The following is a 72,089-nucleotide window of genomic DNA, read 5'->3' as shown; positions in this document are numbered from 1 at the left end:
TTTGAAGTTCTCTAGCAGCCGAGCAAGATGAATACTCCAGGTTCTGAGGTTTTACAGGAACTGAGAAAGATGAATGCTCAAAGGTTCCAAGGACCTCTCGGAACCAAGTAAATTCAATGCTTAAAGATTTTGAGTTTCTCTAGGATAAAGATAGATGCTCCAGGTTCTGAGGTTCTCTAGGAAAAGAGCAAGGTGAATGCGCCAAGGTTTTAAAGACCTATTAAATGAAGCAATAAGAATGATCCAGGTTTTGAGGACCTCAAGGAACCGAGCAAGATGAATTCTCCAGGATCTGAGGTTCTCCTAGAACCGAGCACGATGAATAGTCAAAGGTTCCAAAGACCTCTAGGACCCAAGCAATAAGAATTCTTAAGGTTACTAGGACCTCAAATGAATGCTCAAAGTTTCTAAGGTTCTCTAGGAACTGGGCAAGATGAATGCTTTAGGGTTTCAGATTCTCTGTGAACAGCGCAAGATGAATGCTCAAAGGTTCTGCGGGCCTCAAGGAACCAAACAAGAAGAATGCTCAAGGTTCTTAGTACCTCAAGGAACCAAGCAAGATGAATGGTCAAAGGTTTCGAGGTTCTCAAGGACCCGGGCAAGATGAATGCTCCAGGATCTATGGTTCACCAGGAACTAAGCACGACGAATGTTCAAAGGTTCTCATGACCTCTAGGAATCAAGCAAGAAGAATGCTCGAGGTTTCGAGGACCTCATGGAATCGAGAAAGATGAAGGCTCAAAGGTTCTAAGGTTCTCTAGGAACCCAGCAAGATGAATTCTCCAGGTTCTGAGATTATCCATGAAAATAAGCAAGATGAATGCTCAAAGGTTCTGAGGGCCTCAAGGAACAAACCAAGAAAAATGCTCAAGGATGTGAGGACCTCAAGGAACTAAACGAGATGAATGTTCAAAGGATCCGACGTTCTCAAGAAACTGAGAAGATGAATGCTCCAAGATCTAAGTTTCTCCAAGAACTGAGCACGATGAATGCTCAAAGGTTCTGATGAGCTCTAGGAACCATGCAAGAAGAATTCTCAATGAATGCTCAATGGTTCCGAGGTTCTCTAGGAATCTAGCAAGATGAATGCTCTAGGTTTTGAGATTCTCCAGGTACCGAGCAAGATGAATGCTCAAAGGTTCCAAGGGCATCAAGGAACCCAACTAGAAGAATGCTCAAGTATCTGAGGACCTCACATAACCAAGCAAGATGATTGCTCAAAGGTTTCGACATTCTCTAGGAACCAAGCAAGATGAATGCTCCAGGTTCTGAGGTTCTCCAATAACTGAACAAGATGAATGCTCAAAGGTTTCGAGAACATCTAAGAACCGAGCAAGACCAATGTTCAATGGTTTCGAGGACCTATAGGAACCAAATAAGGTGAATCCTCAAAGGTTTTGAGGACTTCTAGGAACTGAGCAAGACCAATGCTCAAAGTTTTCGAGGTTCTCTTGGAACCGAGAGAGATGAATGCTTCAAGTTCCGAGGTTCTGAGGACCTCAAGGAACTAAACGAGATGAATGGTCAAAGGATCTGACGTTCTCAATGAACCGAGCAAGATGAATGCTCCAGCATCTGAGGTTCTCTAGGAACCGAGCATGATGAATTCTCAAAGGTTCCGATGACCTATAGGAACCAAGCAAGAAGAATGCTCAAGGTTCTGAGGACCCCATGGAACCGAGCAAGATGAATGCTCAATGGTTCCGAAGTTCGCTAGGAATCTAGCAAGATGAATGCTCCAAGTTTCGAGATTCTCCATGTACCGCGCAAGATGAATGCTCAACGATGGCATCAAGGAACCCAACAAGAAGAATGCTCAAGGTTCTGAGGACCTCAAGGAACCAAGCAAGATAAATACTCAAAGGCTTCAAGGTTCTCCAGGAACCGAACAAGATGAATGCTCAAAGGTTTCGAGGGACTCTTGGAATCGAGCAAGACCAATGCTCAAAGGTTTCGAGGACCTCTAGGAACTGAACAATAGGATTGCTCAAAGGTTTTGAGGACCTCTAGGAATTGAGCAAAAGCAATGCTCAAAGTTTCCGAGGTTCCCTAGGAACCGAGCAAGATGAATGCTTCCCGTTCCGAGGACCTCGAGGAACCAAGTAAAGTGAATGCTCAAGGCATCTGATGTTCTCTTGGAACTGAGCAAGATGAATGCTCTAGGTTCCGAGGTACTCCTGAAACCGGACAAGATGAATGCTCAGAGGTTTTAATGACCTCTAGGAACCTAGCAAGAAAATGCTCCAGGTTCCTAAGACCTCAAGACACTGAGCAAGATGAATACTCAAAGGATCCGAGGTTTCCTAGAAACCGAGCAAGGTGAATGCTCCAGGTTCCGAGGTTCTCTACGAATCAAGCAAGAAGAAGGCTCAAGAAAAAGCCAGATGAATGCTCAAAGGTTTTGAGGTTCTCGAGGAACCAAGCAAGATGAATACTCCAGGATCTGAGGTTTTACAGGTACCGAGCAAGATGAATGCTCAAAGGTTCCAAGACATCTAGGAACCAAGTAAATTGAATGCTCAACGATTGTGAGGTTCTCTAGGAACCGTTATAGATGAATGCTCCAGGTTCAGAGGTTCTCCAAGAACTGAGCAAGATGAATGCTCAATGGTTCTAAGGACCTCTAGGAATGAAGCAAGTAGAATGCTCAAGGATTCAAGGACCTCAAGGTACCGAGCAAGATGAATGCAAAAAGGATCTGAGGTTCTCTAGGAACAGAGCAAGATGAATGCTCCAACATCCAAGGTTCTCCCAGAACCAAGCACGATGAATGCTCAATGGTTCCAATGACCTCTAGGAACCAAGCAAATGCATAAGGTTACGAGGACCTCATCGAACTGAGCAAAATGAATGCTCAATGGTTCTAAGGTTCTCTAGGAACCAAGCAAGATAAATGCTCCAGGTTCTGAGACTCTCCATGAACCGAGCAACAAGAATGCTCAATATTCTATGTACCTCGAGGAACCGAGCAAGATGAATGAAAAAAGTTCTGAGGTTCTCTAGGAACCGAACAATATGAATGCTCCAGGATCTGAGATTCTCCTGGAACCGGGCACGACGAATGGTCAGTGGTTCCGATGACGTCCATGAACCAAGCAAGAAGAATGCCTAAGGTTACGAAGACCACATGGAACTGAGCAAGATAAATGCCCAAGGGTTTTGAGGTTCTCTAGGAATCGAGCAAGATGAATGCTCTAAGTTTTGAGATTCTCCATGTACTAAGAAAAATGTATGCACAAAGGTTCCGAGGGAGTCAAGGAACCCAACATGAAGAATGCTCAAAGTTTTGAGGACCACAAGAAACCAAGCAAGATGATTGCTCAAAGGCTTCGAGGTTCTCAAGGAACCGAACCAGATGAATGCTCCAGGTTCTGAGGTTCTCCAGGAACCAAATAAGATGAATGCTGAAAGGTTTCGAGGAACTCTTGGAACCAAGAAAGACCAATGCTAAAAGGCTTTTAGGACATCTAGGAATCGGACAATGAATGCTCAAAGTTTCCGAGGTTCTTTAGGAACCGAGCAGGATGAATGATCCAAGTTCTGAGGACCTCAAGGAACTAAGTAAAATGAATGCTCAAGGGTTCTGATGTTCTCTAGGAACCGAGCGAGATGAATGCTCCAGGTTCCAAGGTTCTCCCGAAACCGAACAAGATGAAAACTCAGAGGTTCCGATGACCTCTAGGAACCTAGCAAGAAAATGCTCCAAGTTGCTAGGACCTTTAGGCACCGAGCAAGATGAATGCTCAAAGGATCCAAGGTTTCCTAGAAACCAGGAAAGGTGAATGCTCCAGGTTCCAAGGTTCTCAACTAACCAAGCAAGAAGAATGCTTAAGGATCCTAGGACCTAAAGGAACCGAACAAGATGAATGCTCAAAGGTTTTGAGGTCCTCTAGGAACCGAGAAAGATGAATGCTAGAGGATCCGAGGTTCTCCGGGTACCGAGCAAGATGAAAGCTCAAAGATTCTGAGGACCACTAGGAACCAAGCAAGAAGAATGCTTAAGGTTACGAGGACCTCATGGAACCGAGCAAGATGAATATTCAAAGGTTCTGCGGTTCTCTAGGAACCTAGAATGATGAATGCTCCAGGTTCTGAGGTTCTCCGGGAACCGAGGAAGGTGAATGGTCAAAGGTTCCGAGGGCCTCAAGGAACCAAACAAGAAGAATGCTCAAGCTTCTAAGGACCTCAAGGAACCAAGCAAGATGAATGGTCAAAGGTTCCGAGGTTGTCAAGGAACCAAGCAAGACGAATGCTCCAGGATCTGAGGTTCTCCAGGAACAGAGCACGATTAATGCTAAAAGGTTTCGATGACCTCTAGGAACCCAGCAAAAGGAATGCTCATTGTTCTGAGGGCCTCATGGAACCGAACAAGATGAATACTCAATGGTTCCGAGGTTCTCTAGGAATTGAGCAAGATGAATGTTCCACGTTCGAGATTCTCTATGTACCGAGCAAGATGAATGCTCAAAGCTTCTAAGAATGCTCATGTTTCTGAGGACCTCAAGGAATCGAGAAAGATGAATGCTCAAAGGTTTCAAGGTTCTCTAGGAACCGAGCAAGATGAATGCTCCAGGTTCTGAAGTTCTCCAATAACTGAACAAGATGAATCCTCAAAGGTTTCGAGGACCTCTAAGAACCGAGCAAGACCAATGCTGAAAGGTTTCGAGGACCTCTAGGAATCGAACAAGGTGAATCCTCAAAGGTTTTATGGACTTCTAGGAACTGAGCAAGACCAATGCTCAAAGTTTCTGAGGTTCTCTAGGTACCGAGCGAGGTGAATGCTTTAAGTTTCGAGGACCTCGAGCAACCAAGTAAAATGAATGCTCAAGGGTTTTGATGTTCTCTAGGAACTGAGCAAGATGAATGCTCACATGTTCTGATGACCTCTAGGAACCTAGCAAGAAAATGCTCCAGGTTCCTAAAACCTCAGGGCACTGAGCAAGATGAATGCTCAAGATGACTGCTCTAGGTTCCGAGGCTCTCTACGAAACAAGAAAGTAGAAGGCTCAAGGTTCCTAGGACCTCAAGGAACCGAGCAAGATGAATGCTCAAAGGTTTTGAGTTTCTCTAAGAACCGATAAGGATGAATGCTCGAGAATCCGAGGTTCTCAGCTAACCGAGCACGATGAATGCTCAATGGTTCCGATGACCTCTAGAAACCATGCAGGAAGAATCCTCAAGGTTCTCTAGGAACCGAGCATGATGAATTCTCTAAGGTTCTGAGGTGCTCTAGGTAATGATTTAGAGGAAAGCTCTTGGTTCTGAGGTTCTCCAGAAGCAGAGCAAGATTAACACTCAAAGGTTACGAGGACCTCTAGGAACCAAGCAAGATGAATGATCAAGGTTCCAAGGACATCAAGGAACCTAGCAAGATAAATTCTAAAAGGTTCCAAGGTTCATTAGGAACTGAGGAATAAGAATGCTCCAGGTTTCGAGGTTCTCTAGTAATAGAGCATGATAAATTCTCAAATGTTCCAAGGGCCTCAAGGAACCAACCAAGAAAAATTCTCAAGGTTCCAAGATCCTCAAGGAACCAAGCAAGATGAATCCTCAAAGGTTCTGAGGTTCTCTAGAAACCACACAAGATGAATGCTCTAGGTTCTGAGGCTCTCCAGGAACAAAACAAGATGAATGCTCACAGGTTACGAGGACCTCTCAAAACAAAGTAAATTGAATTCTCAAAGATTCCAAGTTTCTCTAGGAACTAGGAAAGATGAATGCTCCAGGTTCTGACGTTCTCCAGGATTCGAGCAAGATTAATGGTCAAAGGTTCTGAGATCCTCTAGGAATGAAGCAAGAAGAATATTAAAGGTTTCGAGGAACTCATGGAACCAAGTAAGATGAATGCTCAATGGTTCTTAAGACCACATGGAATCGAGTAAGATGAATGTTCAAAGGTTCCAAGAACCTCAAGGAACCGAGCAAGATGAATGGTCAAAGGTTTTGAGGTTCTCTAGGAACCGAGCAAGATAAATGCTCCATGTTTTGAGGTTCTCAACGAACCAAGCCAGAAGAAAGCTCAAGGACCCTTGGACCTCATGGAACCCAGCAAGATGAATGCTCAAAGGTTTTGAGGTTCTCTACGAACTAAGTAAGATGAATACTCAAAGTTTCTGAGGTCCTCTAGGAACCAAGTAAATTGAATGCTCAAATATTCTGAGGTTCTCTAGGAATTGAGAAAGATGAATGCTCCAGTTTCAGAGGTTCTCCAGGAACCGAGCAAGATGAATGCTCAATGTTTCTGAGGACCTCTAGGAATGAAAGAAGAAGAATGCTCAAGGTTTCAAGGACATCAAGAAACCGAGCAAGATGAATGCAAAAAGGTTCTGAGATTCTCTAAGAACCGAGCAAGATCAATGCTCAAGGATCCGAGGTTCTTCTGGAACCGAGCACGATGTATGCTCAAAGGTTCCAGTGACCTCTAGGAACCAAGCAAGAAGAATACTTAAGGTTAAGATCACCTCATGGAACCGAGCAAGATGAATGCTCAAAGGTTCTGAGGTTATCTAGGAACCGAGCAAGATGAATGCTCCAGGTTCTGAGATTCTCCATGAACTGAGCAAAATGAATGCTCAAATGTTTCCGAGGTTCTTAAGGAACCGAGCATGATGAATGCACAAAGGTTCCAATGACCTCTAGGAACCAAGCAAGAAGAATGCTCAATGGTTATGAGGTACTCTTGGAACCGAACAAGATGAATGCTCAAAGGTTTTGAGGACCTCTAGGAACCGAGCGAGACCAATGCTCAAAGTTTCCGAGGTTCTCTAGGAATCAAGCAAGATGAATGCTCCACGTTCCGGGGACCTCGAGGAACCAAGTATAATGAATGCTCAAGGGTTTTGATGTTCTATAGGAACTGAGCAAGATGAAGGCTCTAGGTTTCGAGGTTCTCCCGAAAACAAACAAGATAAATGCTCAGAGGTTCCGATTACTGCTAGGAACCTAGAAAGAAAATGTTCTAGGTTCTAAGGACCTAAAGGAACCGAGCAAGATGAATGCTCAAAATAACCAAGGATATATAGAAATCGAGCAAGATGAATTCTCCAGGTTTCGAGGTTCTCTACTAACCAAGCAAGAAGAAGGCTCAAGGATCCTAGGACCTCAACGAATTGAGCAAGATGAATGCTCAAAGGCTTTGAGGTTCTCTAGGAACTGAGAAAGATGAATGCTCGAGGATCCAGGGATTTCTGGGAACTGAGCACGATGAATGATCAAAGGTTCTAATGGCCTCTTTGAACTAACCAAGAAGAATGCTCAAGTTTCTGAGGACCTCATGGAACCGAGCAAGAGAAATTCCCAAAGATTTTGAGGTTCTCTAGGAACTGAGAAAGATGAAAGCTCGAGGATCCGAGCTTCTCCGGGAACCAAGCACGATGAATGCACAAAGGTTCTAATGACCTCTAGGAACAAACCAAGAAGAATGCTCAAGGTTCTGAGGACCTCATGGAACCGAGCAAGATGAATTCTCAAAAGTTCTGAGGTTCTCTAGTAACCGAGCAAGATGAAAGATTTTGGTTCTGAGGATCTCCAGGAATAGAGCAAGATTAACTCTCAAAGTATCCAAGGACCTCTAAGAATGAAGCAAGATTAACGCAAAAAGGTTCTGAGATTCTCTAAGAACCAAGCAAGATCAATGCTCCAGGATCCGAGGTTTTCCTGGAACCTAGCACGATGTATGCTCAAAGGTTCTAGTGACCTCTGGGAACCAAGCAAGAAGAATGCTTAAGGTTACAGGACCTCATGGAACCGAGAAAAATGAATGCTCAAAGGTTCTGAGCTTATCTAGGAACTGAGCAAGATGAATGCTCTACATTCTAAGATTCCATGAACCGAGCAAGATGAATGCTCAAAGGTTCTGAGGGCCTCAAGGAACCAAACAAGAAGAATTCTCAAGCTTCTGAGGACCTCAAGGAACCATGCAAGATGAATGCTCAAAGGTTTCGAAGTTCTCAAGGAATCTAGCAAGATGAATGCTCCAAGATCTAAGGTTTTCCAGGAACCGAGCATGATGAATGGACAAAGGGTCCGATGACCTCTAGGAACCAAGCAAGAAGAATGCTGGAGGTTCGGAGGACCCCATCGAAGCGAGCAAGATGAATGCTCAATGGTTCTGAGGTACTCTAAGAACCGACAAGATGAATGCTCAATGATTTTGAGGTCCTCTAGGAACTGAGCAAGACCAATGCTCAAAGTTCCGAGGTTCTCTAGGAACCGAGCATGATGAATGATCCAAGTTACGGGGACCTCAAGTAACCAAGTAAAATGAATGCTCAAGGGTTCTGATTTTCTCTGGGAATTGAGCAAGATGAAGGCTCCTGGTTTCGATGTTCTCCCGAAGACAAACAAGATAAATGCTTAGAGGTTCCGATGACCTCTAGGAACCTAGCAAGAAAATGCTCCAGGTTCCAAGGACCTAAAGGCACCGAGCAAGATGAATGCTCAAAGGATCCAAGGATATATAGAAATCGAGCAAGATGAATGCTCCAGGTTTCGAGGTTCTCTACTAACCAAGCAAGAAGAAGACTCAAGGATCCTAGGACCTCAATGAACTGAGCAAGATGAATGCTCAAAGGTTTTGAGGTTCTCTAGGAACTGAGAAAGATGAATGCTCGAGGATCCGGGGATTTCCAGGAATTGAACACGATGAATGATCAAAGGTTCTAATGGCCTCTAGGAACTAACCAAGAAGAATGCTCAAGTTTCTGAGGACCTCATGGAACAGAGCAAGAGGAATTCTCAAAAATTTTGAGGTTCTCTAGGCACTGAGAAAGATGAAAGCTCGAGGATCCGACGTTCTCCGGAAACCAAGCACGATGAATGCACAAAGGTTCTAATGAACTCTAGAAACAAACCAAGAAGAAAGCTCAAGGTTCTGAGGACCTCATGGAACCAAGCAAGATGAATTCTTAAAAGTTCTAAGATTCTCTAGGAACCGAGCAAGACGAAAGCTTTTGAATGTAAGGATCTCCAAGAACAGAGCAAGATTAACGCTCAAAGGATCCAACGACCTCTAAGAACGGAGCAAGATTAATGCAAAAAGGTTCTGAGATTCTCTAAGAACCAAGCAAGATCAATGCTCCAGGATTCAAGGTTCTCCTAGAACCGAGCATGACGTATGCTCAAAGGTTCCAGTGACCTCTGGGAACCAAGCAAGAAGAATGCTTAAGGTTACCAGGACCTCATGGAACCGAGCAAGATGAATGCTCAAAGGTTCTGAGCTTATCTAGGAACCGAGTAAGATGAATGCTCTTGGTTTTGAGATTCTCCATGAAGTGAGCATGATGAATGCTCAAAGGTTCTGAGGGCCCCAAGGAACCAAACAAGAAGAATGCTCAAGGTTCTGACGACCTAAAGGAACCATGCAAGATGAATGCTCAAAGGTTTCGAGTTTCTCAAGGAATCGAGCAAGATGAATGCTTCAAGATCTAAGGTTCTCCAGGAACCGAGCATGATGAAAGCAAAAAGGGTCCGATGACCTCTAGGAATCAAGCCAGAAGAATGCTGAAGGTTATGAGGACCCCATCGAAGCGAGCAAGATGAATGCTCAATGGTTCTGAGGTACTCCAGGAACTGAACAAGAAGAATGCTCAATCATTTTGAGGACCTCTAGGAACCGAGCAAGACCAATGCTCAAAGTTCTGAGGTTCTCTAGGAACCGAGCATGATGAATGCTCCAAGTTTCGGGGACCTCGAGGAACCAAGTAAAATGAATGGTCATGGATTCTGATGTTCTCTAGGAATTGAGCAAGATGAAGGCTTTAGGTTCCGAGTTTCTCCCGATAACAGACAAGATAAATGCTCAGAGGTTTTGATGACCTCTAGGAACCTAGCAAGAAAATGCTCCAGGTTCCAAGGACCTAAAGGCACCGAGTAAGATGAATGCTCAAAGGATCCAAGGATATATTAAAACCGAGCAAGATGAATGCTCCATGTTTCGACGTTCTCTACGAACCAAGCAAGAAGAAGGCTCAAGGATCCTAGGACCTCAAGGAACGGAGCAAGATGAATGCTCAAAGGTTTTGAGGTTCTCTAGGAACTGAGAAAGATGAATGCTCGAGGATCCAGAGATTTTTGGGAACCGAGCACGATGCATGATCAAAGGTTCTAATGGCCTCTAGGAACTAACCAAGAAGAATGCTCAAGTTTCTTAGGACCTTATGGAACCGAGCAAGAGGAATTCTCAAAGATTTTGAGGTTCTCTAGGAACTGAGAAAGATGAAAGCTCAAGGATCCGAGGTTCTCCGGGAACCAAGCATGATGAATGCACAAAGGTTCTAATGACCTCTAGGAAAAAACCAAGAGGAATGCTCAACGTTATGAGGACCTCATGGAACTGAGCAAGATGAATTCTCAAAAGTTTCAAGGTTCTCTAGAAACTGAGCAAGATGAAAGATTTTGGTTCTGAGGATCTCCAGGAACGGAGCAAGATTAATGCTCAAAGGATCCAAGGACCTCTAGGAACGAAGCAAGAATAACATTCAAGATTCTGAGGACATCAAGGAACCTAGCAGGATGAATTCTGAAAGGTTTCGAGGTTATCTAGGAACTGAGCAAGAAGAATGCTCCAGGTTCCAAGGTTCTCTAGGTACCGAGCAAGATGAATGCTCAAAGTTTCCAACAGCCTCAAGGAACCAACCAAGAAAGATGCTCAAGGTTCCAAGAACATCAAGAAACCAAGCAAGATGAATGCTCAAAGGTTTTGAGTTTCTCTAGGAACCGAGCAAGATAAATGCTCCAGGTTCTGAGGTTCTCTACGATACAAGCAAGAACAAAGCTCAAGGATCCTAGGATCTCATAGAACCGAGCAAGATGAATGCTCAAAGGATTTGAGGTTCTCTAGGAACTGAGCAAGATGAATACTCTAGGTTCCGAGGTTTTAAATGAAGCGAGCAAGATGAATGCTCAAAGTTTCTGAGGTCCTATAGGAACCTAGTAAATAGAATGCTAAAAGATTCTGAGGTTCTATAGGAACCGAGAAAGATGAATACTCTAGGTTCTAAGGTTCTTTAGAAACTGAGCAAAATGAATGCTCAATGGTTCTTAGGATCTCTAGGAATGAAGGAAAAACAATGATCAAGGATTCGAGGACCTCTAAGAACCGCGCAAGATGAATGCAAAAAGGTTATGAGATTCTAAGAATCGAGCATGATGAATGCTCCAGGATCTGAGGTTCTCCTAGAACCGAGCACGATGTATGCTCAAAGGTTCCAATGACCTCTAGGAACCAAGAAAGAAGAATTATTAAGGTTAGGAGGACCTCATGGAATCGAGATCCAAGGATATCTAGAAACCAAGCAAGAAGAATGATCCAGGTTTCAAGGTTCTCTACGAAGCAAGAAAGAAGAAGGCATTAGGCTCCTTGGACCTCAAGGAACCGAGGAAGATGAATGCTCAAAGGTTTTGAGGTTCTTTAGGAACTGAGAAAGATGAAAGCTCAAGGATCCGAGGTTCTCCGGGAACCAAGCACGATGAATGCACAAAGGTTTTAATGACCTCTAGTAACAATCCAAGAGGAATGCTCAAGGTTCTGAGGACCTCATGGAACCGAGCAAGATGAATTCTCAAAAGTTCCAAGGTTCTCTGGGAACCGAGCAAGATGAAAGATTTTGGTTCTGAGGATCTCCAGGAACAGAGCAAGATTAACGCTCAAAGGATCCAAGGACCTCTAGGATTAGAGCAAGATTAACGCTCAAGATTCTGAGGACATCAAGGAACCTAGCAAGATGAATTCTGAAAGGTTTTGAGGTTATCTAGGAACTGAGCAAGAAGAATGCTCCAGGTTCCAAGGTTCTCTAGGTACCGAGCAAGATTAATGTTCAAAGTTTCCAACAGCCTCAAGGAACCAACCAAGAAAAATGCTCAAGGTTCCAAGAACATCAAGGAACCAAGCAAGATGAATGCTCAAAGGTTTTGAGGTTCTCTAGGAACCGAGCAAGATAAATGCTCCAGGTTATGAGGTTCTCTACGATACAAGCAAGTAAAAAACTCAAGGATCCTAGGATCTCATAGAACCTAGCGAGATGAATGCTCAAAGGTTTTGAGGTTCTCTAGGAACCAAGCAAGATGAATACTCCAGATTCCAAGGTTTTACAAGAACCAAGCAAGATGAATGCTCAAAGTTTCCAAGGACCTCTAGGAACCTAGTAAATTGAATGCTAAAAGATTCTGAGGTTCTCTAGGAACCGAGAAAGATGAATGCTCTAGGTTCTGAGGTTCTCTAGAAACCGAGAAAAATGAATTCTCAATGGTTCTAAGGTCCTCTAGGAATGAAGGAAGAACAATGATCAAGGTTTCGAGGTCCTCTAAGAACCTCGCAAGATGAATGCAAAAAGGCTATGAGATTCTAAGAATCGAGCAAGATGAATCCTCCAGAATCTGGGGTTCTCCAAGAATCGAGCACGATGTATGCTCAAAACTTCCAATGACCTTTAGGAGCCAAGCAAGAAGATTGATTAAGGTTACGAGGACCTCATGCAAATGAGCAAGATAAATGCTGAAAGTTTCTGAGGTTCTCTAGGAACCGAGCAAGATGAATGCTCCAGGTTCTGAGATTCTCCATGAACCGAGAAAGATGAATGCTCAAAGGTTCCGAGGGCCTCAAGGAACCAAACAAGAAGAATGCTCAAGTTTTTGAGGACCTCAAGGAACCAAGCAAGATGAATGGTCAAGGGTTCCGAGATTCTCAAGGAACCGAGCAAGATGAATACTCTAGGTTCTGAGGTTCTCCAGGAACCGAACAAGATGAATGCTCAAAGTTTTCAAGGACCACTAGGAACCGGGCAGGACCAATGTTCAAAGGTATCGAGGACCTCTAGGAACCGAACAAGGTGAATGCTCAAAGGTTTTGAGGACCTCTAGTAACCGAGCAAGACCAATGCTCAAAGTTTCTGAGGTTCTCTAGGAACCGAGCAAGATGAATACTCCAAGTTCCGGGGACCTCGAGGTACCAAGTATAATGAATGATCAAGGGTTCTGATGTTCTCTTGGAACTTCGCAAAAAGAATTCTCCAGGTTCTGAGGATCTCCTAAAAACGAACAAGATGAATGCTCAGAGGTTCCGATGACCTCTAGGAATCTACCAAGAAAATGCCCCAGGTTCAAAGGACCTCAAGGATCCAAGGATATCTAGAAACCGAGCAAAAATAGGGCTCCAGGTTTCAAGGTTCTCTACGAAGCAAGCAAGAAGAAGGCATAAGGCTCCTTGGACCTCAAGGAACCGAGGAAGATGAATGCTCAAAGGTTTTGAGGTTCTTTAGGAACTGAGAAAGATGAAAGCTCACGGATCTGAGGTTCTCCAGGAACCAACCACGATGAATGCACAAAGGTTCTAATGACTTCTAGGAACAAACCAAGAGGAATGCTCAAGGATCTGAAGACCTCATGGAACCGAGCAAGATGAATTCTCAAAAGTTCAAGGTTCTCTAGGAACCGAGCAAGATGAAAGATTTTGGTTCTGAGGATCTCCAGGAACAGAACAAGATTAACGTTCAAAGGATCCAAGTACCTCTAGGATCAGAGCAAGATTAATGCTCAAGATTCTGAGGACATCAAGGAACCTAGCAAGATGAATTATGAAAGGTTTCGAGGTTATCTAGGAACTGAGTAAGAAGAATTCTCCAGGTTCCAAGGTTCTCTAGGTACTGAGCAAGATGAATGCTCAAAGTTTCCAATAGCCTCAAGGAACCGACTAAGAAAAATGATCAAGGTTCCAAGAACATCAAGGAACCAAGCAAGATGAATGCTCAAAGGTTTTAAGGTTCTCTAGGAATCGAGCAAGATAAATGCTCCAGGTTATAAGGTTCTCTACGATACAAGCAAGAACAAAGCTCAAGGATCCTAGGATCTCATAGAACCGAGCAAGATGAATGCTCAAAGGTTTTGAGGTTCTCTAGGAACTGAGCAAGATGAATACTCCAGGTTCCGAGGTTCTCTAGGAACCGAGAAAGATGAATGCTCCAGGTTCTGAGGTTCTCTAGAAACCGAGAAAAATAATTGTTCAATGGTTCTGAGGGCTCAAGGAAAGAAGGAAGAACAATGATCAAGGTTTCGAGGACCTCTAAGAACCGCGCAAGATGAATGCAAAAAGGTTATGAGATTCTAAAAATCGAGCAAGATGAATGCTCCACGATCTGAGGTTCTCCTAGAACCGAGCACGATGTATGCTCAAAGGTTCCAATGACCTCTAGGAACCAAGCAAGAAGAGTGATTTAGGTTACGAGGACCTCATGGAAATGAGCAAGATGAATGCTGAAAGTTTCTGAGGTTCTCTAGGAACCGAGCAAGATGAATGCTCCACGTTCTGAGATTCTCCATGAACCGAGCAAGATGAATGCTCAAAGGTTCCGAGGGCCTCATGGAACCAAACAAGAAGAATGCTCAAGGTTCTGAGGAACTCAAGGAACCAAGCAGGATGAATGGTCAAAGGTTCCGAGGTTCTCAAGGAACCGAGCAAGATGAATACTCTAGGTTCTGAGTTTCTCCAGGAACCGAACAAAATGAATGCTCCAAGTTTTCAAGGACCACTAGGAACCGGGCAAGACCAATGTTCAAAGGTATCGAGGACCTCTAGGAGCCGAACAAGATGAATGCTCAAAGGTTTTGGGGACCTCTAGTAACCGAGCAAGACCAATGCTCAAAGTTTCTGAGGTTCTCTAGGAACCGAGCAAGATGAATACTCCATGTTCCGGGGACCTCGAGGTAACAAGTATAATGAATGCTCAAGGGTTTTGATGTTCTCTTGGAACTTCGCAAAAATAATTCTCCAGGTTCTGAGGATCTCTTAAAAATGAACAAGATGAATGCTCAGAGGTTCCGATGACCTCTAGGAACCTACCAAGAAAATGCCCCAGGTTCAAAGGACCTCAAGGCACCGAACAAGATGAATCCTCTAAGGATCCAAGGATATCTAGAAATCGAGCAAAAAGAATGCTCCAGGTTTCAAGGTTCTCTACGAAACAAGCAAGAAAAAGGCACAAGGTTCCTTGGACCTCAAGGAACCGAGCAAGATAAATGCTCAAAGGTTTTGATGTTCTCTAAGAACTGAGAAAGATGAATGCTCAAGGATCCGAGGTTCTCCGGGAACCAAGCATGATGAATGCACAAAGGTTCTAATGACCTCTAGGAACAAACCAAGAGGAATGCTCAAGGTTCTGAGGAACTCATGGAACCGAGCTCGATGAATACTCAAAAGTTCCGAGGTTCTCTAGGAACCGAGCAAGATGAAAGATTTTGGTTCTGAGGATCTCTAGGAACAGAGCAAGATTAATGCTCAATGGATCCAAGGACCTCTAGGATTAGAGAAAGATTAACGCTCAAGATTCTGAGGACATCAAGAAACCTAGCAAGATTAATTCTGAAAGGTTTCGAGGTTATCTAGGAATTGAGAATGAAGAATGCTCCAGGTTCGAAGGTTCTCTAGGTACCGAGCAAGATGAATGCTCAAAGTTTCCAACAGCCACAAGGAACCAACCAAGAAAAATGGTCAAGGTTCCAAGAATATCAAGGAACCAAGAAAGATGAATGCTCAAAGGTTTTGAGGTTCTCTTGGAACCAAGCAAGATAAATGCTCCAGGTTCTGAGGTTCTCTACGATACAAGCAAGAACAAAGCTCAAGGATCCTAGGATCTCATAGAACCGAGCAAGATGAATGCTCAAAGGTTTTGAGGTTCTCTAAGAACCGAGCAAGATGAATACTCCAGGTTCTGAGGTTTTACAAGAACCGAGCAAGATGAATGCTCAAAGTTTCCGAGGACCTCTAGGAACCTAGTAAATTGAAAGCTAAATGATTCCGAGGTTCTCTAGCAACCGAAAAAGATGAATGCTCCAGGTTCTGAGGTTCTCTAGAAACTAAGCAAAATGAATGTTCAATGGTTCTGAGGACCTTTAGGAATGAAGGAAGAACAATGATCAAGGTTTCGAGGACCTCTAAGAACCGCGCAAGATGAATTCAAAAATGTTATGAGATTCTAAGAATCGAGCAAGATGAGTGCTCCAGGATCTGAGGTTCTCCTAGAACCGAGCACGATGTATGCTCAAAGGTTCCAATGACCTCTAGGAACCAAGCAAGAAGAGTGATTTAGGTTACGAGGACCTCATGGAAATGAGCAAGATGAATGCTGAAAGTTTCTGAGGTTCTCTAGGAACCGAGCAAGATGAATGCTCCACGTTCTGAGATTCTCCATGAACCGAGCAAGATGAATGCTCAAAGGTTCCGAGGGCCTCATGGAACCAAACAAGAAGAATGCTCAAGGTTCTGAGGAACTCAAGGAACCAAGCAAGATGAATGGTCAAAGGTTCCGAGGTTCTCAAGGAACCGAGCAAGATGAATACTCTAGGTTCTGAGTTTCTCCAGGAACCGAACAAAATGAATGCTCAAAGTTTTCAAGGACCACTAGGAACCGGGCAAGACCAATGTTCAAAGGTATCGAGGACCTCTAGGAGCCGAACAAGATGAATGCTCAAAGGTTTTGGGGACCTCTAGTAACCGAGCAAGACCAATGCTCAAAGTTTCTGAGGTTCTCTAGGAACCGAGCAAGATGAATACTCCATGTTCCGGGGACCTCGAGGTAACAAGTATAATGAATGCTCAAGGGTTTTGATGTTCTCTTGGAACTTCGCAAAAATAATTCTCCAGGTTCTGAGGATCTCTTAAAAATGAACAAGATGAATGCTCAGAGGTTCCGATGACCTCTAGGAACCTACCAAGAAAATGCCCCAGGTTCAAAGGACCTCAAGGATCCAAGGATATCTAGAAACCGAGCAAAAATAGGGCTCCAGGTTTCAAGGTTCTCTACGAAGCAAGCAAGAAGAAGGCATAAGGCTCCTTGGACCTCAAGGAACCGAGGAAGATGAATGCTCAAAGGTTTTGAGGTTCTTTAGGAACTGAGAAAGATGAAAGCTCACGGATCTGAGGTTCTCCAGGAACCAACCACGATGAATGCACAAAGGTTCTAATGACTTCTAGGAACAAACCAAGAGGAATGCTCAAGGATCTGAGGACCTCATGGAACCGAGCAAGATGAATTCTCAAAAGTTCAAGGTTCTCTAGGAACCGAGCAAGATGAAAGATTTTGGTTCTGAGGATCTCCAGGAACAGAACAAGATTAACGCTCAAAGGATCCAAGTACCTCTAGGATCAGAGCAAGATTAATGCTCAAGATTCTGAGGACATCAAGGAACCTAGCAAGATGAATTCTGAAAGGTTTCGAGGTTATCTAGGAACTGAGTAAGAAGAATTCTCCAGGTTCCAAGGTTCTCTAGGTACTGAGCAAGATGAATGCTCAAAGTTTCCAATAGCCTCAAGGAACCGACCAAGAAAAATGCTCAAGGTTCCAAGAACATCAAGGAGCCAAGCAAGATGAATGCTCAAAGGTTTTAAGGTTCTCTAGGAATCGAGCAAGATAAATGCTCCAGGTTATAAGGTTCTCTACGATACAAGCAAGAACAAAGCTCAAGGATCCTAGGATCTCATAGAACCGAGCAAGATGAATGCTCAAAGGTTTTGAGGTTCTCTAGGAACTGAGCAAGATGAATACTCCAGGTTCCGAGGTTCTCTAGGAACCGAGAAAGATGAATGCTCCAGGTTCTGAGGTTCTCTAGAAACCGAGAAAAATAATTGTTCAATGGTTCTGAGGGCTCTAGGAAAGAAGGAAGAACAATGATCAAGGTTTCGAGGACCTCTAAGAACCGCGCAAGATGAATGCAAAAAGGTTATGAGATTCTAAGAATCGAGCAAGATGAATGCTCCAGGATCTGAGGTTCTCCTAGAACCGAGCACGATGTATGCTCAAAGGTTCCAATGACCTCTAGGAACCAAGCAAGAAGAGTGATTTAGGTTACGAGGACCTCATGGAAATGAGCAAGATGAATGCTGAAAGTTTCTGAGGTTCTCTAGGAACCGAGCAAGATGAATGCTCCACGTTCTGAGATTCTCCATGAACCGAGCGAGATGAATGCTCAAAGGTTCCGAGGGCCTCATGGAACCAAACAAGAAGAATGCTCAAGGTTCTGAGGAACTCAAGGAACCAAGCAAAATGAATGGTCAAAGGTTCCGAGGTTCTCAAGGAACCGAGCAAGATGAATACTCTAGGTTCTGAGGTTCTCCAGGAACCGAACAAAATGAATGCTCAAAGTTTTCAAGGACCACTAGGAACCGGGCAAGACCAATGTTCAAAGGTATCGAGGACCTCTAGGAGCCGAACAAGATGAATGCTCAAAGGTTTTGGGGACCTCTAGTAACCGAGCAAGACCAATGCTCAAAGTTTCTGAGGTTCTCTAGGAACCGAGCAAGATGAATGCTCCATGTTCCGGGGACCTCGAGGTAACAAGTATAATGAATGCTCAAGGGTTTTGATGTTCTCTTGGAACTTCGCAAAAATAATTCTCCAGGTTCTGAGGATCTCTTAAAAATGAACAAGATGAATGCTCAGAGGTTCCGATGACCTCTAGGAACCTACCAAGAAAATGCCCCAGGTTCAAAGGACCTCAAGGCACCGAACAAGATGAATCCTCTAAGGATCCAAGGATATCTAGAAATCGAGCAAAAAGAATGCTCCAGGTTTCAAGGTTCTCTACGAAACAAGCAAGAAAAAGGCACAAGGCTCCTTGGACCTCAAGGAACCGAGCAAGATAAATGCTCAAAGGTTTTGATGTTCTCTAAGAACTGAGAAAGATGAATGCTCAAGGATCCGAGGTTCTCCGGGAACCAAGCATGATGAATGCACAAAGGTTCTAATGACCTCTAGGAACAAACCAAGAGGAATGCTCAAGGTTCTGAGGAACTCATGGAACCGAGCTTGATGAATACTCAAAAGTTCCGAGGTTCTCTAGGAACCGAGCAAGATGAAAGATTTTGGTTCTGAGGATCTCTAGGAACAGAGCAAGATTAATGCTCAATGGATCCAAGGACCTCTAGGATTAGAGAAAGATTAATGCTCAAGATTCTGAGGACATCAAGAAACCTAGCAAGATTAATTCTGAAAGGTTTCGAGGTTATCTAGAAATTGAGAATGAAGAATGCTCCAGGTTCGAAGGTTCTCTAGGTACCGAGCAAGATGAATGCTCAAAGTTTCCAACAGCCACAAGGAACCAACCAAGAAAAATGGTCAAGGTTCCAAGAATATCAAGGAACCAAGCAAGATGAATGCTCAAAGGTTTTGAGGTTCTCTAGGAACCAAGCAAGATAAATGCTCCAGGTTCTGAGGTTCTCTACGATACAAGCAAGAACAAAGCTCAAGGATCCTAGGATCTCATAGAACCGAGCAAGATGAATGCTCAAAGGTTTTGAGGTTCTCTAAGAACCGAGCAAGATGAATACTCCAGGTTCTGAGGTTTTACAAGAACCGAGCAAGTTGAATGCTCAAAGTTTCCGAGGACCTCTAGGAACCTAGTAAATTGAAAGCTAAAAGATTCCGAGGTTCTCTAGGAACCGAGAAAGATGAATGCTCCAGGTTCTGAGGTTCTCTAGAAACTGAGCAAAATGAATGTTCAATGGTTCTGAGGACCTTTAGGAATGAAGGAAGAACAATGATCAAGGTTTCGAGGACCTCTAAGAACAGCGCAAGATGAATTCAAAAAGGTTATGAGATTCTAAGAATCGAGCAAGATGAGTGCTCCAGGATCTGAGGTTCTCCTAGAACCGAGCACGATGTATGCTCAAAGGTTCCAATGACCCTAGGAACCAAGCAAGAAGATGGATTAAGGTTACGAGGACCTCATGGAAATGAGCAAGATGAATGCTGAAAGTTTCTGAGGTTCTCTTGGAACCGAGCAAGATGAATGCCCCAGTTTCTGAGATTCTCCATGAACCGAGCAAGATGAATGCTCAAAGGTTCTGAGGGCCTCAAGGAACCAAACTAGAAGAATGCTGAAGGTTCTGAGGAACTCAAGGAACCAAGCAAGATGAATGGTCAAAGGTTCCGAGGTTCTCAAGAAACCGAGCAAGATGAATACTCTAGGTTCTGAGGTTCTCCAGGAACCGAACAAGATGAATGCTCAAAGTTTTCAAGGACCACTAGGAACCGGGCAAGACCAATGTTCAAATGTATCGAGGACCTCTAGGAACCGAACAAGGTGAATGCTCAAAGATTTTGAGGACCTCTAGTAACCGAGCAAGACCAATGCTCAAAGTTTCTGAGGTTCTCTAGGAACCGAGCAAGATGAATACTCCAAGTTCCGGGGACCTCGAGGTACCAAGTATAATGAATGCTCAAGGGTTGTGATGTTCTCTTGGAACTTCGCAAAAAGAATTCTCCAGGTTCTGAGGATCTCCTAAAAACGAACAAGATGAATGCTCAGAGGTTCCGATGACCTCTAGGAACCTACCAAGAAAATGCCCCACGTTCAAAGGACCTCAAGGCACCGAGCAAGATGACTCCTCAAAGGATCCACGGATATCTAGAAACCGAGCAAAAAGAATGCTCAAGGTTTCAATGTCTCTACGAAGCAAGCAAGAAGAAGGCATAAGGCTCCTTAGACCTCAAGGAACCGAGCAAGATGAATGCTCAATGGTTTTGAGGTTCTTTAGGAACTGAGAAAGATGAAAGCTCATGGATCCGAGGTTCTCCGGGAACCAAGCACGATGAATGCACAAAGGTTCTAATGACCTCTAGGAACAAACCAAGAGGAATGCTCAAGGATCTGAGGACCTCATGGAACCGAGCAAGATGAATTCTCAAAAGTTCCAAGGTTCTCTAGGAACCGAGCAAGATGAAAGATTTTCGTTCTGAGGATCTCCAGGAACAAAGCAAGATGAACGCTCAAAGGATCCAAGGACCTCTAGGATCAGAGCAAGATTAACGCTCAAGATTCTGAGGACATCAAGAAACCTAGCAAGATTAATTCTGAAAGGTTTCGAGGTTATCTAGGAACTGAGAAAGAAGAATGCTCCAGGTTCCAAGGTTCTCGAGGTACCGAGCAAGATGAATGCTCAAAGTTTCCAACTGCCTCAAGGAACCAACCAAGAAAAATGCTCAAGGTTCCATGAACTTCAAGGAACCAAGCAAGATGAATGCTCAAAGGTTTTGAGGTTCTCTAGGAACCGAGCAAGATAAATGCTCCAGGTTCTGAGGTTCTCTACGATACAAGCAAGAACAAAGCTCAAGGATCCTAGGATCTCATAGAACCGAGCAAGATGAATGCTCAAAGGTTTTGAGGTTCTCTAGGAACCGAGCAAGATGAATACTCCAGGTTTTGAGGTTTTACAAGAACCGAGCAAGATGAATGCTCAAAGTTTCCGAGGACCTCTAGGAACATAGTAAATTGAATGCTAAAAGATTCAAAGGTTCTCTAGGAATCGAGAAAGATGAATGCTCCAGGTTCTGAGGTTCTCTAGAAACCGAGCAAAATGAATGTTCAATGGTTCTGAGGACCTCTAGGAATGAAGGAAGAACAATGATCAAGGTTTCGAGGACCTCTAAGAACCGCGCAAGATGAATGCAAAAAGGTTATGAGATTCTTAGAATCGAGCAAGATGAATGCTCCAGGATCTGAGGTTCTCCTAGAACCGAGCACGATGTATGCTCAAAGGTTCCAATGACCTCTAGGAACCAAGCAAGAGGATGGATTAAGGTTACAAGGATCTCATGGAAATGAGCAAGATGAATGCTGAAAGTTTCTGAGGTTCTCTAGGAACCGAGCAAGATGAATGCTCCAGGTTCTGAGATTCTCCATGAACCGAGCAAGATGAATGCTCAATGGTTCCGAGGGCCTCAAGGAACCAAACAAGAAGAATGCTCAAGGTTCTGAGGAACTCAAGGAACCAAGCAAGATGAATGGTCATAGGTTCCGAGGTTCTCAAGGAACCGAGCAAGATGAATACTCTAGGTTCTGAGGTTCTCCAGGAACCGAACAAGATGAATGCTCAAAGTTTTCAAGGACCGCTAGCAACCGGGCAAGACCAATGGTCAAAGGTATCGAGGACCTCTAGGAACCGAACAAGGTGAATGCTCAAAGGTTTTGAGGACCTCTAGTAACCGAGCAAGACCAATGCTCAAAGTTTCTGAGGTTCTCTAGGAACCGAGCAAGATGAATACTCCAAGTTCCGGGGACCTCGAGGTACCAAGTATAATGAATGCTCAAGGGTTCTGATGTTCTCTTGGAACTTCGCAAAAAGAATTCTCCAGGTTTTGAGGTTCTCCTAAAAACGAACTAGACGAATGCTCAAAGGTTCCGATGACCTCTAGGAACCTACCAAGAAAATGCCCCAAATTCAAAGGACCTCAAGGCACCGAGCTAGATGAATTCTCAAAGGATCCACGGATATCTAGAAACCGGGCAAGAAGAATGCTCCAGGTTTCAAGCTTCTCTATGAAGCAATCAAGAAGAAGGCACAAGGCTCCTTGGACCTCAAGGAACCGAGCAAGATGAATGCTCAAAGGTTTTGAGGTTCTCTAGGAACTGAGAAAGATGAATGATCAAGGATCTGAGGTTCTCCAGGAACCAAGCATGATGAAAGCTTAAAGGTTTTAATGACCTCTAAGAACCAACCAAGAAGAATGCTCAAGGTTTTGAGGACCTCATGGAACTGAGCAAGATGAATTCTCCAAGGTTGTGATGTTCTCTAGCTACCGAGCAAGATGAAAGTTCTTGGTTCTGAGGATCTCCAGTAACAGAGCAAGATTAACTCTCAAAGGTTTCGAGGACCTCTTGGAATGTGGCAAGAAAAATGCTCAAGGTTCTGAGGACATCAAGGTACCTAGCAAGATGAATTCCAAAAGGTTCTGAGGTTCTCTAGGAACCAAGCAAGAAGAATTCTCCAGGGTCCAAGGTTCTCTAGGAACCGAGAAAGATGAATGCTTAAAGTTTCCAAGGGTGTCAAGGAACCAACCAAGAAAAATACTCAAGGATCCAAGAAACTCAAGAGACCAAGCAAGATGAATGCTCAAAGGTTCTGAGGTTCTCTAGGAACCAAGCAAGAGGAAAGCTCCAAGTTCCGAGGTTCTCCAAGAACCGTAAAAGAGGAATGCTCACAGTTTCCGAGTCCCTCTAGGAACCAAGCAAGAAGAAGGTTCAAGGTTCCTGGGACCTTAAAGAACCTAGCAAGATGAATGCTCAAAGGTTTTGAGGTTGTCTAAGAATCAAGGAAAATGAATAATCCAGGTTTTGAGGTTTTGCAGGAACCGAGCAAGATGAATGCTCAAAGGTTCCGAGGGCCTCAAGGAAAAAAACAAGAAGCAAGCTCAAGGTTGTGAGGACCTCAAGGAACCATACAAGATGAATGGTCAAAGGTTCCATGTTCTCCAGGAACCGTGCAAGATGAATGTTCTAGGATTTGAGGTTCTCCTGGAACTGAGCACGTTGAATGCTCAAAAGTTCCAATGACCTCTAGGCGCCCCACAAGATGAATGCTCAAGGTTTTGAGGTCCTCATGGAACCGACCAAGATGAATGCTCAATGGTTCCGAGGTTCTCTAGGAACCAAGCAAGATGAATGTTCAGGGTTTCAAGATTCTTCATGTACCAGGCAAGATGAATGCTCAAAGGTTCTGATGGCATCAAGGAACCCAACAAGAAGAATGCTCAAGGTTCTGAGGACCTCAAGGAAGCAAGCAAGTTTATTGCTCAAAGGCTTCGAGGTTCGCTCGGAACCAAGCAAGATTAATACTCTAGGTTCTGAGGTTCTCCGGGAACCGTACAAGATGAATGCTCCAAGGTTCCGAGGACCACTAGTAACCGACCAAGACCAATGGTCAAAGGTATCAAGGACCTCTAGGAACCGAACAAGGTGAATGCTCAAAGGTTTTGAGGACCTCTAGTAACCGAGCAAGACCAATGCTCAAAGTTTCTGAGGTTTTCTAGGAACCGAGCATGATGAATGTTCCATGTTTCGGGGACCTCGAGGTACTAAGTATAATGAATGCTCAAGGGTTCTGATGTTCTCTTGGAACTACACAAGATGTATTCTCCAGGTTCTGAGGTTCTCCTTAAAACGAACAAGATGAATGCTCAGAGGTTCCAATGACCTCTAGGAACCTAGCAAGAAAATGCCCCAGGTTCAAAGGACCTCAAGGCACCAAGCCAGATGAATGCTCAAAGGATCCAGGGATATCTTGAAACTGAGCAAGATGAATGCTCCAGGTTTCGAGGTTCTCTACGAACTAGGCAAGAAGAAGGCTCAAGGCTCCTAGGACCTCAAGGAACCGAGGAAGATGAATGCTCAAAGGTATTGAGGTTCTCTAGGAACTGAGAAAGATGAATGTTCAAGGATCCAAGGTTCTCCGGGAACCTAGCATGATGAATACTTAAAGGTTTTAATGACCTCTAGGAACCAACCAAGAAGAATGCTCAAGGTTTCGAGGACCTCATGGAACCTATCAAGATGAATTTCCCAAGGTTGCGTTGTTCTCTAGGAACCGAGCAAGATGAAAGTTCTTGGTTTGAGGATCTCCAGGAACAGAGCAAGATTAACGCTCAAAGGTTTCGAGGTCCTCTAGGAACAAGGCAAGAAGAATGCTCAAGTTTTTGAGGATATCAAGGAACCTAGCAAGATGAATTCCAAATGGTTCTGAGGTTCTCTAGGAACCGAGCAAGATGAATGCTCCAGGTTCCGAGGTTCTCTAGGAACTGAGCAAGATGAATGCTCAAAGTTTCCAAGGGCCTCAAGGAACCAACCAAGAAGAATGCTCAAGGTTCTGAGGACCTCAAGGATCCATACAAGATGAATGGTCAAAGGTTCCAAGTTCTCTAGGAACCGAGCAAGATGAATGCCCTAGGATCAGAAGTTCTCGAGGAACCTAGAACGATGACTACTCGAAGGATCTCATGACCTCTAGGAACCCAATAAGATGAATGATCTTGGTTCTAAGGACCTCATGAAACCGAGCAAGATGAATGCTCAATTGTCCGTGGTTCTCTAGGAACCGAGCAAAATGAATGCTCTGGGTTTTGACACTCTCCATGTACCGAGCAAAATAAATGCTCAAAGGTTCCAACGGCATCAAGGAATCAAACAAGAAGAATACTCAAAGTTCTGAGGACCTCAAGAAAACAAGCAAGATGAATGCTCAAAGGCTTCAAGGTTCTCTAGGAACTGAGCAAGAAAAACACACTAGGTTCTGAGGCTCTCCAGGAACCAAACAAGATGAATGCTCAAAGATTTCGAGGACCACTAGGAACTGAGAAAGACCAATGCTGAAAGGTTTCGAGGACCTCTAGGATCCGGACAAGATGAATGCGAGGCCCTCTAGGAACAAATCAAGACCAATGCTCAAAGTTTCTGAGGTTCTCTAGTAACCGAAAAAGATGAATGCTCCATGTTCCAGGAACCTCGAGGTACCAAGTAAAATGAATGCTCAAGGGTTCTGATGTTCTCTTGGAACTGAGGAAGATGAATGCTCCAGGTTCTGAGGTTCTCCCAAAAATGAATAAGTTGAATGCTCAGAGGTTTCGATGACCTCTAGCAACCTAGCAAGAAAATGCTCCATGTTCCAAGGACCATAAGGCACCGAGCACGATGAATGCTCAAAGGATCCAAGGATATCTAGAAACCGAACAAGATGAATGCTCCATGTTTCAAGGTTCTCTACGAACCAAGCAAGAGGAAGGCTCAAGGTTCCTGGGACTTCAAGGAACCGAGAAATATGAATGCTCAAAGGTTTTGAGGTTCTCTAGTAACTGAGAAAGATGAATGCTCGAGGATTCGAGGTTCTCTGGGAACCGAGCACGATGAATGCTCAAAGGATCTAATGACTTCTTGGAACCAACCAAGAAGAATGCTCAAGGTTCTGAGGACCTCATGGAACCAAGCAAGATGAATTCTCAAAGGTCTCAAGGTTCTCTAGGAACAGAGCAAGATGAAAGCTCTTTGTTCTGAGGATCTCCAGGAACAGAGCAAGATTAACGCTTAAAGGTTCCGAGGACCTCTAGGAACAGAACTAGAAGAATGCTCAAGGTTTCGAGGATATCAAGGAACCTAGGGACATTAATTCTGAATGGTTCAGATTCTCTAGGAACCGAGAAAGAAGAATGCTCCACGTTCCGAGGTTCTCTAAGAATCGAGCAAGATGAATGCTCAAAGTTTTCAAAGGTCTCAAAGAACCAACCAAGAAAAATACTCAAGGTTCCAAGAAACACAAGGAACCAAGCAAGATGAATGCTCAAAGGTTCCGAGGTTTTCTAGGAACCCAGCAAGATGAATGCTCCAAGTTCCAAGGTTCTCCAGGAACCATACAAGAGGAATGTTCACAGGTTCCGAGGACCTCTAGGAACCAAGAAATAAGAAGGTTCAAGGTTCCTGGGACCTCAAGGAACTGAGCAAGTTGAATGCTCAAAGGTTTTGAGGTTCTCTAAGAACCATGCAAAATGAATAATCTAGGTGCCGAGATTTTACATGAACCGAGCAAGAAGAATACTCAAAGGTTCTGAGGACCTCTAGGAACCAAGTAAATTGAATGCTCAAATATTCCTAAATTGTCTAGGTACCGAGGAAGATGAATGCTCCAGGTTCTGAGGTTCTAAAGGAACCGAGCAAGATGAATGCTCAAAGGTTCTCAGGACCTCTAAGAATGAACGTTTCTAGGACCTCAAGGAACCGAGCAAGATGAATGCAAAAAGGTTCTAAGGTTCTCTAGGAACCAAGCAAGATGAATGCTCAAAGGTTCCAATGACCTTTAGGAATCAAGCAAGAAGAATGCTCAAGGTACTGAGGACGTCAAGGATCCATACAAGATGATTGGTCAAAGGTTCCAAGTTCTCAAGGAACCGAGAAAAATGAATGCTCTAGGATCTGAAGTTCTCCCAAAACTGAGCACGATGAATACTCAAAGTTTCTGATGACCTCTAGGAGCCCAGCAAGACGAATGCTCATGGTTCTAAGGACCTCATGGAATTGAGCAAGAAGAATGCTCAATTGTTCCGAGGTTCTCTAGGAACCGAACAAGATGAATGCCCCGGGTTTCGAGATTCTTCATGTACCGAGCAAGATGAATGCTCAAAGTCTCCGAGGACCTCTAGGAACCAAGTAAAAGTAATGCTCAAGGATTTCGAGGTTCTCTAGGAACTGTGCACAGACAAGGCCCCTACATCTATTATACTGACCTCACCCATGCGAGAGAGCATATTTTCGTTACAAACGAAAACCAGTTCCCTTTCAAAAGGCCCCCGCCAATGAAAAAAGACCGGTCTAAAAGAGACCCCAGCAAGTATTGCCAGTATCACAAATATATAGGCCACACAACTGCGGAATGCAACCATTTGAAGGTGGAAATTGAGGAGCTCATCCGCAGGGGGCATCTGGGAAGATATGTGTGCAAGGTGAACCATAGGCCAGAAGAATGAGCATCCTCACCGCGGGCATGAGAAGTAGCCCCAGAAGTGCAAGGAGAAGTCAGGACCATCTTTGGAGGACCAGGATTCGAGGGCGAATCAAGGAAGGGACGAGATCGATATGCCAGGGAGGCCAGACGAAGTCCACCACCGTGCGTCCTAAGTCTAAAGCAGCGTCCCCCGAAGAGTTTCAAGGGTGAAAATGACTCAATAACTTTCACCGAAGAAGATGCTCGGGGTGTACCCTTCCCCCACAATGACCCCTAGTGTTGACTGTCCAGCTTGCTAACATGAGGGTGCATCGAGTCTTGGTGGATAACGGAAGCTCTGTGGACATCTTGTATCGCCCAGCGCTGGAGAAGATAGGACTAAGCCTCCGCCACCTAAAGCCTTGCACTACATCTTTGTATGGATTTATGAGAGATTCGATATAGCCCCTGGGGACAATCGAGTTAGCTCTTACTATGGGAGAGCAGCCTAGACAAACCACCATAATGGCAAACTTCGTTGTGGTAGATTGTGCCTCAGCCTTCAACGTGGTATTAGGGAGACCTTCCCTAAGAGAATTGAAGGCAATAACTTCTGTATACCATTTAGCTATGAAATTCCCAACTCCCGGGGGAATAGCATTCATGAAAACGAGAGCAAAAGGAAGCGAGGGAATGCTATAACACATCCTCCGCACAGCCACAAAGCTGACAGCACCTATGGCGATGGTTGTGCATGAAGGCGCGAACCCGAGCGAGTTGGACCCATGAGTCACAGAAGAGCCCAAAGCTGAACCAGCAGAGGAATTGGAGGATAACGGTCATGAATGAGCCGTTGAGGAAGTTGAAAGTAGGAAAAAATCTTGTCGGTGACATGAAGGAGAAACTAGCTGAGTTCTTAAAATCCAACCTCGATGTATTCGCTTGGAGTCACGAGGATATGGTAGGGATAGACCCAACGGTCATGTGCCACCATCTGAACATCGACCCGAAAGCAAGGCCGGTGAGGCAGAAAATGAGAGCACTAGACCCAGAGAGATACGCAGCCTTAAAAGAGGAGGTTGACAAGTTGAAGGCGAACGGGTTCATTTGAGAGGCATTTTACCCACTATGGGTGTCGGACCCAGTATTGGTCCCGAAGCCCAACGGAAAATGGAGGACTTGTGTGGATTTACCAGCCTCAACAAGGCCTTCCCTAAGGACAACTTCCCGCTTCATAGAATAGACCAGTTGATAGACGCCACAACGGGACACGAGCTACTTAGCTTCATGGACACATATTCAGGGTATAACCAAATACCCATGAACCTTGCTGTCAAGGAGCACACTTCGTTCATAATAGACAAGGGGTTGTACTGCTATAAAGTGATGCCCTTTGGTTTAAAAAATGCAAGTGCCACTTACCAGAGGTTAGTGAACAAAATGTTCGCGAATAAAATAGGAAGGAACATGGAAGTGTACGTGGACGATATGCTGGAGAAGACAAAGAAAGTGGAAGAGCTCACCAGCGACCTCATGGAGATGTTCAACACCCTTCGCAGGTATAGAATGAAGCTGAATCCACTCAAATGCACCTTCGGAGTTTCGTCAGGAAAATTCCTGGGTTTCATGGTGAATTCTCGAGGTATCAAGGCTAATCCTGAAAAAATCAAGGCCTTGCTGGAAATGAGCCCACCATGAAGCAAAAAAGAGGTGCAATGCCTGACGGGGAGAGTGGTAGCCCTCATTAGATTCATCGCCAGGTCGACTGACAAATGCCTCCCTGTCTTCAACATCCTAAAAGGGAACAAAAAGTTCACTTGGGATGAGGAAATCCAGGATGCCTTCACCAAGCTGAAGGAACACCTTGGAAGGCCTCCCATTTTGGCCAAGCCAGAAAAAAGGGAGAATTTGTACTTGTATCTAGCTGTATCAGAGCATGCCATAAGTGCCGCCTTGGTCAAGGGGGAAAAGAAGCACCAGCAACCTGTCTACTATGTGAGTAAGCAATTGGTAGATGCAGAAACCCGGTACCTGGAAATAGAGAAGTTAGCATATGCCCTGATAGTGGCTTCTCAAAAATTGAGGCCCTATTTTCGTGCTCATGCGATTGAGGTGGTCACCAACACCCCCTTGCGTCAAGTCTTGCACAAGCAGGAAACTTCAGGAAGATTGTTAAAGTGGTCGATCGAATTGAGTCAGTTCGACATCACTTACACCCCAAGGACCTCAATCAACGGGCAGGTACTTGCAGACTGTATAGTCGAGTTCGCCTGCCGACCCCATGAGGAAGGGGAAATAGAGGGGAATGAACCAGCGCACGAAGAGGAAAGGCACCCCAAAGAATGGAGCCTCCATGTAGATGGGGCGTCTAACAAAGGGGGAGCCGGCGCTGGCATAGTGATGACGAGACCTGAAGGGCACAAGATGTATTGTGCCTTGACATTTGGATTCAAGGCTTCCAATAATGAGGCAGAATATGAGGTGTTGTTGGCCGGCCTGCGGCTAGCTAAGGAGTTAAAGGTATCCCACTTGCATGTCTTTAGTGACTCACAGCTGGTAGTGTTTCAGGTGAAGGGCGAATACCAAGCTAGAGGTCCAAAAATGGCTGCATACCTCTTCAAGGTGAAGGAGTATTTGGACCAGTTCAAAAAATACACGATAAAACAAATCCCTAGGGAGCAGAATATGAACGTTGATGCACTCTTGAAACTCGCCTCCACGCGAGACGAAGATACGCTTGAGTCTATACCGGTTGAATATCTCCCCAAGCCAAGCATAGCCAAAGAGAGGATCAACACGATCAAGAGCTCTGAGGAGCCATGGTTTGCCCCCATTAGGAGGTACTTGAATGACGGGACCTCGCCCTTGGATAAGAAGGAGGCTCGCAGACTGGCTTACAGAGCCGCCCAGTACACCCTAGTAGACGGGATCTTGTATAAGAGAGGCTTCTCTACCCCACTCCTGCGGTGCGTTGATAAGGGAGAAGCGTCAAAAATTTTACAAGAGATACACGAATGGGAATGTGGGAACCATGCTGGGGGGCAGTCCACGGCAAAAAAGGTCGTCCGCCAAGGGTATTATTGGCCTACCATGGAGAAGGATGCAAGTGACTTCGCGAGAAAGTGTGACAAGTGCCAGAGACATGCGACTTACCCACGGCAGTCCCCAAATGAGCTGGTGAGCATGACCAGCCCATGGCCCTTTGCTGTGTGGGGGATTGACTTGATAGGGGCACTGCCAACTGGAAGAGGAGGAGCCAAGTACGCGTTGGTAGCGGTCGACTATTTCACTAAGTGGGTGGAAGCGGAGCCTTTAGTCAATATAACGGCTAAGCAGATCACCACCTTCGTCAACAAATATATTGTTTGTAGATTCAGAGTACCTTACAAGATCATCTCTGACAATGGAACGCAATTTGAAGGAGGAGTGTTCAAAGACTACTGCAAGGCCAAAGGAATCAGGAGGAGTTTCTCCGCAGTAGTACACCCCCAAGCCAATGGGCAAGTAGAAGCCATCAACAAGATCCTGAAAAGGAACTTGAAAACTATGTTGGAGAAGTTGAAAGGGGCCTGGGTTGAGGAACCCCAAATGTGCTCTGGGCCTACAGGACCACCCCCCCCCCCCGTTCCACCACTAGGGAGACACCTTTCGCCTTGGCCTACGGCTGTGAAGCTGTCCTTCCGGTAGAAATGAAGGTTAACTCCTTCCGCACGCAAGCATATGATGACCAGGCTAACATCACAGTGTTTGTCAAGAACTTGGACCGGCTGGAAGCCAAGAGAGAAAGGGCACAACTAAGGCTGGCCACATATCAGCAACGGATAGGGAGGTATTATAATTCAAGGGTGCGAGAGAGAAAGTTCAAGGTAGGAGACTTAGTATTGAGGAAGGTACTCCCCAACACGCGAGACCTGGGGGCGGGGGTACTGGGGGTGAACTGGGAAGGATCCTACCAGGTCGCTCAGTGCATACCACCAAACACCTACAAGCTGGCGTGCATGGACGACATCGTTGTGCCTCGAGCATGGAATGCAGAACACCTCAAGAAGTACTACCAATGAGACTTCCACATCCAATGCAAGCAGTATTTGTGCTTAGTTTGTTGCGTATTATGTTATCTTAGTAGACAAGAATCAAAGAGGTTGCCTAGATAACCTCCCAAGTAGATGTAAACTTTTTATATATATATCGTTGTAACCTGCCTACTATGAATGAAACTATTCACAACTTCGCATGTTATTTTTCTTCTCTATGCGAACATCAACCAAAGTGCCTGCCGAAATAAATTTCACCAGACACTTGAGGGGGGTAGGACAGGAGGAAATACATACAACAAGCAGGAGGATCCTAAAAAGGAGGAACCCAAAATGACCTCTTATATCAGGGCCTTAAACAAGTTCCTTAAAGGGACTCCTCGTATCCTAAAAAGGACCCCTCTAATCAGGATGATCCTAAAAAGGACCCCTCTTATCAGGATGATCCTAAAAAGGACCCTCTATCAGGAGGATCCTAAAAAGGACCCTCTATCAGGAGGAACCCAAAAGGACCCCTTATATCTGGGCCTTAAACGAACTCATTAAAAGGACTCCGCGTATCCTAAAAAGGGCTCCTAAAAAGGAGGATCCTAAAAAGGAGGATCCTAAAAAGGAGGGTCCTAAAAAGGACCCCTCGTATCAGGAGGATCCTAAAAGGGACCCTCTATCAGGAGGATCCTAAAAAGGACCCCCTATCAGGAGGAACCCAAAAGGACCCCTTATATCAGGACCTTAAACGAATTCTTTAAAAAAAATGCGTGGTGAACCCTAACAAACAGGGAGGAGACCTTGCAAGGCATCTCCTGAAGTTCACAAGGATTAGCTACCCTTATGAACATCAAGGAGGCCAAAAGGCCTTATAAAAAAAAACAACAACAAGCTTCCAAATAAAGGCAGATACTCTCTCAAAGGGAGAAGCCCCAGAAAGAGCACCCGCCAATGAGCCTAGAGCGGCCACCAAGCCGTCTATCCAAAGAGGGTCCTAAAAGAGACCCTTGCAAAAATAGTACTATGAATAATGACGAGAAAGATGATTCTCGCAAGAAATAATAAGTGCACACAGAAATATATAAAAGGGTAGCTAGAACCCAAGGGGTCAATATATCCTTATAAGAACAATCAAGAGGCACCAAAAAAGGACCCATTGAACCCTTTCACATGGGCTCCAGGGGACCTCTAGCCTGATAAATAAAAGAGGGGAACCTACCAAACCCCATCATACGGGCTCAAAAAGACCTCAAACACAGAGGAATAAGAGATAAATAATCGCATATGTATATATTAAAAAGAGTTTTGGTAACAAGACAAGATTTTAAAAAAAAAATTATTACAAGCACAATAAGGACTGGCAAAAATTATGAAGTGACGATCTCAAGGCCTCCTGCTACAGGTGTTCCACCCAGCCGCCTGGGCAACGGCGTGCTCGCCAAAAGGAGGAGAAATCGAAATTTGGATCCTGCCTCCATACACCGTAAAGGGCGCGCTCTATGGACCTGTACTCAATAGCTGCCCTGTCCGCCTCTAAGGAAGCGACCCTCTCCTGCGACACAACTGCAGCAGCCTTAGCACCCTCAAGTTCGCCCTCTAAGGAATCGACCCTCTCCTGTGATGCAGCCGCGGTAGCCTTAGCACCCTGGAGTTCGACCTCTAGGCTGGTGACCCTTTCCTACAACATCGTGGCCTTGGCAATCACCCTCTTCTTCTTTTTCGATGAGGCAGAAATTTTCGCCAAGGCTCCTGGACCTGGTTTCCGCAAGCCCCCCCCCCCCCCCCTCAAGCTCTTGGACCCGAACCGCAAGACGGTCCCTCTCGGCATTCGACGTGGAAAGCTTGTGAGCCAAGTTGGCAAACCGCTGAGCCACGGTATAGGCCTGCACAAGAAAAATGACAACAACAATTGTAAGTAACAAAAAGAAGGAGAAGAGAATAAAAAGATATAAAGCCGACATAAGATGCCTGAACTCACCCAGGCAGTAGAGCGCGTAAGAGTCTCCCCAAGGTCCGACATAGTAAAACTCCCAAGACCACTCTAATCAGCTTCGGGGAGGCCTGAGGCGATCTGGACATACCGCCACCAATAATAGGCCGCCATGCGGCCCACCCAGGGCGCCCCTTCTGAGCCAAGGGTACCTGTCTAGGTGAGGACAGACGACCCGCTCACCGAAATAGGAGGGGGCGCAGGAAGATCGGGAAAGTAAGCCCCCGATGGACCGGGTCAAGGGGAGCCTGAGGAAAAGCGTCAAAGTCCGCAGGATCGGGGCAAACAAAATGTCCCGGCATGGCCTGTTGACCCTGGGATTGGGAAGCCATGTCAGGGTCGAATGGGGCAAAGGGAGGGCATTCCCCAGGGGACAAAGATAGCTGGTGAGGTTGCCCGTGTCCTAGGGAGACTCCCTCCAGCACACACTCGGCCTCACCTTCACCCGGGCAAGGCTCAACCGAGGCATCCTTTGTCTTCTTTGACCTGGGAATAGTCCACAGCAACCCGGGATCTGAAACCGGGGATAACTTGTGAAGGTTGAGTTTTTCCACAGTGAAGAGGTATGTAGCCTTTCTCACGGCGAGGTCAGCACTGAGGAATTTGTTCATAGCGTCCGCCTCCGACCCGACTACTACGGGTATGGCGAACTGCTCTGCACGATTTACACCATTGCCAACACAAACATAAGTTATAAAACAATAAGTTTCAAAAAGTAAAAAAAGAAGGGTGGCTTGAAGTACTTACTGGGAGCAGAACGAAAGTGCTCATGAATAGATAGGGGGCCCTGCACAAAGAAAAAGTCATGCTTCCAAGACCCCAGGTTGGACACTACGCCATCTATCAAGGGACTGCAGTATTGGCTTTTTGTAGGAAATAAAAGCTCTTGGATTTGGGAGAGGGCATGATATTGTACAGGAAATGCACCTCTTGGGCCGTAGGAGCATGTTTGACAAGTTCCATAAACGCGATAAAGAGGCAGCTCAAGGTCAGCCAACTGTTGGCGATGAAGAACGTGTGTAATGGGATTGTACCACCCGCCTTCAGGATATGCTCGCTAAGGGCCATGAAGCCAGTATTAGGACAGTCAGCCCGGCACTTTTTCGAAGGAGTGTATAATGCGTACTCCGGAGGAACACGGTAGTGCTCTACTATTTCCATCAATTTATTTTCAGACACGTGGGACACTAGGGAGGATGCCAATAGGGGGACATCCACCCGGTCATCAGCAGACACCTGTCATCGTCTACTCTTCGGCATATCTGCAAAACCAAAAGAAAAAGGTGAGAAGGAGACAGAACACTTTACCCTCCATTTTTTCTTCCTAGCAAGAGTCTTCCACCGAGGCACCAGCTGCGAAAGCGCTAAACTAGGAAAGATCGAAAATAAGGGCTGAGGAGAAGACGGGACGGCCCCTTGACAGTCATCAGGAAAGAATGGACTAGAAGGCTCAGGCGGGAGATTTCCCTCCATAAACTCCAACTCCATCTGCAAATCTAAAAGGGTCACCCTATGGGTTGCTACATGGTCGTTAAGTTCAAGGGGGAAAGGTACTCCGTCTCCTCTCAACACTGAGTCAATTTCGCTCTCTACCACCCAAATTTTACACCTAAGTTCATCCATGTGCTCGAGATGACGAATACGGGCCTGCCTTAAGGTGTCATGGTCACGATGAGGATCTTCCTCAGGGGACTCTGAGTCTGAAGACAAGTCAACAAACTCGGCCCCTGGAGGAATGTCGGACGGACCTTCACCTGCCATGAGACCTCATCCCGAAAGAAAAAAGGGTTCACGTATAAATGGGAGGATTGCTACAAAACACAAAGGAATGGGCTCAAAACCTCTAGGCACAAACGCTCTAAATGACGCACTACGGGGTATGAATAAAGGGGCGTGCAACAAGGTTAACTCACGATAAGCCCAGGACAAAATACCCCATCCTAAGCAGTGCTAATTTGGACCCAATGAACAAAAAAAAAAGAAAAAAAAAAGAGAATATACCTCAAGCAGGCAAAACGAGACGTTGTCGTTGTCAAAAGAGAGGTTGAGGACCAAAAGTACCGTCACGGTCAAAAAGAGCCAAATGGTCGAAAGTACACGTCTACAAAAACAAAGGAAAAGAGTGTTTTAGTCCTCAAACGCCTACATGGATATGGACATACAAGAAATGAACTCAAATATAAAAAATAAAAATAAAAAGAGAAGGAAAAGATAGCAAAAGTGAGGTTGTGAGGGATTGAACCCCTTACCTCTTGAAAGGAGCAAGGTTCTTAGAACCACTAAGCTGAAGAGGTGAAGTGTAAATAATAGGCTAGGTATGAAGGCTTATTTATAGGAGCCACAGGCTCATCTTAACCAACGAACCTAAGGCCTGATCAATGGTCAAGAAGGGAGCTTGGCACCTACACTGGGATCCGCAAAGCAAAGTAATACTCTCATATTCAATTTTGAGTAATAACAAGGATCATCACAAACACTGCCTATTCCTTCAAGACACCATATCGAAGAGTCTACGAAAGCGCCTAAAGGCCCTCTCCTAGACTGGGGGGCAAGTGTGGATTCTGAAAATTCTACACCAGTAAAAGACCCGCATCTCATGTCTAAGGTCCCTGGGAGGTCCAAAACAACCATGTCTGAAATCCCTTTGATCCCTCGAAGGGATGCCCAAATCAACCTTGCTCCAAATGACCACTTCGCCTCGGATACCCACGGGCACCCCAGACGTCTCGCAGGACTCATCGCCTTGCACCAGCCAAGGAGACTCGCACCTCACTGGTGCATACGGTGCCTCACGAATGCACATTGCGCCTCGCGCCCAGGTAGCCTCAGGGGTGCATATGGCACCTCGCGCCCATGTGGCCCCGCAGATGCGTGAGGGTCTCGCGCGCCCCTGATGTCCCAAAACCATCTCGCGAGACCATTGTCTCACCTCGTCTCATCACGTCCGAGGCCATCCACAGGGCCTCGCCTCGCCTCAGCGCACCCACAATCTGCAGGGCCTCACCTCACCTCGGCACACCCATCATCCGTGAGGCCATCCACAGGGCCTCACCTCGCCTCGGCACACCCCTCATCCGTGAGGCCATCTCGCAAGGCCACCCAAAGGGCCTCGCCTCGTCCCGATGCAACCACCATCTGTAGGGCCTCACCTCACCTTGACACACCCATCATCTGTGAGCCCCCTCCCGCAAGGCCATCTCACAAGGCCACCCACAGGGCCTCGCCTCGCCCCGGCGCAACCAACATCCGCAGGGCCTCGCCTTACCTCGGCGCACCCATCATCTGCGAGGCCTCTCCCGCAAGGCCATCCACAGGGCCTCGCTTCGCCTCAGCACACCCACCATCCGCAGGGCCTTGACTCGGCTGCGTCCATGCTCCAGCATCCACGAAGCCACTCCCGTGAGGCCGTTCCCAGGGCACGCCTCAGCTACGCCCACACACCTGCATCCCCTATGGTAGAAGTATATGCCCCGCTGATGAGGCCCTTCTTTACTCTCTAAGGAAGGTATCGCCAGCGGGGCACGACACCCACCTGCTTAGCATATTCAAAGCTGCAAGTACACTTATATTTCACAAAATGAAAAGGGGTTGGAGCAAGGGCATATCTTGAATACACGAGATAGACCTTCAAATACAAAGCACGTGCATGGGAACGGGTTGTACGACCAGGAGGAGCACAGGGGCGTGATTCTGGGGTCCGTACTAGACAGGTATTGGTGGTACAAGTTAGTACCTGTGGCAAAGGCACTACCTGTACGTTGTCGACCATGTGTCAGGGTCGACACCACAGCCACCTGCACCACTACGTCTGGTGCCACTTCTCCTGACACTCGTACTGGGCGAGTAGTGGAGGCACAATCAAGTACTAAAGTGGAGGTGCTCCCACCAACTCTGATCATGTACTGGAGCCAACACCACTACACCTGATACCAATCTCCTGACACTGTACTTGCGTACTATCTAGTCTTCTAGACCACAATGTATCAGGGGCCATTAGAGCCCACTATAAAAGGAATTCCACTTCCACTTGGAAGGGGGTTGGAAAAAACATTGTAGCACTACACCATCTGAAATACAAGTTCGTTTCACCATTTTCTTTCTGCAACTGTTCTTTGAATTTACATTTAGACCTTTGAAGTTTTTCTTTTGATAATCTCTACATTTCTATTTTTCTAATTTAACTTGGTTGACGAGTTCTCACCGTCAACATCTAGGAATCGAGCAGGATGATTGCTCCAGGTTCTGAGACTCTCCATGAACCGAGCAAGATGAATGCTCAAAGGTTCTGACGGCCTCAAGGAACCAAACAAGAAAAATGCACAAGGTTCTGAGGACCTCAAGGAACCAAGAAAGATGAATGGACAAAGGTTCTGAGGTTCTCAAGGAACCGAGCAAGATGAATGTTCCTGGATCTGAGGTTCTCTAGGAACCGAGCACGATGAATGCTCAAAGGTTCTGATGATCTCTAGGAACCCAGCAAGATGAATGCTCATGGTACTGAGGACCTCATGGAACAGAGCAAGATGAATGCTCAATGGTTCTGAGGTTCTCTAGGAACCAAGCAAGATGAATGCTCCAGGTTCTGAGATTCTCCATGAACCAAGCAAGATGAATTCTCAAAGGTTCTAAGGGCCTCAAGGAACCAAACAAGAAGAATGCTCAAGGTTCTGAGGACCTCAAGGAACCAAGCAAGATGAATGCTCAAAGGTTTCGAGGTTCTCTAGGAACTGAGCAAGATGAATGCTCCAGGTTCTGAGGTTCTCCAGGAACCGAACAAGATGAAAGTTAAAAGGTTTGGAGGAACTCCAGCAACCAAGCAACACCAATGCTCAAGGGTTTTGATGGCCTCTAGGAACCGAGCAAGACCAATGCTCAAAGTTTCTGAGGTTCTCTTGGAACCGAGCAAGGTGAATGCTCCATGTTCCAAGGACCAAGTAAAATGAATGCTCAAGGGTTCTGAAGTTATCTAGGAACTGAGCAAGATGAATGCTCCAGGTTCTGAGGTACTTCTGAAACTGAACAAGATGAATGCTCAGAAGGTTCCGATGATCTCTAGGAACCTATTAAGAAAATGCTCCAGATTCCTAGTGTAACGACCCAAATTCTCTAATAAGGCTTAAGGGCCTTGATTAGCGTGCCAGGAGGGCATGATAGGATTTATGTGTGACTTTAATGAGTTAAATGAATGATTATTATTTAAAGCATGTTATATGATTATTTGACTATTTGAGATGCATGACTATGTGTATTAGTATGCATGTAGGCCCTGATTGTGTTAGAAGGGCATAATTGTAATCTTGGCCATTTTGGGCATAACTGTATTGATATGTGATGATTGTTGAGGCCACAGTGGTATGTGGGTGTATCCGTGATTTGTGACTCGAGACGATCCCACAAAGCAGGTTAGTGGAAAAGTCATGGCGGGAATTTATACCCGGCTCGGTGCGAGCTTGGGGGTATAAGCAGGAATTTAGAGAACAGATTTATATTAATTTTGATGATGGGGAATACTTATTTGGTGATTTATCAGGTGTTGGAAAGCAACGGGAAAATATTAGAGACACTTGAGGATTAGCGGGAATTGGGTAAAATGACTAAAATGGCCCTACTTGGACAAAAAGGGTTTAGAATTAATAGGGAGGGCATTTTGGTCAATTGGCTTTTAGAGATTGATTTATGAGGCTTTATATGCTTAGTAGGATTGTTAGAGAGAGTGAATGGCTGTGGAAAAAGAAAGAAAAAGGAAGAAAAGAAAGAGAGAAAAACAGAGGGTTTTCCAAAATGGGCGTTTGAGGATTCTAGCACCATTTCTCCTCAAATTTCTTGGGGCAAAGCTCAGTGGAAAGCTAGGATAGGCTGAGTATCAATGATCTTAAGGTTATACTTGAAGAGTTGGCAAGGATTAGCAAGAACACATCATCTTTTGAGGTAAGTTTTTAGAAATTTCAGTTTTAAGGGTTTGGCTGGTTTGAGCTGTGTTTTGAGCTGAGTTGATGGAAACTTTAGGGAATTTCTGGGCAAGCTTTGAGGATGAGCAAGCTATGAAGGTCTAGGAAGTGAATCAAGGTCAAAATTGCATCAACGGTATGAATTCTAAGCCTTTAACCTTGTTGTTTGACTGACTTTCTGGGTTTAAGGTTGATCATGGTGAATTTTGAGATTTGGGTTGAATGAGCTTGGGTTTTGAGATTTAGGGATTCTTGGGATGAGTGGAGAGTGTTTATAAGCTTGATTTTGAGTTTGGTAAAGATTTGGGGAAGTTTGGGTTGAGATTGGCTCAAAGAAATCGCAGAAAAAGAAGTTGGGGTTTGCCTGGCTTTAACTAGCGCTACAACGCTAGTTAGTGAGCGCTGTAGCGCTAGGCCCTGTTTCTGGGGAGTGAGGTTCTGCTTGTAGCGCTACAGCGCCCTCTTTAGAGCGCTGTAGCACTGCACTGTTCACAGAAAGGGATTTTTGGGCTTTTGTTGAGGGATTTTGACCTAGGGTTCGGGGCTCGATTCCATCACTTTGTTTTGGGGATCTAGGACTTCCCGGGGGCTCGGGATTAGTCCCGAGGCTAGGTTTTCGGACTTGGGGTTCGGTGTTGACTTTGACCTATGGCTGTGTTTAGGTGTGCGCTAAGGCTCGTGTGGGATCATGCTCAAGGAGTCAAGTGTTGAAAGCTATCAAATTGACATGTAAGAAAACTATAGCACCCATAGGACAGGGCATGGGCCCATAGTGTGATTGCAGGGCACGGCCCCATATTGCATTACATGTTAGTGTGCAGACTTGATTGTATTGATATATGTTCAAATGTTATTCGAGTTAGACTATCTGTGATTATAGTTGAATGAAACGGCGTAAGGCCGAGAAAGGCGTAAGGCCGAGAAAGGCGAAAGGCCGAGAACGGCAGTGGGGCCGGAAGTACCACTTAGCACGTGAAGTGCTTGTAGTCAGGGTGGAACCCCATGGATACATGTGATATCCTTACGGTAAGGACCGAGACCCCAGGCTTTGGTAAGTCTTCCAGGGCGGCATGGCCAGGTCGCTTATGTCTATTGGTTGACCTGTTTATCTGTGGACTATCTGATATGATTAACTGTATAATTTGCATATGTTATGTACTGCTTGAGTTTTCTTGCTGGGCTTCGGCTCACGGGTGCTCTGTGTTGCAGGTAAGGGCATAGATTGAGTCAACCAGCCATGAGTACGGAGAGCGTGAAGCGACGCGTACATGTTTGGCCTGCCCGACTGCTTTGGTTGGGGGTTTCTTCGAGAAATGGCTGTAATAATCTATGATTTTTATAACTAATCAGCTGTAAACTTATTTCAAGATGTAAATAGTTTTCAAACCTTATTTTGGGATCCCAAATGTTTAATACTAGAAGTTTTTAATGAAACAACGCATTTTCAAAGATTACAGCCTTAAGATTTTGATTAGTCACACTTTGTTTTAAAAAACCTCGGTTAGCGAGTTCATTGCACACTGTTTTGTCTTAAAACTCACTTGGTAACGGCTCTAAGGAAGTAGGGCGTTACAACTCATTATGTGACGCCCCACATCACTATGCCTGCTTTCTGGAATGACGACTAGCCCTACAAACCAAGACAAGTCTTTCCAGTGTTCTTTGTCCTCACTCGCACACTTCCTAGGAAAACTTCCCAGGAGGTCACCCATCCCTAGATTACTCCAGGCCAAGCACGCTTAACCATGGAGTTCTCAAGTGATGGGCTACCGAAAAGAAGATGCACCTTCCTGATATAGGTAGTACCCATCAATCTATTTAAGCCCTCTTCAACTGTGTAGTCCCATACCTACACAGTCTTAGAATCATCACCCTTGACCTTCCCCAGGCGGTGTGGGATTGCACAGCTTACCCGGTCTTTCCCCTTACAGATCACGGGATTCTGACTGTCACAATCACCCCCCTTATGGGCCCGACGTCCCTGTCGACCACACTTCCGGCTGGGTCAAGGCTCTGATACCATTATGTGACGTCCCACATCACTATGGTTGCTTTCTGGAATGACGACTAGCCCTACAAACCAAGACAAGTCTTTCCAGCGTGCTTTGTCCTCACTCGCACACTTCCTGGGAAAAATTCCCAGGAGGTCACCCATCCCTAGATTACTCCAGGCCAAGCACGCTTAACCATGGAGCTCTCAAGTGATGGGCTACCGAAAAGAAGATGCACCTTCCTGATATAGGTAGTACCCATCAATCTATTTAAGCCCTCTTCAACTGTGTAGTCCCATACCTACACAGTCTTAGAATCATCACACTTGACCTTCCCCAGGCGGTGTGGGATTGTACAGCTTACCTAGTCTTTCCCCTTATGGATCACGGGATTCTGACTGTCACGACCTCAAGGCACCGAGAAAGATGAATGGTCACAGGATCCAAGGATTCCAAGCAACCGAGCAAGATGAATGCTCCAGGTTCCGAGGTTCTCTATGAACCGAGCAAGAAGAAGGCTCAAGGTTCTTAGGACCTCAAGGAACCAAGTAAGATGATTGCTCAAAGGAAAGATGAATGCTAGAGGATCTGAGGTTCTCTGGGAACAAAGCATGATGATTGCGCAAAGGTTCTGATGACCTCTATGAATAAAGTAAAAAGAATGCTCAAGTTTCTTAGTACCTCATGAAACCGAGCAAGATGAATTCTCAAAGGTTCCGAGGTTCTCTAGGAACCAAGCAAGATGAAAGCTCTTGGTATCGAGGTTCTCTAGGAACAGAGCAAGACTAACGCTCAAAGGTTCTGAGGACCTCTAGTAACCAAGCAAGAAGAATTCTCAAGGCTCCGAAGACATCAAGGAACCTAGCAAGAAGAATTCTGAAAGGTTCCAAGGTTCTCTAGGAACCGAGCAAGAAGAATGCTCCAGGTTTTGAGGTTCTCTAGGAACCGAGCAAGTCGAAAGATCAAAGGTTCCAAGCGCTTCAAGGAACCAACCAAGTGAAATGCTCAAGGTTCCAAGAACCTCAAGGAACCAAGCAAGATGAATGGTCAAAGGTTCCGAGCTTCTCTAGGAATTGAGCAAAATGAAAGCTCCAGGTTCCGAGGTTCTCCAGGAACCGAACAAGACGAATGCTCACAGGTTTCGAGAACCTCTACGAACCAAGCAAGAAGAAGGTTCAAGGTTCTTGGGACCTCAAGGAACCGAGCTAGATGAATGTTCAATGGTTTTGATGTTCTCTAGGAATTGAGTAAGATGAATACTGTCGGTTCAAAAGTTTTACAGGAGCCGAGCAAGATGAATACCCAAAGGTTCGGAGGACCTCTCGGAACAAAGTAAATTGAATGCTCAAATATTTCGAAGTTCTCTACGAACTGGGATAGATAAATGGCCCACGTTATGAGGTTCTCCAGGAACCGAGCAAGATGAATGGTCAAAGGTTCTGAGGACCTCCATGAATGAAGCAAGAAGAATGCTCAAGGTTTTGAGGACCTCATGGAACCAAGTAAGATGAATGCTGAATGGTTCTAAGGTTCTCTAGGAACCAAGCAAGATGAATGCTCTAGGATCCGAGTTTCTCCTAGAACCGAGCAGGACAAATTCTCAAAGGTTTCGAAGACCTCTCGGAACCAAGCAAGAAGTATGCTGAAGGTTACGAGGACCTCATAGAACCGAGTAAGATGAATGGTCAAAGGTTCTGACGTTCTCTAGGAACCGAGCAAGATGAATGCTCCAGGTTTAGAGATTCTCCTTGAACCGAGCAAGATGAATACTCAAAGGTTTCGTTGGCCTCAAGGAACCAAACAACAAGAATTCTCAAGATTCTAAGGACCTCAAGGAACCAAGCAAGATGAATGGTCAAAGGTTCCCAGGTCCTGAAGGAACCGAGAAAGATGAATGCCCTAGGATCTGAGGTTCTCCAGGAACCGAGCACGATGAATGCTCAAAGTCTCTGATGACATCTGTAACGCCCTACTACCTTAGAGCCGTTACTAAGTGAGTTTAAAACAGAAATTGTGCATTTAATTGACTCAAAGTGGTTTCTAAAACCAAAAGTGTAATTAAACCAGAGTTTAAGGCTGTATTCTTTTAAAATGGTCAACTTCATTGAAAACGTTAAATATATAACATCCGGGATCCCAAAATAAGGTTTACAAAATGTTTACAATTCAAAAAAATAGATTTACACTTGATCAGCTATCAAAAGAATGGTTAAATACAACCATATACAAAATGCCCCCAACCAAAGCAGTCGGGCAGGCCGAACATGTACGCGCCGCCCCCACGCTCTCCATACTCATGGCCGGTTGACTGACTCCTTGCTTTTACCTGCCACACGGAGCACCCGTGAGCCGAAGCCCAGCAAGAAAACCCAAATAACACATAACATATGCAAACACAAAAAGCTGGCAATAATTCACTGACACATAGGAAAACCATCATAATAAACAAGTACGGCCATGCCGCTCCCAAGGCCTTACCAAAGCCTGGAGTTTCGGTTCTCACCGCGAGGATAACTCATGTATCCCTTGGGTCCCACCCTGAATATAAGCATCCCATGTGCTGTGTGTTATTTTCGGCCCACGGCCGCCCCGGCCTACGCCGTACCCGGCCTCTGCCGCTCGTTTCATCATAATCACACATATAGTACATTCAAAATAAACATTCACACACATCACGGTTCATTTAAGGTTAAGCATTTGCACGTAATACAATCCAGGGCCACGCCCTACAATCACACAGTGGGGCCATGCCCTAAATTCGGGTGTTACGGTTTTCTTACCTGTATTCCGTGCTTTCCGATGCACCACGATCACGAGCACGGTCCTCTAGCACGAGCCTCTCCGAAATCCTAGTCACAACACACATAAAACACTTTCAATACTAACCAAGCCTAGAACCACTTCCCGGGACCAATCCCGCACTCCCGGGACCTATAAATCCATAAAGCAAAGTATCGGAACCATCCCCCGAGTCCCCGGGCAAAAGCCCCAAAAACTCAACTTTTGGGCTGCCAAAATGGCCTAGGGCCGCGGCGCCCAGAGCCCATGCCCTCATCCTGAAGCCTCCTCGCGCCGCGGCACCGAAGAACAGGGCCGCGGCGCTCCATCGCGAACCCAGAAAATCTGGGTTTTTCCTGCATTTTCCCCGAGCTTTAACCTCTCCAAATCACCCCAAACCAATACCTAAACCCCAAAACTCAAATCCAAACCTCATATGAACAATCTAACATCCTATAAACACTAGAATCAATTCAAAACATCTACACACCCAAGATCCACTCCTATGATTTCAAATTTCAGCAACTAACCCCAAAACCCAACAATGTTTAGCTTAGGCATTTAAATTCCTTAAATCAAAACAAAAATCCATACTTAGATATGTATAAAACCTTTACCTCAAATGAAGAATCCACACAAGTCCTTGATCCCCTCCTAGACTCCCATTTCTCCTTCTCTTCTTCTTCTTCTTCTTGCTTGCCCTAGCCTTTCTCTTCTCTCCTTTTCCTTCTCTTCAAATTTTATCAAGACACTAAATGCCCAATACTCCAAACCGTGCCCCCTATATCCCAGCTGCCTTTTGTCTATACCCTTGCCAAAAGACCAAATTACCCCTCCTTACTAATCCTTCTAAGCTAAACCTTCAAGGGTACTTAAGTCTTAACACTTTCATTTCAATTCTACCACTTCCTATCTTAAAACTTGTTACTCACAGCAGTTACAAATGGTTACCAAAATATCAATAACTAATCACTCTTTCTAAACTCAACTTATAAGATTCCCGAAGTACCCCTGGGCTCCTCCCGAGCCGGGTACAACATCCCGTTGTGACTTTTAGACTAACTGGCTCTCTAGGACCGTCTCGATGCGTGCATCCTGATAAAACATCACACTCACATGGCACGATTCACATAGTACAATTATCACAGTTATGCCCTAACATGGCCAAGTTACAATCATGCTCATTTTAAGACAATCAGTTTTACATGCATACTGATTCACATAGTCATGCATCTCAAATAATCCAATAGTCATATAACGTGCAATAAATCATAATGATGCATTAAACTTAATAAAGTCACACACAAAATCCCATCATGCCCTCCAGGCACACTTCCCCAGGCCCTAAAGCCTAAACACTGAATTTGGGTCGTTACAACTATCCCCTCCTCATGAGAATTTCGTCCTCGAAATTTACCTGAACAACTCGGGATACCGCTCCCGCATATCTGATTCCAGTTCCCATGTCGCTTCTTCGATCTTGCTATTCCTCCACAATACTTTGACCAAAGCGATGGTCTTGCTCCTCAAGACCTTGTCCTTCCTATCAAGGATCTGAACAGGCTTTTCTTCATATGATAAGTCTCGATCCAACTCCAAGTTCTCATTGCTCAACACATGAGTAGTGTCCGAAACATACTTCCGGAGCATGGATACATGAAACACGTCATGAACTCCTGATAAAGCTGGAGGCATTGCTAACCTGTAAGCCACCTCCCCAATTCGTTCCAGAACCTCAAATGGACCAACAAACCTGGGACTCAGCTTGCCCCGAACGCCAAATCGTTTTACTCCTCTCAGGGGTGAAACCCTGAGGAATACATGATCCCCAACTTGGAATTCCACGCTTCTGCGTTTCTGATCTGAATAACTCTTCTGGCGACTCTGGGAGGCGAGCATACGAGCTCTAATCTTCTCAAGTGCCTCATTGGTCCTCTGAACCATCTCAGGACCTAAATACCTTCTCTCACCTGCCTCATCCCAGTGAATCGGCGATCTGCACTTTCTTCCATACAACATCTCATACGGAGCCACACCGATTGTCGCCTGATAACTATTGTTGTACGAGAACTCAATCAGAGGGAGATACCTACTCCAAGATCCCTCAAAATCCAACACACAAGCTCGTAACATGTCCTCCAGTATCTAAATTGTCCTCTCAGACTGTCCATCCGTCTGAGGATGATAAGCAGTACTAAACCGAAGCTGCGTGCCCATTGCCTTCTGCAGGCTCTTCCAAAACATGGAAGTGAAAGTGGGGTCTCTGTCGGATACTATCGACCTCGGAGCCCCATGAAGTCGAACAATCTCCTTAACATAAAGCTCTGCATACTGCTCCACAGTATAAGTCGTCTTCACAGGTAAGAAGTGGGCGGACTTCGTATACCTATCCACAATCACCCATACCGAGTCGTGCTGACCCACGGTCTTTGGCAATCCTACCACAAAGTCCATGGCAATATCTTCCCATTTCCACTCGGGAATCCCAAGAGGCTGTAATAATCCTGCTGGCCTCTGGTGTTCCGCCTTAATCTGCTGACAGGTTAGGCATCTAGCCACATAATCCACCACGTCCCTCTTCATGCCTGACCACCAATACAAAACCTTCAGGTCATGGTACATCTTCGTAGAACCTGGGTGCAAAGAGTAGGGAGTGGTATGAGACTCGTCCAGAATCTCTCGCCGAATGTCTGGATCAATCGGAACACAAATCCATCCTTTGTACTTCAACAAACCCATCTCAGAAATAGAGAAGTCCTTAGCTGCTCCCGATAGGACATTCTCTCTACGTTCAACTAACTGAGGGTCCTTTCCCTGTGCTTCCTTAATCCTCTTGAGGAGTGTTGACTGAAGAGTAATGTTGGCTAACCTACCAACCACTAGCTCTATATCTGCCTCGAACTATACAACTGTCCTGGGCCCTTAAGCCTTATTAGCGAATTTGGGTCGTTACAACTATCCCCTCCTCATAAAAATTTCGTCCTCGAAATTTATCCAAACACACCAGTCAATAAACCCGCAGTTCTGACCATAACTTCCAAGGTCCACCGCCTTTACTTTACTTTTCAACAACACTCTTACAGGAGTAACAATCTTGCCTCTCAAGATTTTGTCTAATAGCCATGCTCCCGATAGCTTCTTGTATACCCCGCAACCCTGCTGAAACTTCAGGGTCTGCCTAGATTACAATTACTAATTCATTGTCTTCTCGATAGCCAATTCATTGACCAATTCATCACCTCTACTAGGTGGGATCAGCTTGTAGGCCCCGCTGGCCTAACCCTTAGTAGAACTTCTGAATTTCATGTTGAAATAAGAGTCAGAACTCTCCCTTCTTTCTCTGAACACCTTACAGATCCTCGTCTGTTATTACGTAGAGCTACAAATCTTTCCTTCCGGAACTTTATTTCCTCAACATTTAACAATTTACCTGCTCTTTATTCTTTCGAATATGCAGACACTCCTGCCTTAAGGATTCCAACAACCTCTCTAGCTTTCTCTCTGAACCAAAGCCAAACCATAGTATTCATTATGCGTTACATTAACAAGACACCAACAACTGCCACCGCGACTAACTCGTCAGGGATTACACTTCCCTTAATACCTCAAGTATTCGCCTACTCAGCGCTTAATTCCTTAAGATCTTTAATAACTTTCAGACTGCCAATTCACTTGCAATCAACTGACAATTCTAGGTTCCCACTCTGTTCTTTTCGTCCTCTAGGCCCATTCCAAAATTTAAACTACTAAATGGTCTTAATTCGATATCGTCGACGCTCCATCCTGAAACCAGTCCACTCGACCCAATCAACATTAACTTCAAACAACCGAGTTAAAACTCTTCATGTCCAAATACCTTACTTAAGGTCTAATGTGGTCTATCCCCATGATACACCACCACATCACCTAACCCCTCAGGGTCCAAAGGAAAATGCTATATTCCGGCACCCCTCGTCCCTCCCGGTACGACGTACCCTAGGAGGTGGAATAATGTCCATTCAGAATTCTCATTCATAAACCAAATCTAATTGGATCCTTCATCCATTCCTGGTATCCTAACTTGTACCACTTTAGCAGGGTTCTTCCCTGCTTTGACCCAAGCCGACACTTCGGATTCCATAGCTCAGTGACCCTCACCAGCTAATCAAACCTACTAACGTTACGCCAATCTCAGTCGCTGCCTTATATCCTCCATCGCAATCTATGGCATTATTCCCTGACTGATACTCGCCTCACAGTTAGGAGCTCCGCCTCTAATTATATCTCCCCTCGCTCAATCGAGGAATTCCAGCACTGGTCGTCCGTCTGCTACTTTTCACCGCATCTGGGTCTCAACGTTAGCCTTCTTACTAATACCCAACACTCAAGTACCTCATCATAGACCAAGTCCTTTATGCCACCACTCTTAACTTAGCCATAACACACACACATTCCAGCATTCCAGGATATTAATCAATTCTTACATTGTCTTCTGAATTTCTTTCTGATTCGACACATTCAGTCCGTCTAACCTCAAGTTTTACTGTTCTCCTCATCTCTGATGTAGTTGTCCTCGGAGATGCTTGTGCAATAGATGACGCGCTTACCAATCTTGTTATGCTTTCAATTCTTCAGACGCCCATCATTAGCTTCTTTGCGGCTTCAGATCAATTCTTCTCTTACCTGTCCTTTCTTCTTGCAGCTGTAATCTGAGAACTCCTGACGACATCCAAACTAACACTCCGTAGAACCTTACCTGTGACTTCGCCTTCTGGGTACAAACGTCTTTCGCATAGTCACTTGCTCACCATTTCTGTCTGGGAGTAATCCATATGTACTGCTCGTGAACTTGAAGGGAACTTGCCCACACCGTTCATGCATTCTCTGTCTAAAGAACTTACCTGTGCTGCTGCAGCTTGAACCGTTCCAGAATCCTTGTTACCAATTCCTCACACCCTGCCCCGTGCAACCTAATTAATTCACGAAAAGTCTTTATCCTTGGTTTCCAACTGGCAATAACCAGGTCGTAGATCAACTCTTGGGGACATCGTCCCATCTTGTATCCAACATTGTACTTTTCGTCCTAACCCGACGATACTAGCAATCTCCGCAGTATAACACTCTGGCTAATCCAAGATCAAATTTCTTCGATTGCTTCAATAGACTTTCTGTCGGCCAAAACCGTCTTCTACAACATCCCTTATACCAACCTATCTGTAGTCTGACCTTGAAGTATCCCCTAAATCTTTCTTTACATACCCACGTAATTTTCCCACTGGTCAGCTCTGACTCCTTTACGTACTCCAGATGAGATCCTCTACAATCCGTCTGCCAGAGTCTCTATTTCCTTCTCAATAAGTATTACTGTCCTCGGCCTCTCAAATGGCACCTTTGAGTCGACCTCTCTATGTCCATCTCCCACTCGGGACATTCACAACACCGAGTCCTTCCATTTCGTTACGCAACCATAGCATAACGATTCAGTTAAATACTCATCCTTGAGGAATCAGCCTCGAACCTCGAACGTATCGATGCATTCCAGTTCTCCGTCCCCTCACTATGGGAAATCTATCCCAACATATCGAGTCATTCTATGTAGAAGTCCTCACCTGACCTCCTCTCAGGTGGCATCCTCTCCCCTATGCGCATACTAACTAACCTCCCTGGTTCCTGTCGCCAGCTCGACAACCACCTTAGCAATCAAGCTTCATTCAAATCTTAAATTTAGGTGCCCAAGCACTGTCTGGGGTCCCTTCAACTCGATTATCACAATTCTCTCCTTACTAATTCCATCAAAGGAAGCACTGCCCCTGCGGCTCTAGCACTCATGCTCTAATCATCAACCATCAGTTCCTCGAACCCCATGGCTCTCTCTGCCATCCACATACAGACGATAAATCCTTACATCAGAACCGCCCAAACTCCTTAGACTAATTCAAATCTCAAATCCTTAAATGGGTCGCCATCAATTCCAGATACATCCATCAGTATAAATTCCCAAAATGAACTAGCCAATTCACCAAACCCATTAATCTACGCTGTTGTTACCCCCAACAGTCCAAACCAAACTTATAAGTCCACCAGTCTCCACAGTTCAAATCATGTCTTTAAAAATCTCATCTAACCATCCATCATCTAGGTCCTTTCCAACCCATTAAGCCAGTACCTCATCCCGAGTACCAATTCCAGGCATCCCTCTGCCTCAACATTTAACATAACCCCCTAATCAGGATTTCTCATCCACTTAACCAAGGGTGGAATTAACTCTGCCCGTCTATTGATAAATTCCTTGTCAACTCGTACCTTCCTCAACTCTAGAGGATAACACCCTAAACGCCTTTCATATAGTACCCTTATCTGTCCATACTTCACAATAAACCATCACCGGTAACCTTACTGTTAAAACATCTAATCAGCTAATTCTCCAGAGAAATCTGCTATTCACTTATCTCATCTCAACTAACAAACTCCACAGCTTACCCACACACTAGCGATCCCCTGCTGCTGCTTTCAGGGATAACTAGAGATCTCAACTCCAACTTACATCTAGAAACCCCCTTTTCAACACAATATCAAGTCCCCAAACCCTTCTAGGAACCGACAACTCGAGTTCATCTGTCAAAACCGACCAACTCCTGAACTCTGTGGTTCCTACTCTGAACCAAACCACCACTAGGTCCAAACATCCACAGGTATAATGCACACACAAGCATATACTAGTTCAAATCCACAATGATATACATTTAGCTACTAGATTTATCACCACTAAGTATATCCAGGTCTCAACATGCTTCATACAAGCAAATAGACGGATAAACTTATGAATTTAATTCAGAAAATTAACCACATACACTCAATATGCAAACCACTATGCCAATGTTCATCCACATGCATAATAGTATTATTCAGCATGCATCAATCTCAACATGCAATAATCAAGGGCCTAGCCCAACCGTATCTCCTGCATATGCCAACTCATTACTCATGCTCCATATAAAATAAGCAGGCAAACAGGGCATTCAAGCATATATTCAGACATGTCAATTAATCATACCAACCAACCCTGAGTCGAGCTTGTCACTGACAGCGAGCGTACATGTTCGGTCGATCTCCAGAACCAATAAACCTTGGCTCGCTCTGATACCAAGTTGTAACGCCCTACTTCCTTAGAGCCGTTACTAAGTGAGTTTTTAAGACAAAACAGTGTGCAATGGACTCGCTAACCGAGGTTTTGAAACAAAAGTGTGACTAATTAAAAGTTAAGGCTGTAATCTTTGAAAATGCGTCATTTCATTAAAACTTCTATTATTAAACATTTGGGATCCCAAAATAAGGTTTGAAAACTATTTACATCTTGAAATAAGTTTACAGTTCATAAATCATAAAATCGTAGATTATTACAGCCATTTTCAAATAATCCCCCAACCAAAGCAGTCGGGCAGGCCAAACATGTACGCGCCGCTTCACGCTCTCCGTACTCATGGTTGGTTGATTCAGTCATTGCCCTTACCTGCAACACAGAGCACCCGTGAGCCGAAGCCCAGCAAGAAAACTCATGCAGAACATAACATATGCAATGTATACAGTTTATCATAACAGATAATCCACAAATAAACAAGTGAATCATTAGACTAAGCAAACACGGCCATGCCGCCCCAGGACCCTTACCAAAGCCCTGGGGTATCGGTTCTCACCGCGAGGATAACTCATGTATCCCTTGGGTCCCACCCTGAATATAGCATCCCATGTGCTAGGTGTTACTTTCGGCCCACGGCCGCCCCGGCCTACGCCGTACTCGGCCCTTGCCGTTCATTTCATCATAATCACACATATAATATAACACAACAACATGCAATCAAATATTAATTCATTTAAGTCTGCACCCTAACATGTGATGCAATATAGGGCCGCGTCCCCGCAATCATACTATGGCCCACGCCCTATCCTACGGGTGTTATAGTTTTCTTACCTGACAATGCGATAGTTAAAATCTCCTGACTCCTTGAGCACGATCCCACTCGAGCCTTAGCGCACACCTAGGCACAAACATAGGTCAAAGTCAACACCGAACCCCAAGTCCGAATACCTAGCCTCGGGACCAATCCCGAGCCCCTGGGAAGTCCCAAATCCCCAAAACAAAGTGGCAGAAACAAGCCCCGAACCCTAGGTCAAAATCCCTCATCAAAACTCAAAAATTCCCCTCTGTGAACAGTGCAGCGCTACAGCGCTCTAAAGAGGGCGTTGTAGCGCTACAAGCAGAACACCCCTCCAGAAACAGGGACTAGCGCTACAGCGCCCACTGACTAGCGCTGTAGCGCTAGTTGCAGCCCAGAAAACCCAAAATCGCATTTCTGCGATTTCTTTCACCCAATCTCAAACCAAACTTCCCCAAATCTTTACCAAACTCAAAATCAAGCTTATGAACACTCTCCATTCATCCCAAGCATACCAAATCCTCAAATCCCAAGATCATTTATCCCAAATCTCAAAATCTACCATGAACAACCCTAAACCAGAAATTCAAGCAAACCACAAAGTTAAAGTCTTAGAAATCATACCATTGCTGCAAATTTCGACCTTGATTCAACCCTAGGCCTCCTTAGCTTGCTCTCCCTCAAAGCTTGCCCAGAAATCCCCTGAGATTCCCATCAATCCAACTCAAAACACAGCTCAAACCATCAAAACCCTTAAAACCGAAAATCTCTAAAACTTACCTCAAACATTGATGTGTTCTTGCCAAATCTTCAAGTCTAACCCAAGATCCTTGATGCTCAGCCTATCCTTGCTCTCCACTAAGCTTTTCCCCAAGAAAAACGGAGAGGAACGGTGCAAGAACGCACAAACCGTTCCTTGAGAAAACCCCCCCTGTTTTCTCTCTTTTCTTTTTTTCTTTCTTCTTTCTTTTCTTTTTCTTTCTTTTCTTTTTCTTTCAGCATTCCCTCTCTCTATAAAGCCTTATAAAAAAAACCTATCTCCAAAAGCCAAATGACCAAAACGCCCTCCCTATAAATTCTAAATCCTTTTGTCCAAATAGGGTCGTTTTAGTCATTTACCCAATTCCCGCTAATCCTCAAGTGTCTCTAATATTTTCCCGTTGCTTCCCAATACCTGATAAATCACCGATTAATTATCCCCCATCATCAAAATAAATCTCAATCTATTTCTCTGAATTCCTGCTCATACCCCCAGGCTCGCCCCGAGCCGGGTATAAATTCCCGCTAAGACTTTCCGCTAGCCTGATCACTGGGATCGCCTCGAGTCACAAATCACTGAAACACCCACATACCACTGTGGTCTCAACAATCATCAGATATCAATGCAGTTATGCCCAACATGGCCAAAATTACAATTATGCCCTTCTAACACGATCCGGGCCTACATGCATACTAACATACATAGTCATGCATCTCAGATAAACAAATAGTCATATAACATGGTTTAAATCATAACCATGCATTTAAATCATTAAAATCACACATAAATCCCATCATGCCCTCCTGGCACGCTAATCAAGGCCCTTAAGCCTTATTAGCGGATTTGGGTTGTTACAGCCGCTGCCCCGACTAGGCCCAGAAGAAGAAGGCACTACCCTCCTGGTATCACGCCTAGCAGCATTATCCTTCCAGATCTGATCCTCAGCCCTCTCAGCAGTGAGGGCCTTGTCTACCACTTGCGCATAGGTAGTCTCTGGAGCCATTGTAATACTCACGTCACGGGCGATCATTGCACCTAATCCCCGTACAAATCTGTCCCTTCTGGCCATATCAGTCGGCACAAGCTCTGGCGCAAACTTCGCCAATCTATCAAATACCAAGGCGTACTCAGTGACAGATAACCTGCCCTGAGTCAGACTGTTGAACTCATCCGCCTTCGCCGCTCGAACGGCTACGCTGTAGTATTTCTCGTTGAAAATGCTCTTGAATTCCTCCCAGGTCATAATAGCAGTATCCCTTCGCTGCCCTACTACCTCCCACCATATTCGTGCATCATGTCTAAGCATATAACTGGCACAGCCAACCCTATCCCTTCCTTCAACCCTCATGAAGTCCAGGATTACAGACATTGTACTCATCCACTGCTCAGCCTGCAGTGGGTCTGCTCCCCCCTCAAAGGTAGGAGGTTGTTGTTTTCTGAATTTTTCATATAGAGGTTCCAACCTGTTCCCAGTCACAGGTTGAACCGGAGCCGGTACCACACTAGGCGGTGGTATCACAGTGGCCGGTGGAGGAGCTGGTTGCCTGTACTGACTAAGCTCATCCTCTGTTTTCTTCAACCTAGCCTCCGTCTCTGCTAAAATCTGTTGCCAGTTCTGAGGAGCAGGTGGAGGGTCCTGCCCCTGGTTATCATCCTCGGCCTGAATGCCACGGAGTCTCGATGATTGGCGAGGCATTGCAACTAAATGCCTGCAATCAATGACACCGCTCATTAGGCATGATAACAAGGTCCAATTTCCACCTCTCAATCTCAACAACAACCAAGATCAATCGACCAAAGTGCGATACAAATATCATGCAGCATACACCGGGCCTTGCCCTGGCATCATGCATATGTTATTTCAATGATCATGCTCATAATAATTTAGGCACGCACACAAATCATTAAACACATATTCATGAATATATCAACCGATCATACCAAACTACCCTGAGTCGAGCTTTTCAATGGCAGCGTGCGTACATGTTCGGTCGATCTCCAGAACCAATAAACCTTGGCTCGCTCTGATACCAAGTTGTAACGCCCTACTACCTTAGAGCCGTTACTAAGTGAGTTTAAAACAGAAATTGTGCATTTAATTGACTCAAAGTGGTTTCTAAAACCAAAAGTGTAATTAAACCAGAGTTTAAGGCTGTATTCTTTTAAAATGGTCAACTTCATTGAAAACGTTAAATATATAACATCCGGGATCCCAAAATAAGGTTTACAAAATGTTTACAATTCAAAAAAATAGATTTACACTTGATCAGCTATCAAAAGAATGGTTAAATACAACCATATACAAAATGCCCCCAACCAAAGCAGTCGGGCAGGCCGAACATGTACGCGCCGCCCCCACGCTCTCCATACTCATGGCCGGTTGACTGACTCCTTGCTTTTACCTGCCACACGGAGCACCCGTGAGCCGAAGCCCAGCAAGAAAACCCAAATAACACATAACATATGCAAACACAAAAAGCTGGCAATAATTCACTGACACATAGGAAAACCATCATAATAAACAAGTACGGCCATGCCGCTCCCAAGGCCTTACCAAAGCCTGGAGTTTCGGTTCTCACCGCGAGGTTAACTCATGTATCCCTTGGGTCCCACCCTGAATATAAGCATCCCATGTGCTGTGTGTTACTTTCGGCCCACGGCCGCCCCGGCCTACGCCGTACCCGGCCTCTGCCGCTCGTTTCATCATAATCACACATATAGTACATTCAAAATAAACATTCACACACATCACGGTTCATTTAAGGTTAAGCATTTGCACGTAATACAATCCAGGGCCACGCCCTACAATCACACAGTGGGGCCATGCCCTAAATTCGGGTGTTACGGTTTTCTTACCTGTATTCCGTGCTTTCCGATGCACCACGATCACGAGCACGGTCCTCTAGCACGAGCCTCTCTGAAATCCTAGTCACAACACACATAAAACACTTTCAATACTAACCAAGCCTAGAACCACTTCCCGGGACCAATCCCGCACTCCCGGGACCTATAAATCCATAAAGCAAAGTATCGGAACCATCCCCCGAGTCCCCGGGCAAAAGCCCCAAAAACTCAACTTTTGGGCTGCCAAAATGGCCTAGGGCCGCGGCACACCCCTCAAGGGCCGCGGCGCCCAGAGCCCATGCCCTCATCCTGAAACCTCCTCGCGCCGCGGCACCCAAGAACAGGGCCGCGGCGCTCCATCGCGAACCCAGAAAATCTGGGTTTTTCCTGCATTTTCCCCGAGCTTTAACCTCTCCAAATCACCCCAAACCAATACCTAAACCCCAAAACTCAAATCCAAACCTCATATGAACAATCTAACATCCTATAAACACTAGAATCAATTCAAAACATCTACACACCCAAGATCCACTCCTATGATTTCAAATTTCAGCAACTAACCCCAAAACCCAACAATGTTTAGCTTAGGCATTTAAATTCCTTAAATCAAAACAAAAATCCATACTTAGATATGTATAAAACCTTTACCTCAAATGAAGAATCCACACAAGTCCTTGATCCCCTCCTAGACTCCCATTTCTCCTTCTCTTCTTCTTCTTCTTCTTGCTTGCCCTAGCCTTTCTCTTCTCTCCTTTTCCTTCTCTTCAAATTTTATCAAGACACTAAATGCCCAATACTCCAAACCGTGCCCCCTATATCCCAGCTGCCTTTTGTCTATACCCTTGCCAAAAGACCAAATTACCCCTCCTTACTAATCCTTCTAAGCTAAACCTTCAAGGGTACTTAAGTCTTAACACTTTCATTTCAATTCTACCACTTCCTATCTTAAAACTTGTTACTCACAGCAGTTACAAATGGTTACCAAAATACCAATAACTAATCACTCTTTCTAAACTCAACTTATAAGATTCCCGAAGTACCCCTGGGCTCCTCCCGAGCCGGGTACAACATCCCGTTGTGACTTTTAGACTAACTGGCTCTCTAGGACCGTCTCGATGCGTGCATCCTGATAAAACATCACACTCACATGGCACGATTCACATAGTACAATTATCACAGTTATGCCCTAACATGGCCAAGTTACAATCATGCTCATTTTAAGACAATCGGTTTTACATGCATACTGATTCACATAGTCATGCATCTCAAATAATCCAATAGTCATATAACGTGCAATAAATCATAATGATGCATTAAACTTAATAAAGTCACACACAAAATCCCATCATGCCCTCCAGGCACACTTCCCCAGGCCCTAAAGCCTAAACACTGAATTTGGGTCGTTACAACATCTAGCAACCAAGCAAGGAGAATGCTCAAGGTTTCAAGGACCTCATCAAACTGAGCGAGATGAATGCTCAATGGTTTTGATGTTCTCTAGGAACCGAACAAGATGAATGCTTCTGGTTCTGAAATTTTCCATGAACTGAGCAAGATGAATGCTCAAAGGTTCCGAGGGCCTCATGGAACCAAACAAGAAGAATTTTCAAGGTTCTTAGGACATCAAGGAACCAAGCACGATGAATAGTCAAAGGTTCCCAGGTTCTCAAGGAAACAAGAAAGATGAATGCTCCAGGATCTGAAGTTCTCCAGGAACTGAGCACGATGAATACTCAAAGGTTCTGATGACATCTAGGAACCAAGCATGGAGAATGCTCAAGGTTTTGTGGACCTCATCAAACCGAGCAAGATTAATGTTCAATGGTACTGAGGTTCTCTAGGAACAGAGCAAGATGAATGCTCCAGGTTCTGAAATTCTCCATGATCTGACCAATATAAATTATCAAAGATTCTGAGGGCCTCTAGGAACCAAACAAGAAGAATGCTCAAGGGTCTGAGGATCTCAAGGAACCAAGCAAGATGAATGGTCAAAATTTTCGAGGTTCTCCAGGAACCAAGCAAGATGAATGCTCCAGGATCTAAGGTTCTCCAGGAACCGAGCACGATGAATGCTCAAAGGTTCCGATGACCTCTAGGAACCCAGCAAGATGAATGCCCATGGTTCTGAGGACGTCACAGAACCGAGCAAGATGAATTCTTAATTATTCTGAGGTTCTCTAGGAACCGAGCAAGATGAATGCTCCACATTCTGAGATTCTCCATGAACCGAGCAAGATGAATGCTCAAAGGTTCCGAGGGCCTCAAGGAACCAAAGAAGAAGAATGCTCAAGATTCTGAGGACGTCAAGGAACCAAGAAAGATGAATGGTCAAAGATTCCGAGGTTCTCAAGGAACCGAGAAAGATGAATGCTCCTGGATCTGAGGTTCTCCATGAACCGAGCACGAAGAATGCTCAAAGGTTCTGATGAAATTTATGAAACAAGCAAGAAGAATGCTCAAGGTTCTGAGAACCTCATCGAACCGAGCAAGATGAATGTTCAATGGTTCTGAGGTTCTCTAGGAACTGAGAAAGATTAATTCTCCAGGTTTTGAGCTTCTCCATGTAACGAGCAAGATGAATGCTCAAAGGTTCCGAGGGCATCAAGGAACCAAACAAGAAGAATGCTCAAGGTTCTGAGGACCTCAAGGAACCAAGCAAGATGAATGGTCAAAGGTTCCAAGGTTCTTAAGGAACCGAGCAAGATGAATTCTTCTGGATCTGAGGTTCTCCAGGAACCGAGCATGATGAATGCTCAAAGGTCCTGATGACCTTTTGGAACCAAACAAGAAGAATGCTCAATGTTCTGAGACCCTCATCAAACCAAGCAAGATGAATGCTCAATGGTTTTGAGGTTCTCTAGGAACCGAGCAAGATGAATGCTCCAGGTATCGAGATTCTCCATGTACCGAGCAAGATGAATGCTCAAAGGTTCCGAGGGCATCAAGGAACCAAACAAGAATAATGCTCAAGGTTCTAAGGACCTCAAAGAACCAAGCAAGATGAATTCTCAAAGGCTTAAAGGTTCTCTAGGAACCGAGCAAGGTGAATACTCCAGGTTCTGTGGTTCTCCAAGAACAAAACAAGATGAATGCTCAAAGGTTTTGAGGAACTCTAGGATTTCAGCAAGACCAATTCTCAAAGGTTTCGATGACCTCTAGGAATTGAACAAGATGAATGCTCAATGGTTTTCAAGACCTCTAGAAACCGAGCTAGACCAATGCTTAAAGTTTTGAAGGTTCTCTAGGAACCGAGCAAGATAATGCTCCACGTTTCGAGGACCTCGAGGAACCAAGTAAAATGAATTCTCAAGGATTCTAATGTTCTCTAGGAATTGAGCAAGATGAATGCTCCAGGATCCAATGTTCTCCCGAAGCCGGACAAGATGAATGCTCAAAGGTTCCGATGACCTCTAGGAACCTAGCGAGAAAATGCTCCTGGTTCCTAGGACCTCAAGGCACCGAGCAAGAAGAATGCTCAAGGTATCCACGGTTTCCTAGAAACTGAGCAAGTTGAATGCTCCAGGTTTCGAGGTTCTCTAAGAACCAAGCAAGAAGAAGGCTCAAGGACCCCAGGACCTCAAGGAATCGAGCGAAATGAATGGTCAAAAGTTTTGAGGTTCTCTAGGATCCAAGCAAGATGAATACTCCAGGTTCCGAGGTTTTACAGGTACCAAGCAAGATGAATGCTCAAAGGTTCTGAGGTCCTCGAGGAACCAAGTAAATTGAATTCTCAATTATTCTGAGGTTCTCTAGGAACCATAAAAGATGAATGCTCTAGGTTCTGAGGCTCTCCAAGAACCGAGCAGGATGAATGCTCAAAGGTACTGAGGACCTCTAGGAATGAAGCAAGAAGAATGCTCAAGGTTTCGAGGACCTCGAGGAACTGAGCAAGATCAATGCAAACAGGTTCTGAGGTTCTCTAGGATGCAAGCATGATGAATGCTCCAGGATCTGAGGTTCTCCTGCAACTGAGCAAGAAGAATGCTCAAAGGTTCCGATCACCTCTAGCAACTAAGCAACCAAAACGCTTAAGGTTACGAGGACCTCATTGAACCAAGCAAGATGACAGCTCAAAGGTTCTGAGGTTCTCTAGCAACTGTGCAAGATGAATACTCCTGGTTCTGAGATTCTCCATGAACCAAGCAAGATGAATGCTCAAAGGTTCTGAGGGCCTCAAGGAACCAAACAAGAAGGATTATCAAGGTTCTGAGGACCTCAACGAATCAAGCAAGATGAATGGTCAATGGTTCCCAGGTTCTCAAGGAAACGAGATAGATGAATGCTCCAGGATCTGAGGTTCTCCTGGAACCGAGCACGATGAATGCTCAAAGGTTCCGATGACATCTATGAACCAAGCAAGAAGAATGCTCAAGGTTCTGAGGACCTCATCGAACCGAGGAAGATAAATTCTCAATGGTTTTGAGGTTCTCTAGGAATCGAGCAAGATGAATACTCCAGGTTCTGAGATTCTCCATGAACCGAGCAAGATGAATGCTCAAAGGTTCTGAGGGCCTCAAGGAACCAAACAAGAAGAATTCTCAAGGTTCTGAGGACCTCAAGGAACCAAGCAAGATGAATGGACAAAGGTTCCGAGGTTCTCAAGGAACCAGGCAAGATGAATGCTCCAGGATCTGAGGTTCTCCATGAACCGAACACGATGAATGCTCAAAGATTCCGATGACCTCTGGAACCCAGCAAGATGAATGTTCATGGTTTTGAGGACCTCCTGGAATCGAGCAAGATGAATGCTCAATGGTTATGAGGTTCTCTTGGAATCGAACAAGATGAATGCTCCAGGTTCTGAGATTCCCCATGAACCAAGCAAGATGAATGCTGAAAGGTTCTGAGGGCCTCAAGAAACCAAACAAGAAGAATGCTCATGGTTCTGAGAACCTCAAGGATCCAATCAAGATGAATGGTCAAAGGTTCTGAGGTTCTCAAGGAATCTTGCAAGATGAATGCTCCAGCATCTGAGGTTCTCCAGGAACCGAGCACGATGAATGCTCAAAGGTTCTGATGACCTCTAGGAACCAAGCAAGAAGAATGCTCAAGGTTCTGAGGACGTCATCGAACCGAGCTAGATGAATGCACAATGGTTTTGAGGTTCTGTAGGAACTGAGCAAGATGAATGCTCCAGGTTTCGAGATTCTCCATGTACCGAGCAAGATGAATTCTCAAAGGCTCCAAGGGCATCAAGGAACAAAACAAGAAGAATGCTCAAGGTTCTGAGGACCTCAAGAAACCAAGCAAGATGAATGCTCAAAGGTTTCGAGGTTATCTAGGACCCAAGCAAGATGAATAGTCCAAGTTCTGAGGTTCTCTAGGAACCGAACAAGATGAATACTCAAAGGTTTCGAGGAACTCTAGGTACCGAGCAAGACCAATGGTCAAAAGTTTCGAGGACCTGTAGGAATCGAACAAGATGAATGCTCAAAGGTTTTGAGGACCTCTAGGAACTGAGCAAGACCAATGCTCAAAGTTTCTAAGGTTCTCTAGGAATCGAGCAAGATGAATGCTCCAAGTTCCGAGGACCTCAAGGAACCAAGATAAATGAATGCTCAAGGGTTCTGATGTCTCTAGGAATAGGGCAAGATCAATGCTTCAGGTTCTGAGTTACTCCCGAAACTGAAAAACATGAATGCTCAGATAGTTTCGATGATCTCTAGGAACCTCGATAGAAAATGCTCCAGGTTCTTTGGACCTCAAGGCACCGAGCAAGATGAATGCTCAAAGGATCCAAGGATTCCTAGATAGTGACCAAGATGAATGCTCCTGGTTCCAAGGTTTTCTACGAACAAAGCAAGAAGAAGGCTCAAGGTTCCTAGGACCTCAAGGAACCGAGCAAGATGAATTGTCAAAGGTTTTGAGGTTCTCTAGGAACCGAGAGAGATGAATGCTAGAGGATCCAAGGTTCACCGGGAACCAAGCAAAATGAATGCTCAAAGGTTCTGATGACCTCTAAGTACCAAGCAATACGAATGCTCAAGGTTCTTAGTACCTCATGAAACCGAGCAAGATGAATTCTCAAAGGTTTCGAGGTTCTCTAGGAACTGAGAAAGATGAAACCTCTTGGTTCTGAGGTTCTCTAGGAACAGTGAAAGATTAACGCTCAAAGGTTCCAAGGACCTCTAGTAACCAAGAAAGAAGAATGCTCAAGGTTCCAACTACATCAAGGAGCCTAGCAAGAAGTATTATGAAAGGTTCCAAGGTTCTCTAGGAACCGAGCAAGAAGAATGCTCCAGCTTTTGAGGTTCTCTAGGAATTGAGCAAGATGAAAGATCAAAGGTTCCAAGCGCCTCAAGGAAGCTACAAAGAAAAATGTTCAAGGTTCCAAGACCCTCAATGAAACAAGCAAGATGAATGCGCAAAGGTTCCGAGGTTCTCTAGGAATCGAGCAAGATGAATCCTCCAGGTTCTGAGGTTCTCCAGGAACCGAACAAGATGAATACTCACAGGTTCCAAGAACCTCTAGGAACCAAGCAAGAAAAAGGTTTAAGGTTCTTGGGACCTCAAGGAACTAAGCAAGATGAATGTTCAATGGTTTTGATGTTCTCTAGGAACTGAGTAAGATGAATACTGCCAGTTTAGAGCAAGAAGAATGCTCAAGATTTTGAGGACTTAATCGAACCGAGCAAGATGAATGTTCAATTGTTCTGAAGTTCTCTAGGAACCGAGCAAGATGAATTCTCCATTTTCCGAGATTCTCCATGTACCAAACAAGAATAATGCTCAAAGATCTAAGGACCTCAAGGAACCAAGCAAGATGAATGCTCAAAGGCTTCGAGGTTCTCTAGGAACTAAGCAGGATGAATACTCCAGGTTCTTTGGTTCTTCAAGTACCGAACAAGATGAATGCTCAAAGGTTTCGAGGAACTCTAGGAACCGAGCAAGACCAATGCTCAAATGTTTCGAGGACCCCTAGGAACTGAACAAAATGAATGCTCAAAGGTTTTGAGGACCTCTTGGAACCGAGCAAGACCAATGCTCAAAGTTTCCAAGGTTCTCTAGGAACCGGGCAAGATAATGCTCCAAGTTCCGAGGACCTCGAGGAACCAAGTAAAATGAATGCTCAAGGGTTCTGATGTTCTCTAGGAACTGAGCAAGATGAATGCTCAAGGATCCGAGGTTCTCCCAAAACCGAACAAGATGAATGCTCAGAAGGTTCTGATAATCTCTAGGAACCTAGCAAGAAAATGCTCAAGATTCCTAGGACCTCAAGGCACAGAGCAAGATGAATGCTCAAAGGATCCAAGGATTTTTAGAAATCGAGCAAGATGCATGCTCCAGGTTCCGAGGTTCTCTACGAACCAAACAAGAAGAAGTTTCAAGGTTCCTAGGACTTCAAGGAACTGAGCAAGATGAATGCTCAAAGGTTTTGAGGTACTCTAGGAACCAAGAAAGATGAATGCTAGAGGATCCGAGGTTCTCCAGGAACCAAGCACGATGATTGTTCAAAGGTTCTGATGACCTCTAGGAACTAAGCAAGAAGATTGCTCAAGATTCTAAGGTCCTCCTGGAACCGAGCAAGATGAATTCTCAAAGGTTTCGAGGTTCTCTAGGAACCATGCAAGATGAGAACTCTTGGTTCTGAGGTTCTCTAGGAACAGAGTCAGATTAACGCTCAAAGGTTCTGATGACCTCTAGGAACCAAGCAAGAAAAAGGTTCGAGGACATCAAGGAGCCTAGCAAGATGAATTCTGAAAGTTTCCAAGGTTCTCTAGGAACCGAGCAAGAAGAATGCTCCAAGTTTCGAGGTTCTCTAGAAACCTAGCAAGATGAAAGATCAAAGGTTCCAAGTGCCTCAAGGAACCAACCAAGAAAAATGTTCAAGGTTCCAAGAACCTCAAGGAACCAATCAAGATGAATTCTCAAAGGTTCCGAGGTTCTCTAGGAATCGAGCAAGATGAATGCTCCAGGTTCCAAGGTTCTCCAGGAACCGAACAAGTTGAATGCTCACAGGTTCTGATAACCTCTAGGAACCAAGCAAGAAGAAGGTTCAAGGTTCCTGGGACCCTAAGGAATCGAGCAAGATGAATGCTCTATGGTTTTAATTTTCACTAGGAACCGAGCAAGATGAATACTGCCGGGTCAGAGGTTTTACAGGAGCCAAGCAAGATGAATGCCCAAAGGTTTCGAGGACCTCTCGGAACCAAGTAAACAAAATGCTCAAAAATTATGAGGTTCTCTAGGAACTAGGAAAGATGAATGCTCCAGGTTCTGAGGTTTTCCAGGAACCAAGCAAGATGAATGGTCAAAGGTTCTAAGGACCTCTAGGAATGAAGCAAGAAGAATGCTCAAGGTTCCGAGGACCTCGTCCAACCGAGTAAGATGAATGCTCAATGGTTCTGAGGTTCTCTTGGAACCGAGCAAGATGAATGCTCCAGGTTCTGAGATTCTCCTTGAACCGAGAATGATGAATGCTCAAAGGTTCAGAGAGCCTTAAGGAACCAAACAAGAAGAATTCTCAAGGTTCTAATGACCTCAAGGTGCCAAGCAATATGAATGGGCAAAGGTTCCCAGGTCCTAAAGGAATCGAGCAAGATGAATGCTCCAGGATCTGAGGTTCTCCAGGAACCGAGCACGAAGAATGCTCAAAGGTTCCGATGACATCTAGGAACCCAGCAAGAAGAATGCTCAAGGTTTCTAGGACCTCATCAAACCGAGCAAGACGAATGCTCAATGGTTCTTAGGTTTTCTAGGAACTGAGCAAGATGAATGCTCCAGGTTCTGAGATTCTCCATGAACCGAGCAAGATAAATTCTCAAAGGTTCTGATGGCCTCAAGGAACCAAACAAGAGGAATTCTCATGGTTCTGAGGACCTCAAGGAACCAAATTAGATGAATGGTCAAAGGTTCCAAGGTTCTCAATGAACCCAGCAAGATGAATGCTCCAAGATCTGAGATTCTCCAGGAACCGAGCATGATGAATGCTCAAAGGTTCTGATGACCTCTAGGAACCCAGCAAGATGATTTCTCATGATTCTGGGGACCTAACTGAACTGAGCAAGATGAATGCACAATGGTTCTGAGGTTCTCTAGGAACCGAGCAAGATGAATGCTCCAGGTTCTGAGATTCTCCATGAACCGAGCAAGTTGAATGCGAAAAGTTTCTGAGTGCCTCAAGATACCAAACAAGAAGAATGCTCAAGGTTTTGAGGATGTCAAGGAACCACGCAAGATGAATTGTCAAAGGTTCCGATGTTCTCAAGGAACCAAGCAAGATGAATGCTCCAGGATCTAAGGTTCTCCAGGAACCAAGCACGATGAATGCTCAAAGGTGTTATCCCAAAAATTTGAAAAGAATGACGTGGCGGTGAAATGGACACGTGGCACGAGTTAGTAGGGTGATCTGGCTTAGTAATGGCCTAATACATTAGTTAAGGAATGGGACAGAGGGTCAAGCCAAATACGCCCAATCGGAGAGAGTATTTAGACTGGGGGTTGCTTGGCTCAGACCTCAGTTTAAAGACCCATATAATTAAATTGGTGCCAAGACCAAGAAAGTGAAAGGGAGGTATGAATTTTGGTTCAAGATATAAAAACAGTAGGTCCGATCGGACCTAAGCTTAGGGGACCTCTTGTTAAGCTTGGCTCGAATAAGTTCAAAAAGAATAAGGCTCAAGTTTTACTCAAAAGGGGAAAGCCACATAGTGGCCGATCGAGCATACACATAGGAGGTACCTTCGACCATTCAGGTCCAAGGAGGAATAGATGGTGGCTCGGACCACCTTGGTCCGAGGAGAGAAGCCTAATGCCCGATCGAGCATTTGGTTGAGCGAAGGGGTTCAAACCTAGTTGGCCCAAGGAGAAGGGTGTGTGCCCGATCGAACGTGGTCTTGTGGGTACCTTGGACCAATTTGATCCAAGGAGAGGTGGTGGCTCGGACCACCTAGGTCCGAAAAGAGAGGACCAAGGTCCGATCGGACCTTGGTTAGGCGAAGGAAGCTTGGACCATTTAGGTCCAAGTAAAGGGGCATTATGCCCGATCGCACAAGATCTCCCCCGATCGCACATGACCTCCCCCGATCGCGCAAGACACCTGCAGGAGCCCTTGGACCATTTTGATCAAGGAGAGGTGGTGGCTCAGACCACCTAGGTCCGAAGAGAGAGGACCAAGGTCCGATCGGACCTTGGTTAAGCAAAGGAAGCTTGGACCATTTAGGTCCAAGGGGCATTATGCCCGATCGCATAAGACCTCCCCCGATCGCACATGACCTCCCCCGATCGCGCAAGATACCTGCAGGAGCGCTTGGACCAAGTTGGTCCGAGGATATGCTAGGAAGAAGATGGCTCGGACCATGTTGGTCCGAGGAGCAAAGTGTAAGGTCATGTTGGACCTCGATTGAAGGAGTCGAATAAGGTGGTCTGAACCACCTTAAGCCAAAGAAGACAACCATTGTGTCCGATCGGACACAATGGGGGAGTATACCTCGAGTGTAGTTGGCCTTTGGTCCAAGGATAGCCATGCGTATGCCACCTTTGACCTACGTAAAGCTTGAAGAATAGCCAACATGCATGAGAAGCTACGTCAAACTGCCCGAAACTACTTCAGTGAGAATTGGTCCAAGCATCCGGGAATCACTCAATCCTCACTCGAAATTAGGGATCAGTTATATTTTGAACGTTTATTTTGTAATATAAATATTAGGTAAATAATAGAATATCCCTATCAAAAGGGGATATCAGTTGAGAACCCAGGTCTATAAATAGGGACTTGGGAGGATCGTAAAAGGACTTTTGGCAAAAATTGAGAGTGAATCTGTATTCTAGAGAGAGAAAGTGTGTTGTTCTTGAGAAAAACCCATTTTTGTATTCTGGAGTATCTCACACTGAAGAAACTCAGTTGACAAGGTTCATCTGATCTTGAGTGTGAATATAGTAATAAAATCTCTAAGTGGATTAGGCTATTACCGATCATCGGGGCTGAACCACTATAAAAACCTTGTGTTATTTACTTCCGTTCATAAAAAACTGTCTGTTGTCGTTTATAATTCTCTTGAAGGTTGTCGTAGTTGACGTTCTCACGTCGTTGGCTAAATTCACAGTCACCATTTTGGTGCTTTCATTGAGAGCCTGAAGAGAAAACAGACAGTCCCTAAAGCGATATGGCGCCTAAGAACACCACTGCGGCCTCCAAGAGGGCAAGCACCTCCAGGGAGCATGCTAGATCGGAAAATCCTAACGTTCAAGATCGTGAGAATGAGCCTAGGGTCGTTCTTGAGGATGTAGCTCCTGAAGTTGAGGAGCTCCAGGAGACCATGAGCGCGTTCCAGGATGAGTTGGCCCAGTTCAATGCTAGGCAGGAGGCCTTTGCTGAGGAAATGGCCAAGCAGAGACAAGAGATGGACGCTAGGAGCGAGGAGATCCGTCGACAGCAAGAGGAGGCCGACAGGCGACACCGCGAAGCTGCACTTGCTCTGGAGGCAGCTGCGCAGTTGACCCGAGCCAATGCTCAAGCTATGCCTGGGGTGATACCCACTCAAAAAGCAAGGACCATAGAGGCTGGTCAAAAGAAAGCTGATAGACCAGCAAGAGGTGGTGGTAACCCACCTGGTCATGAGGAGGAAGGAGTACGATCACGCACTGCCTCTACCCAAAGGGGGAATTCTAAGACCCCCTCAAGGAGCCATAGATCAGAGACTTCCAGGTCAGGAAGTCATAAGTCTGGCAGTAAGAAAACACCTTCTGAGCAGGGGCATAACAAAGCCCCTCGTGGCAAGGAAACTTCACACTTCAAAGATGGACATGGGCGTGATGAAGGTGACAGTTACCACACCAACCAGTCGAAAGAGAAGAATAATAACCGACGAGAGGGAGATAATCAACCAGCTCAAACGGGGAAGCCACCACGACATCCCAACCAGCGTAATGGCAAAGAGCACGCTCCACCTAATAGACCCTCCGAAAAGACTCGGAGTACGGTGTTCGACCGGTTGGGAAAAAACACTGCTCAGAAGGACCTAAGGGACATCATTGATGACAGAAGGAGGACCGCTCCGTTCGAAGGGCAGGAGCCGATCCGTCCTACTAGTCGAGTAGAAATACTTGACGTGGATGCGCTGGATAGGAGTGCCCGACCTAGCGGTCCCGAAAGTGCGTCCCCAGCAGTGGCCCCAGCCATCCAAGCCCAGCTTGATGCTTTGACGGCGGCAGTACAAGGTTTATCCAAACAACCAGTTATTGATCCAGTAGACCACAGAAATGGTAGCCCTTTTTGTGCTAGAATAAGAGCAGCCCAACCACCAAGGAAATACAAGGCGCCGATATTGCCAGTTTATACAGAAAAGGCAGACCCGGTGAGACACGTTGGGAAGTTCGAAGATCAGATGGAGCTGCTTGGGGTGAGTGACGATTACCGCTGTAGAGTCTTCCCCACCACCTTGTCAGACACTGCCCAAGAGTGGTACTGGAAGTTCAAACCCGACTCCATCACCTCTTGGGAGAGCTTTAGGAAGGAGTTCTGCAGGCAGTTTAGCACTGCCCGAACCCCTCCAGTTTATGCCAACCACTTGGTGGATATTAGGCAAGGCAAAGATGAATCTCTCAAGAACTACATACAGAGGTTTATGAGAGAAGCCAATCGGGCTACCGCTGTTGGAGATGAAGGGAAGATGGTTGCGATCTCCTCGGGTATTATTTATCGAAGTCCTTTGTGGGACAGCATTCACCGCCATCCAATTTCAACTTTACAACAGTTCTTGGACCGTGCAGATAAGTACATGAAGTTGGACGATGCCATTGAGAAAGGAGAGAACGGGTTGAACAACCCAAGTGGATCGGGGGATACTCCAAAGGATAGCGGAAATGATCAAGGCGGTAGTAAGAAACGTGGGAATAACGGGTCTGACCACCGCAGTGAGAAGAAAGCTAAGTCTGGGTCGAATGACAAACCCACGAGGTATGAACCTCGATTCACCAACTACACTACTCTTTCGGCAACCCGAGCGGAGATCTATCTAGCCAGCCATCAGGAGGTCCCTTACCGAAGGCCCCCTCCAATCAAGAAGGAAATGAGTAAGAGGGATAAGAACAAGTTCTGTCGTTTCCATGGAGACTATGGTCATGACACGAACGAGTGTAACCACCTTAAGGATGAGATAGAGTTTCTCCTCCGTTCGGGGAAACTAAAAAAATATAAGGCAGAGAAAACCCAAGGAGAGGGAAGCAACAATAATCCTGGGTTCAAGCGACAACGGTCCCCACCTTTGCAACCTGAACCTGTGGACTTCACACTAGATACAATATGTGGAGGACCACATCTTGCGGGTGATAGCAGCAAGGCGAGGGAAAGATATGCTCGCACCCTTCGTCATGAGTTGGAGGCAGCGTCCACATCCGAGGTTATGACGATGGAGGAGAGACCATCAAAGAACCCAAGGTATGAAAGTGAGTCCCTCACCTTCACTGAGGAGGATGCCAAACACGTGAGGTATCCTCACAATGACCCTCTCGTAGTGACAGTTCAAATAGCTAACATGAAGGTGAAAAGATGTCTGGTTGATACGGGAAGTTCCGTAAACATTATTTATAAGTCCTCTTTTGAAAAAATGAAGCTATCCATCAATGACTTGAAACCATGCTCTCACGTCATTTACGGGTTTACTGGAGAGGGACTATCACCAGCTGGAACAATAAAGTTGCCAGTCACCACAGGGGAAGCTCCCAAGCATGAAACCGTGATGACTGAATTTTTGATTGTTGACTGCCCGTCTGCCTACAATGTGGTTATTGGTCGACCACTACTCACCAACTTGCATGCGGTAGTTTCAATTTGGCACCTCTCTATGAAGTTCCCGACCAGCGTTGGCGTAGGCTACGTCCAAGGAGACCAAAGGGAAGCTAGAGAGTGTTATAATGCCTCCATAGCTAAGGCAAAGAAAGGTGCCAAGGAAAACAACATGATTGTGTGTGTTGAAGGAGGGGAAGTGGATGAGATGGACGTAGACCAGAGTCTTGTTGTAGTAAACGATGAAGAGGTGTTGAAGGGGTGTGACCAGGAGAGCACTCCCAGTTCGAAAAAGCAGAAGACCCCATCAGGTGATGAAGTCACCAAATAGGGCGTTGCCCAAAGCGAGGAAAGAGATATTGATCCTCGCTTTGGGGATTATGAGAGTGATGTGGGACCGTCCGAGGAATTAGAGGAGGTCCCTATAGATGAGAATGACCCGACAAGAGGGGTCAAGATTGGGAAGAAATTGAAAGCTGAGGTGAGAGCACAACTGATAGAGTTCTTGCGAAGGAATCAGGATGTCTTCGCCTGGTCTCACAAGGATATGGTGGGTATCTCACCAACTGTGATCAGCCATGTGCTCAACGTAGATGAAAGGTATCCAGCGGTACAGCAGAAGAGGAGGTTACTTGACAAGGATCGAGCAAAGGCTCTTAAGGAGGAAGTAGAGCGGTTGAAGGAGAACGGGTTTATTAGAGAGGCATACTACCCAGCTTGGGTTTCAAACCCAGTCTTGGTGCCTAAACCCAATGGAAAATGGAGGACTTGTGTAGATTTTACTGATCTAAACAAAGCATGCCCGAAGGATTGTTTCCCTTTACCGAGAATAGACCAGTTGGTGGATGCAACCTCTGGTCACGAGACCTTGTCCTTCATGGACGCATATTCGGGATACAACCAAATCAGCATGCATCCTCCTGATGAAGAACATACCAGCTTCCGAACGGATATAGGGCTCTATTGCTATAGAGTGATGCCCTTCGGGTTAAAGAATGCAGGAGCTACCTACCAGCGCCTGGTGAATGGCATGTTTCGTGACTTAATCGGCAAAAGCATGGAGGTATACGTAGATGATATGCTGGTGAAGTCGAAAGAAGCTGAGGGGCACGTGGGAGACTTAGAGGATTGCTTTGCAATCTTGAGGAAGTATAACATGAAATTAAACCCCCTCAAATGTTCGTTTGGAGTGGGTTCTGGGAAATTCCTTGGGTTTATTGTCAACTCCCGAGGAATAGAGGCAAACCCTGAAAAGATCAAGGCTCTCATAGAGATGAAGTCTCCCACAAGAATAAAGGAGGTGCAAAGCTTGACTGGGCGGATTGCGGCTCTAAGCAGGTTCGTCTCAAAATCAACGGACAAGTGCGTCCCGTTTTTTAACCTGCTTAAAGGAGGCAAGAAGTTCGAGTGGACCGCAGAGTGTGAACAAGCTTTCCAGGCGATAAAGGAACATTTGGCTCAACCTCCTGTTCTTTCTAAACCAGTTGATGGAGAGGACCTACTTGTATATCTAGCAGTCACGGAACACGCTGTTAGCGCTGCTTTAGTACGTGAGGAGGATAAAGTGCAGCACCCAGTGTATTACGTTAGCAAGCGTTTGATAGGAGCAGAGTCCCGATACCCCATGATTGAGAAGTTGGCTTACTGCTTGGTACTTGCATCACGAAAGTTGAGGCCGTATTTCCAAGCACACCCCATCAAGGTCCTCACTGACCAGCCTCTTCGCCAAGTTTTGCAAAAACCAGAGTCGTCTGGTCGGCTACTTAAATGGGCGGTCGAGCTAGGCCAGTTTGAAATCAAGTACCAACCAAGGACTGCTATTAAGGGTCAAGCCTTGGCGGATTTCATCGCTGAGTGTACCGGAATCGTTGAGGTCCCTAACCAACAGGAGAGTGTTACTGGGTTAAAAGAAGAAGTTCCTGCTTGGCAACTTTTCGTTGATGGATCGTCGAACGAGCACCATTCAGGAGCTGGGATTATACTAGTCACACCAGAGAAGCACCGAATTCATTGTGCACTGAGGTTCGGATTCAATGCTTCTAATAACGAAGCAGAGTATGAGGCCCTCTTAGCAGGCTTGCGACTGGCTAGAGATGTACGTGCCCGGTCGGTGGAGATAAACAGTGATTCCCAATTGGTGGTTTATCAAGTATTAGGGGAATACCAGGCGAGGGGCCTACGCATGGTGGCATACTTAAACAAAACTAAAGATTTACTAGCCCAGTTCGAGGAGTATACCATTAAGCTAGTACCAAGGGAGCAGAATTCCAATGCTGATGCTCTGGCAAAGCTTGCAAGTGCGAAAGATGCCGAAACACTGAATATAGTTCCAGTAGAGTACTTGGCAGAGCCAAGTATTGATAGAAAAGAGGCCATGCCGATTACGATAGTCGACACCTGGATGACTCCCATCATTGCTTACCTTGAACATGGGACGCTCCCAGATGGTCGTAATGAAGCAAGAAAAGTTATGAGGCAAGCCGCTAGGTACACCATGGTGGATGGAGTGTTATATAGGAGAGGATACTCCTTACCTCTCCTCAGATGCATAACCCCCGACCAGTCAAAGAGCTTATTAGCTGAAGTGCATGAGGGGTTTTGTGGAGATCATGCTGGGGGGCAGAGTCTATCTAAAAAGATCTTGAGGCAAGGATTTTTCTGGCCTACTATGAACGAAGACTCTATGGAATATGTGAAAAGGTGTGACAAGTGCCAAAGATTTTCTAAGGTACCCAGAGCACCACCAAATCTTTTGAAGCAAATGCAAAGTCCGTGGCCTTTTGCAGTATGGGGCATTGATTTGATCGGGAAGTTACCCAAAGGAAAGGGAGGAGTGCAATTCGCTGTGGTTGCAGTAGATTATTTTACTAAATGGACTGAGGCCGAAC

The sequence above is a fragment of the Humulus lupulus genome, chromosome 6 (assembly GCF_963169125.1).
Source record: "Humulus lupulus chromosome 6, drHumLupu1.1, whole genome shotgun sequence".
NCBI classification, from domain to species: Eukaryota; Viridiplantae; Streptophyta; class Magnoliopsida; order Rosales; family Cannabaceae; genus Humulus; species Humulus lupulus.
This window is presented reverse-complemented; position numbering follows the sequence as displayed.